The following is a 60,948-nucleotide window of genomic DNA, read 5'->3' as shown; positions in this document are numbered from 1 at the left end:
TTGAAATCATACTTTGTTAGGTGGTCATTCTGGCCATTCCTCTAACCAGCATGGTCATGGACAAACCAACTCAGGCATCATAGCAGAGTCACCCATAAAATTGAAAAAGGTTAACAGACAAAATATGAAGCCGGGTTTGTTTTAATGGGCAGCAAGGGCTCTCATGTCACACCCAACAACCGTCTGCTCTATCAAGTGGATTAGTGTGTGCTCTGTGTATGTGTGTGTTTGTATGTATGTGTGTTTACTGTGTGTGTTTGTGTGTTGCATTGGGAATGGGTTGCATTTTGATTATTTGCTGACTGACCTGTCTCCCCTCTTATTTGTAAAACTCATGAATACAGACAATGGTCAATTATATTAGACTGCCAAACATCCAGACCTTTCTTCTTTTATCAGCATTCAGATTGAAATTATACAGTAACACACACTGTAGAACGGCTAGTCATTAAGCTGCTGTTTCAAATTCATGGATTCAATTCAATTACCTCTAAGATGCTCATAACATTTAGTGGTATTTCATTAGTTTGTGTATATAGTGCAAGAGAGAAAAGACAGGTGAGTAGGTGTGGTCCCCAGTGAGGCAGATGTTGGATGACTATCTGGATAGAACCGGTCTGGACTGACATCTCATGTGTCATGTGGAGCCAGAGCAGATGGTGACCTTGACTCCTACAAGAAAAAAAGAGGTCACCGAGTCCAATAGGTTGTTACAATTCATATTAGAAGACCGCATCACTACTTACCCTGACATCTTAACAGCTAACAAAAGCAGAATGAGAAATGTGTGTTGTTTAAGCTGGCACAGTTTTATGAAATGCTATTCTTACTCGGCATCCAATGTCAAAAGACAAAAACAAACAGCAACCTTAGGTCATAGTGCTCAATTATATATATATTTACAATTCTATCACAAATTGTAAATGGACTGTAGTTATATAGTGCTTTTATCCAAAGCGCTTTATAATGGCCTCTCATTCACTCATTCACACACACATTCACATACCAATGGCAGCAGCTGCCATGCAAGGTGCTGGCCTGCTCATTGGGAGTAATTTGGTATCCAGTATCTTTGCCCAAGGACACTTTGATATACACTATGGACAAGAGGAGGCGGGATTCGAACCGTCGACCCTACGATCATTGATGACCCGCTCTACCTCCTGAGCCACAGCCACCCCATAATTATCTGTGTTAAAACACTCTGAAATATGTTCTTATCTTCAAAGAGTAGACAAAAAAGAAAATTAACTTTTCATTGAGCTGTGAAACACATTTATTAAGCATAGAGGTTGTGCATGTCTCTTTTTATACCAACTCAATAGATTAATTAGCATAGTGCAAGGAACACCTGTGGTGATTAAGGCATGATAAGGACACCTTGTGATTAATCATCGGCACCAGTCAGTAAGTGAAGGGGGGGGACTTCTGTGGACAAAAAATAGATCATTGGAACGGCGCAGTCACTAATTTATGCACAAAACTGGACAATCATTAACTTTGCTTAAGAAAGGGAACAACATACAATGTGTAAACAAATAGTCAACAGAATGTATTCTTCATTCATGGATGATGAACATCTGCTGTGTAGCTCAAAGGGCTCCATTACAGGAAATTACAGTGTATTAACTATGTATTACCTACAAGACACTATGTTAATACAGTATTTAATGAAGCATTCCTATACATGGCAGACATGATAAATCAAATAACTTATCTGTTGATAAAGTAAAGTATTTCATTTTTAACTGATTTTAACTTTTAAAAAAAAGATGTTATACAATAGACACGTAAAGGCATGTACTGTATCAGAGCTTCTGTTAAATCATTAAAACTGTAAAAACAAAAAATGCCTTTATATACCATACAGTGTAGACAAAAAGTAGAGAGCAGAAGAATCATTCATTCTCAACAATGTGCATTAAAACAAAGGCTGATCTATCCTCTCTACAGTTGCCCCAAACCCCCTGCTGTTCCTTGCACAGATTTATTTTAAATAATTTATCAATATGAAAATCATACCAAGCACATGCGGTGCCACTAACCTGAACCAACACAGACTATTTTCCTTTCCTACTTTGTGTGAATGGAATAGTAATATATTATTAGTACAGAGAAAGAAAAAATAAAGAAGATAATGGACGGTTTTGAGCTTTTCTACTGGACTGTGAATTCATAGTTACCCGTAAACCTTGTGTACAAGATAAGAACTAAGCTAAAGGGAAATATGGAAGTCCTGTTTACTCGAGATACACCTGAGAGGTTAAAAACACTTTTAATATGTAGTGTGTTTTTCAACCTTGATTATTGATCAGTTATTGACAGTTCAGACAAGGACATATAAGGATTAAGTCACCGTGGCAAGGGTCTTGGGGGAATACCCCTGGGTCTCTGCTTTGGACAAGAGAGTTTTAAACAGAGCATTCATTATTTCAGGGAAAGTACAGGGATATGCTGATATTAGGGGGATGGCTTTAATATTTCTTAGCTCAATGACTCAAGAGTTAAGTGGCACACACAGGATATGAATAAACCATGGACAGTACCAGTGGTACAGGAACAGCAAATCCCACCTTGTATACAGCAGGAGAGGAGATGAGGCAGATTAGATGTGCCGCAGCATATTGGGATCTACTTTCAGCAGTCTGCCTGTTACAGTGGATTCTTCTCACAGCCATGGTATGAATAAAGGTCCAACAGGATAAAAATGGAAAAATGGATTAACACATAAACACACACACACACACAAACCCACACACACAAATTGCTTACTTTTTGTTTCAATTGAGACTGAATTTCCTGTCCAACTGTCAGAATTGACTAACGCATCATCATAAACAGCATATAAATCTAGGGTACAGTAAACTGACTTCCTGACGCATACTATTTAATGTGGCCTTGCAGGTCAGTCCTTTTTGATTATCAAATTATCTATTAATGATACATGATAATACACCACAACCAAACCAACTGTTTAATTATCCCCTCTGGCATGTATGAGTTCAGTACGTCCTTCTGAATGGAGCTCCTAATTTTGAAACTCACAATACACTAGAGCAGCTAGATTCTGTGCTGCTGGAAGTGTGCACTGCGCCAGCTGATATATTCATATGCTGGAGATGCTGTCCACATTGATTGAAATGTCCTCACATTACCCTGTGCTAAACTCATGCCTCTTTCATTTAAAAGAGTATTTACATTACCGGCTGGGGCATTTTCTCCTGTGATGCAAATGTGTACATGTACATTTAATTTCTTAGTCAGGCTCAAATAGAAACTGAATTTATCTCTGAGAAGCCAACACATAAATGTTACAACATTGCCTTTTAAGGTCTGGTCAGACAAATATCTTACATCTTATCGACCTTGAAGCTTCAGCAGTGGTTAGCTCTTACTGGGGTTTCAGGACGATAGAGGGAGAATATTTTTCTGCATGGCTACCTGCATCGAGAGGTTATGCCTCCCTCTCCCTCCTGGGAGTTTGTAAGATGTGGGGACAGCAGTGCAAATGCATGTGAGCGTTTTAATGTGTGTGTGTGTGTGTGTGTGTGTGTGTGCATGTTTATTCATGTTATTGTGTGTACAGACAGTATGTGCATGTATAACAGTGTGAATGTGTGTGCGTATTTATATGTCTTAATGTGTATGAGCACACTCCTGTGCCCCATGCACATTCTGTTAATACACTCATACGCATGTAAGTGTATACAATGGCTGCTATGTAGAATAGAATAGAATAGAATATACTTTATTGTCCCCTCAGGGAATTTTGTCTTGGACTCGTTTGCTGCACAAATCAACTCTATACATAAAAACAGAGGAGGACAACACATCACATGTCTCACATACATATACTACACACAACACATTGTCCACAACATATTGCACATACAAAACACATTACACATATTACTCACAACACATTGCACTATGTGGATGGATCCACCTGGGAGGACCCTGCTACCAGGGAGAGTGGAGGTGTTGTGTGGTGGCTTGCTTTCCCTCCTTCGGCTAGATATGATTTACTTGTCTGAGGTGTGACCTCATCATCCAGGCTGCACGATACCCCCGCCTCCTGACGGCATAGGAGCTGCCTCAACCTCACTGGCCAATAGAGGCTGGGCAGGGCTTGTGTGAGACGCTCCTCGTTGCTGTCCGCTTGCCGCCTGCGTGTTTTTGTGTGTGTATAGGAGAGACGCAGGGAGACGGACAGAGAAAGTGAGCGAGAGAGAGAGAGAGGGGGAGAGAGAGAGAGAGAGAGAGAAAGAGAGAGAGAGAGAGAGAGAGAGAGAGAGAGAGAGAGAGAGAGAGAGAGAGGGAGGGAGTGTGTTCCATGCATGTGCAGTAACTGAGCTCTGGCAGCAGCAGAGGTAGAGGGGGAAACAGCAGCAGAGGAGAGAGAGAGAGAGAGAGAGAGAGAGAGAGAGAGAGAGAGAGAGAGAGAGTTGGAGGGAGGGAAGATAAGCTCAGGCACAGAACAAAAGCTGCAGAGACTGTTCTTGTCTTAGATCATATACCCTCCTCTGAAAAGAGCAACGGAGGAGAAGAGCACACTAGCAGGAAGACACACTGAGACTCTGTCCAAAGCTGGTTCTTTCTCCTCCATGTTTTTGGGTGCCCCGCGTTCCACCACCTTCGTCTTTGAGCAGAAAGGATGTCCGTGTCGGGGAAGAAGGACTTTGACGTGAAGCAGATCCTCAGGCTCCGCTGGCGCTGGTTCAGCCACTCTTCCCAGAGCTCTGCCGGCGGAGGAGGCGGAGGTGGGGGAGCCTACATCCAGCAGGAGGGCTTCGACCACAGGGGCATGCCGGCCCAGAGCCGGCTCAAGAGTCACTCCCGGGACAGAGGCGGGCTCCGGAAGAGCAGCAACAGTCCGGTCCACAGTATCCTGGCGCCGACCCCTGGACCCACACCGGTCTGTGTCCGAGCAGGCCACCAGTCCTGGCACCACCAGCACAACACCATCCAGCACCTGCCCGCCAGCCAGGAGGCGCCTAAAGGAGGAAGCGGCGCCCCCGACAATGACGGCGGCCAGGAGGAGGCCAAGAGGGGCCAGGAGAATGCAAAGAGCCACACTGAGGACCCCTCAGAGGCGGCCGCTAGAGAAAGGTATGGAAGTCCTCACAGGAATTTCTCTTGGCAAGAGACAGGTTGGCTTGGTGTTGTGGTTGACCCCTAATCCTGCGTAATATTGTCACTGATTTGACTCTTTATTGAATAACAGCATTTTATATATTTTTGTCTGGCCTTCATTTTTGGAACAACCATATAATGGTCCTGAATTGTATGGCATTTACATAACCAACCCTTGCTGGGACATTCTGCATGCTTTAGTGTAATTAACCAGTAAGTAAATGAGTTCTGTAGCTATCATTTTCCAATTAACTCCATCGAAGCAGCTTCCCCCTATCTCTCACCTGGGGATAGCTAATTCACTCTGTCCACAGGGCAGAGGCAGACAAACCAATAAAACATCTTCTAAATTATTCATTGGATGGACATCAAGGTTTCATGCCTGACTTTGTGCTCCTGTGCAGATAATGTGTTACTGTAAGAAGCCTCAGCTTTATTCCTACTGAGAATAAATATTGTTTATTGTCATGGTATTAACCAGCTACCGAGCTGAGGAGGTTTCTAGTGCAGTAAATGTATTCACCCACCACCGGAGTGTAAAAGTGCACCATTACATCATAGAACACTGGCACAGGTCCTATAAAAAGAAGAGAGAGAGAGAGAGAGAGAGAGAGGGAGAGAGGTGAGGGCAAGCACATGAATTATATACATCAGAGCAAATGACCCAGGACACACTGGACATACATTCTTCAATAAGCTCTTCAGAACCAATTCCAATCCCAATATCAATTTACTGTCCTCCAATGTTTGTTTTTGTTTTGTTACGGTGTGTTTTTATCCGTGTGTGATCTTGCATGGTTCTAGGAGGTGAACAGGTGTTGTTGAAGCAGGTGTCTAGAAGTCACCAGGATGAAAGATTTACTCTCCTTTCATCTGTCATCTGGCACACTTAGGAGAATCCTTGTGTGAGATCGAGGCTGCTGTTGTGTTTAGTGGAAGATGGATTCAAGTGAAAGGGCACTGATTCCTAGTTGAAAGTCTAGATAGTCCTGCTGTGTGATTCCTAAACCCGTCATCAATATTACTTACCATCTCCAGCCCTTAAATAGGAAAATCCAGGAAAGGTTATATCATATAGACATATACCGTGTCATAGACTGTGCGATTTATTCAAATTTATACCCCCAGTCTTGAAATTTACCATGCTTCCCAGTTCTTCTTCAGCAGCAGCTCATGGGCTCAGTGTGTCAGATTATAGATTGTTGGACGCGTACATGCATTATATATGGTGCTGCCTAGTGAATTTACTCCCACACTGTCTCTGTGGGCTGCCTCACTCATTCATTCGGTGCCATTGAGTTTACAACATAGTTTGTGACCAGGGGTGTAGTGGTGACTAAAGAAGTGGGTATACTGTAGCAGTTTTTACATAAGTGGTGTTGATAGAAGTGGGTCTACTGTGGGTCCATGGATAAAGAAGTGGGTCTACTCTGACTAAAGAAGTAGGTATATTGTAGCAGCTTTTACAATAGTGGTGTTTAAATAAGTGGGTATACTGTGGGTCCATGGATAAAGAAGTGGGTATAATCTGGGTCCATGGATAAAGAAGTGGGTCTACTCTGATTAAAGAAGTGGGTCTACTGTGGGTTCATGGATAAAGAAGTGGGTCTACTGTGGGTCCATGGATAAAGAAGTGGGTCTACTCCGTATACCTCCGTACACCCTCACACCACTTGTTGTGACGTGCGGCAGGCTGTACACATCAGAATAGGATCCCATAATCTGACTTTATTAATAGGATATTGAATGCCTGCACATCCATATACTTGGCCACAGCTCAACTCTCCATAACAGTGTCTAGATGCTGTATTAAATCAAAACAGAATGGAACAGTTGTAACAATGAAATGACTGGCCGAATGTCAGTATCCATGTTCCCCTGACTAGCCATCTTTCAGACCACAGCCAGATGGTTAAATCACCATCCCCTCCCATACAGACGAATTGATTACGCTGTCAGCATCTGTTTTACATAATTATTGAATCAGGGAGGTACTTTTTCTGATGATTCAGTGCTACAGCATTGATTTGATCAGTGAATCGTGGCAGGGACCGGTTACATAACGCTTTCAACGTGAAACATTATGGTGAGATGCATATATTTACAAGCTCCCTTTTCTACGATTAAGCTCACATTTAATGGAAATGCAATGATTCACTGGAAGTGAAATATAGCTACAATGTGTGGTATGTTGGAAACATGAAGATGAGCGAGTCCTCTTGAAATATTATGTATCTGAATGCACTGGAGTGTGAAGTACTGTATATGTCTGTGTCACATGGTCTTGGGAAGCTTATCAACAGCGAAAGCAGATGTGTATGTGACAAGACATTCACAATAATTTGCTCCAACTGCCCGGTGTTCCCATTATGTCTTACTTCATAAATTGTTGTCATATAATTTGTCACAATCTCACAAGGCTAAGCTTTATCTAGTACTCAGACCTTCTGCTTGAGCTGCTGTGTGGAAAATCCCTTCAGGTCTCTGGAATCAGCAGAATCCACCCAGTTTGTGGATCATGCCCTAAAGAGCCTTTGTTTCCTGGGGAAGAATTTCTAGGGAAAATTAAACCCACTAATATTTTGCTTTGCGATTTCTTTTTGTTGCAGTGGATTTTTGATACAACAGATTGCCTCCAAAGCTTACATTATCAAAGCTTCCTGTATCTAGCTATGCTTGTGTCGTGTGCTTGTTCCTCCCAAACAGCCCAGCCCAAGATGAACAACCAAACTAAACCAAATGAAATGGAATCCCTGACCTCCTCTTATGAACAGCATAATAGAGGTTAGAGTCAGCAGCTGTTAGTTTGAATGATATCTCAATTTCCTCTAGATTGCCTTGGAGAAGAGACAGAGCAGCACATTCCGCTGTCACCAGCTGTAACTCAGACACCTCCTTGGTCCTTCCCTCCCACCATATGGCTTATAGGGTCTCAGTTGGTGGCTGTAGCACAAATGCTGATAAAACACTATAAATTAGGGAGAGAAAGTGCATCCTTTGTAAATTGAGGTATGGCAACCTTGCAGGGGACAAACTCTTACCAAATCATCTCTATGCCATACAGTACTTCGAGTATTATTGTGTTGTCAACACTGACAACTCAATTGATTTCTTGTTGCCAATATATTCTGAGATAGACTGAAAGGAAGGACATTGTTGTGGTATTCTAACCCCATTTATTTTCTTCCTACTTCAGAGAATAGTCTGCAGCTTATTCCAAACTCTCTGTGAGGACTCTTTTGTAATTTATTGTGTAGTGGGTATTAGGGATTCCTCCTTGAATCCAATCATTTAATATATTAATCCCCAACACACAGTTTTCCCAAGTATTTCATATGCATTTGAAATGCAAAAAGACCACAGTCTGGCGATGTCCTTAGGCATTATTCTATTCAGTCATTTGCATTTAAAGTTGAACATCAGTTTTGGTTTAAGATGCTTGTGTCATGATTTAGAAAAGGCCGAGGTCCACAGGCAGTATCTCAGTCATATATTGGTTTAAAGCCACCAGACTTTGGGTGCACAGGACAAGTACAGTATAGATCCATATAACAGACGCTGGCATTATAATCCATCGATCCAAGATGTGGGGGAATCTCAGGCATAAAAAGGTTAATTCACAATATAATATAAAAGGCAGACAGACACAGATACACTCTTCAACTACTCGCTCATGTAATTTCCCCTCTGGAAGCTGACATTTCACTAGGCTAGCCTTTTATCTCCATCACGTGTGCCCCATTCACAGACCTCATGAGCAAACGCTATGAGCAATATGTGGTCCAATTCGTGTCACAACAATGAAGGCTCTGTTTGTGTGATATGATGTTGGCCATACTGGAATCATCTTGTTTACTCTGGGTGTGTTAGCTTAATATAGGTATGGCATGTTAATCCGGCTACTGCTGTGACTCATGTCAGACACATGAATTATATACATATCTCTGTGGTAGGCCTCACACAGGCCCTGGACTTCCATCAGCAAACCAGCTAGGTGGAAACGTTTTGCTAAGACCTGCACAATTTTCACTTAAATATAAATTCTCAGTCTCCACAAAACTCCCCTGACATTGGAGTGCTGCCTCAGCAGCAGTGTGTAATCACAGGTAATCTACTGGCAAGGATTCCAAATCTCAGTAAGGAATTAAATGTAACCCTTACCACTGCAAACACAACATTTTCTACACCCCAGGCTTTTGGGTCCCGAAAAAGAAGAAGTGCCAACCGCTAAAAAAGCATACTGTATTTCCTACTGCTACTGTATATTCTACATACTGTACAGTATCTATCCATGAAAATGTCACAATGCAAACCATTTTGACCCCAGATTTCCACAACTGACCCCAACCTTTCGTAACGGTCAAATCTATTACAAAACCAAACCCTGATTGATCCCTCATTCATTCTGGCCTGCCAAGATTTTCACCCTCCCTGATGTCATTTTCAATATTCAGAATGTGAATCAATAACCTACCCTCTATGTGATACATCATTTATCACGGCCAGGGAGGAAATTATGCTGACATGACTTTACAACATGACTTTAACTGGGTTTCTTTACAACACATGGGGATTGGTAATACAGTAGCAGAGAAACATACTGTCTAGTAGGTAATAACTCATTTCCATGAATCTCTCTAGCAATTTTCCTTTGCACCCTCTCTCTCTCACACACACACACACACACACACACACACACACACACACACACACACACACACACACACACACACACACACACACACAGCCTAAGGTCGTTTTCAGAACTCTCTTTTTTGTGGGAGGTGTCAAACATCAAAAGCCACAGACCTACACTTACAGACACATCCCACATGTTCACTATCAATATTAAAGGTATCAGGTACAAAAAATGGCATGAGAAATAGAGTATGAGCTGTCAGCAGTGCACGGGATGAGGGTTTGCGGGGGAGGGGGGGGGTAGTGTAGAATTATCTCTGGTGCAGAGGGTCTGTTTGACTGCTGGGATGAAGTGATTGCAGACCAGTGAATGCATATCTGCACAAATCCTTAATGCTTGCATATAGAACAGCACAGAAGCAGCAGGATATTGTGTACCTCTGTGTGTGGATTGTAGACTTGGCATGCTACATTGATCTTTGTCCGGGCGGATTCTCAACCAGCCCAACTGCCTTGAGGGACAAGGGGCAATGCTGTAATCCATTTTGAAAGCAGGCTCCCGCTGGAAACAGGGTTTTTCCTCTGCTTGTAGAAGGATGAAGTTGACACATTGGTTAGAATAAGACCCACTGTCCCGATAGGACTTATGACTCATAACCTCTCCTGCTAGAGGCAGCCCTGGGGAGGCAGGCTCATCTCGCACAGGGCCACAGCCCACAAGGCCTGCTTTAGAGAACAACATCATTAGTATGAGCACCAACCGGATCGTGAGCGACACTTTTAGATTTACTTTCAATGTGTGCCTGTTCTCAAACTTATGCATGCGGATTTAATTAGGTTATGGATGTGATCTGGGAAGGTGTGCAGACGAAGCTGCAGTCTCAGGAAGGTTAAATTTGATTATGCTGTATCTGGAAGGTAAGCAACTCGGTGTTATGATAGGAAGTGAGAGGAAACTAAATTTGTATATTTTATTGTATTACAGTATATTATATTTCATAATATTTTGCAGTTAGCTACATGAAATGCTAATGTCTGTAGGCCTACCTGCCAAGCGATTTTGTTTACAGTTGCACTTATATTTACACTAAAACGATGGCCATGTAGATGCAATGTGTTGTCTAGACTGCATTCTCTGTGGAGTTTGATAAGGTATTACTGGTTTCACCGTCACATTTAATGGCTGGCCATGCTCTTAATGAACAACCCTTTACCCAAAAGAGAATTTACAGCTCCCTAGAATGTGATACCAAAGCAATTAGTGTCCTGGAGATTGGTGGGCTGGAGAAGCCCTTACAGCATGCCCTGGAGCGCATACAAAGGCAATGCATCTAGCTTTTACAGCCCATTTCTTATTTGGTCTTGTTCGGTGCTCCTATCCAAGACTACTGAGTCAGACGGGAATTATCGTGACAGGGCAATAAATTACCCTTGTATTTAGCATAAAGCATCCCAATAAAGCCCATACTAAAGGGTAGGGTTGGGACCGGTGGGCCATAAAAACAGTTCCCTATGGAGGAGCAGTTTATTTTAATAATTAAATGGAGGAAACCCACACATCCCACTGAAAACTTGGTGGGATTATGTCCTCATCAATTTGTCTCTATGCCCCCTCCTTTAGATGTCCATGTTTCAAAAATGAGTCATCCGTAGCATCAGTAGTATTAAGCAAAAAAAAAGAAATAAAGATCATTGATTTGTGTTGAATAAATCATGTGAAATCCAGCAAATACTTAGGTGATTTATACCATCTTGCACTACAGAATCATAACGGTGGTGGGGCCTGGAGCATCACTGCGGATGTTGACAAGCTGTTTTTACACAGTGCCACCTCCCTCCAAAACTTTGAAAACTCTCCAAGCAGACGCAGCGTTCCACTCGTGTTAATTCCCCCAGACACTCAGCTCTGTTTACGTAGTGTAACAAAACAACCCTAAATGTCAGCAAGTGGATTATTCTCCATGAAGGACACACCAGTGCAGCCGGCATGGGCCACTCCTTCACGAGCAGGAGGGATTATTTAGAGACTCTCGAACAGCATGTAATCTGTCTGCCTTCAGGGAGCAGGACTCAGCCTTACCACAATACTGTGAAGAGGAAGCCTGCAGCCCACTTCTCAAGTCCCTGTCTGTCCAAAAGACAACACAGTGTTGGGAAGGATGCAGTTGCCCAGATTACATACCAGTTCGATTTGACTCTCTGGTTCTTTATGCACAGAGTTTTAGTTTGTAATGGTTTTAATTCCGGCCCAGACCGGGTAGAAGTATACAAATACGATAGAGAAAGCCGTGTATAGGAATGTCATGATCTGCAAAAGGATTGTTGATTACTATTGTAGGATTACTCTATTTACCATGTACTAACGGTGTAGGGCCTACCTCTCCCTTCAAACTTTACGTTGTGTAAACAATAAATCAAACAAGTAAAAAGGTTTAGTTAAAAGAATGCTATGCAGTTACTTATTTCCTTTAATCTATTTCCTCCTTTTGCTGTCCTTAGGTTGGCTCTGAGCAGCTACACCAGGATGAGCTCCAATTGCTCTGATGAATTCTTCCAGGCTACGAACCATGCAGAACAGACCTTTCGCAAGATGGAGACCTACCTTCAGCACAAACAGCTGTGTGATGTCCTCCTGATCGCTGGAGATCATAAAATCCCAGCCCACAGGTCAGTGACCACACTGCCTGCCTTAATTTAATTGCACCCACCTCCACTTTTGGTTAGAAGACCTCAAAGTTCAAGATCGTTAAGATGTCAATACAGGCATCGAGCAAATTAAAAACTTTGATCATTTCTATTGTCTGTGCGTAGGGTTGTGATGCTATGTTGGGTAAACACAATCCGGTGTGTAATGATGTTTTCCCTTTGTAAAAAAGTGTAAGGGAAAACAAACACACACAATCCACCTCTTGTGATTACAGAACCCTCCTTGTCTGTTCATTTGTTACCCAATTTGTAAACAAACCAGGCGGGGACATAAACCCCATTAGAATTCTGTTGAAGCTCTACAAATACAAATCGTTGGCTGTGAGATCATTTCATATCTCATACGATTCAACAAATTGGACGTTACCATGCAGAACACAGAAGCAAAGCCCTCAGCAAGTGAGCATCATGGTGTCCCTGGATGGTAGAAAACGAGTAGCCACGATAAATCAATGATGGAAACAAGGTTATAAGACATAGCAGGCTGCAAACATGACAGTGATGAGTTGTTTGACAGTGACCTATGATATGAAAGTTCATTCTTATGTAATAGGTCATTTTTTAAAGGCCAAGGCTCAATTAGAATAGGGTTACCACATATATACTGAGCAAGGGGACTTCTGTACACTAGAACACATTTTCAGAACCCAATGGACCTTTGTCTAATTATTTGCAATCAAAAGTTAATAGGCAAGAAATGTGAAAAGGGAAGGCCTAAGCCATTACACATAATACAGCTTGTTTATTATACTGTAGGTACTCTAAAGCAAATGAAAAAAAACAAACACATTTACAGGTTTGACAGTGGCAATGATATATCCATAGGGACAAGGTAAAAGCAACAGACTGAAGCAGCGACTACTTGTAAATTGTGTTTTATTTTGCCTCTTTCATAATTACTGTAGACTTGTTCTGAGTGCGGTCTCGGACTACTTCGCTGCCATGTTTACCAATGACGTGAGAGAAGCCAAGCAGGAGGAAGTCAAGATGGAGGGCGTGGATCCTGATGCCTTGAGATCATTGGTTCATTTCGCCTACACTGGTGAGTGCTCATAAAAACCACTCATCGGGTCCCATAAGTAGTTATAGGGCCTCCCGTGTGCTGGGATGAATAAAAGGATCGATAAAGCCATGCCACACTTAGCTGTTTTGTTTGTGTTAAGAAGGCCTGTTTCTGATTCTGCGCAGTGCCTTAATTATTCTCAAGGTTAGTGTTGTTGACAGATTGTGCTGTTCAACCTACAGTAGCCTATCCCCCTTGTTCCAACAATTTATCAACGGCAAACCTCCTTTCTCCTTAATCTCTCTCTCTCTCTCTCTCTCTCTCTCTGAACATTATTCTAGGTTCTGAATGCTTTTCGAGCTTGCTCTCAAGTCAAGTCAAGTTTATTTGATATAGCACATTTCACGCGACTCAATGTGCTTCAAGAACAAAAAGACATTATACATGATAGAACATTAAAATAAGAATGTATTACAAATATAAAATCGTGAGCATGATCAGTAGTGGTATCTTCCGTGTAATTGTATAGGTGTCCTTGAGCTGAAGGAGGAGACCATCGAGAGTTTATTGGCGGCAGCCTGCCTGCTGCAGCTTTCGCAGGTCATCGAGGTCTGCTGTAACTTCCTCATGAAGCAGCTCCACCCCTCCAACTGCCTGGGGATTCGCTCCTTCGCTGACGCCCAGGGATGCGTGGACCTGCTCAACGTAGCCCACGCCTACACCATGGTACTGGAGGATATTATACAGTGACTGAAGTATACACACACATATATATATATATATATATATATATATGTGTGTGTGTGTATATATACAGCATAACCATACAGGGTGTACTGTATGTATCAAAATTATAGGCAGCCCAGATAAACTGAAGTATTTTTTTTTTACTACACCCAAGGCTGATGTTTCTTTTTCCATTAAAGGAGTAGTAAAGGGAAAATGCATGTTTAGCCCTGTTTTAAGGTTACTTATGATCATATACAAACAATTCAAAACGTTGACAAAACTAGCACTTTTGAGAAAGTCTGATAATTGCTCTACCACCGTTTTGGTCATACAAATTTGATGTCAGAACACCAACAGACACCAATTACCCCCTCGGTGAGTTTCTTGTCTTTGAAATTGAGAGTTTAACATGTTTTTTTAATGATTTTTCACGGTGCCCACCCACATCCATTGTATGACCAAAACGGTGGTAGAGAAATTATCAGACTTTCTCAAAAGTGCTAGTTTTGTCAACGTTTTGATCTGAACCATTGTATATGATCATAAGTAACCTTAAAACAGGGCTAAACATGCATTTTCCCTTTACTACTCCTTTAAGAGGCCTTTTGTTCATGACTCTGCATATCTGCATTGCCCTGAACATATGGTCGAATTGTAGTGAATGCTGTTGTTCTCTAGGCAACTCCTGACATGTACTTTCAAGGGTTGGAGAGAGAGATTGGCAAATTTCACACTAAAACATTTCTAAGCATACAACATACCCAAGTGTTGAGATACTGCACACTGAATTATTTGTCAAAAATACTTTGGTAGAATACAGATATTTTTATGGGGAATATTGAGATCCATAGCACATATTTGCCAGATAACGTCTTCTCCCGGGTTGGAAACAACTTGGGGGGAGATAGGTTTTATCTGCTGAAGGACATCTGCTCGGTCTGTTTACACAGAGCCCTTCCAGGACTAGGAGGTTAATCTAATCACCCAGCACAAGAGCCACTGCTTCCTGTTCAATCGGTTCAGTAATGACCATGGTGAGAGCAGCAGCTTCCTGGAACTCACCACCGTCCTCTGGGCTAGGGCGAACGGTCCTGTTTTGATAAGCTTTGTGTTTCCTTATTTTGCTAGTTGTTGGGTTCATCTCACATCCTCTTCCTCTGTGAAAGTGTAATTTCCCCCAGTTGTCTCTTAAATGTGATATGGCCTCATTTATCCTCAACTGTCTGGAAAAAAACATGCCCACATTATCATGTGATGTTAGCACTGTATGCGAACTGCAGTCAAAGCATACTGTATCAAACTCAATTTCAAGTTATGTTCATTGTAGTATCAATAATTTAAGATTCAGTTTTGTTATTCTGAAATATCTCCTCTTAATGTATTCAACTGCCTCCTTTTCTTTAGATCAATGAGTATTGTTCCGTGTTTCTTTCCATTCTGGATTCTTTCCACGCTGTTGATTGCCACATATCATATTAATAACATAGTATTGCTTCAAGGCTTTCAAAATGCTTCTGGAACCCATTGTTTGCATTGCGGTCGATTTTATTTATTCAATTTGTAGTCAGCTTTCTAAAGGTGGTAATAACAAATAATGCATCTGTACAAACAGTGGGGAGTACTGTACTAGCATCTTCCTCAGTAATACCTCTGGTGATCAATGCCTAGGCCTCATTTCATTAAGCCTGTCTTCGCTAAGCTCTTAAAGCCTCCGCTCTTCATAGATTTGGCCCCAACACTTGTAATTTGTTACAGATTAATGATCAATAGTATGCTTGTTTTTCTTAATTGTTAACGCACACTGAATCGAAAAGCCAGAGATGCGTCAAAGTTATTCAGGCGCTGAGATAAGTAACGCTCAGAGGGCCTGCTTGAAGAGACCAGGGCCAGAGGGGCCTTTCTCTACTCCTCCGTGTTTTTATGTCAGACATTACAAAGCTGTATGAAGCCTAATCTTTTATAGAGGGTTCCTAATGAAAGTGTCCATGGGCAATGTCCTTGTAGAGGCATTCAAGCAGAGCCATAAGATTGCCTGGGCTTAAGGCCAGTGGATGAGAGATCAATCTTCAGCAAGATGTAGCTATCACATAGAACTCATTTTCCACCAGACATCCACATTGTTAGACAATTACAGTATGTCAATATGACTGTATATCTTTTAGTCTTGTTATCGTCTCACACCTCGACCATCCACTATGCCATGGATTTCAACAAACAGTACATCTTTTATATTTATTAACGTATCCCTGTCCCAGGAACACTTCCTGGAGGTCATCCAGAACCAGGAGTTCCTCCTACTCCCCACCGCTGAGATCGTCAAGCTGCTGTCCAGCGATGACATCAACGTTCCTGACGAGGAGACCATCTTCCAGGCGCTGATGATGTGGGTGCGGTACGATGTGCAGCATCGACAGCAGGACCTGGGGACTCTCCTGGCCTACATCCGCCTCCCTCTGCTCCCCCCACAGGTACAGTACGGAGATCTACTGTACAGTATTAACCCTGTAAGTCCTGAAAGTTCAGTACCAACATTCCGAATATTAATTGGATGTTCCTATATTACTAGAAAGCACAGTTTCTCAGCTTTCGGGAAGTGTTGGAATGTGGGATTTTTATTTTATTTATTTAGATTTGTAAAGATGTTTTAGGTATTTTTTATTTTTTGCTGGTGATGCGGTAGGCTTCAAAGGGCAGGGGTCAGTGGAAGCCTCTGTTACAGTGTGCATGTATCCAATACTATAGCATAACGTGTCAAACTGCACAGGGCATATGCAGTCCAGTAAAATTATGTGTGTTTTTGCTGAATAAGCAAGGTGCTTGAAGCAGCTGTAAGGCAGGGGTTCCCAAACCTTTCAGCCAACTTAACAGCGCCAGACCTCCGCGACCCTCACTATACCAAGAGGTGGTTGAAGCACGCAAACATGCACGCGCATACGCACTAATAGGCCTAGGCTGTTCAAACACGGCCATAACAACAACAAAAGAACACAATTGCGGCAGTCTAACAACCATAATATTAATTTGCTATAGTTTTATTTAGTTAAATTTAATGAATGTTTCATTTACCTAATGGGATGGGTGGGCAATGTGCTTGGACGTTTTCGCTAACCACCTCTGTGGTGATGTGGGGACAAAGAAGCCTGATGACATAAAAAAAAATCTGCATTGTATTATTTCAAATTTGAATACTTTTCTTTACCTTATGTAACAATTATGTTTAAAATTGGCTATTTCTTATTGTTTTAAAATTGCATTTCACTCATTCTGGAAATAAGCTATTTTGGATCATTTATATGATCTCACAACCCCCCCATCATCTCACTTTGGGAGCCCCCAAAAAACAAGTCTAAATCTATAGTATTTGAATGGATTCAAAATACTGGTCTGTTGAAGTATGGAAACTTTGAAACTAAAATGTGTCTTGGGTGATTCGAGTGACCATTTGCGTAACTGAGTTGAATTGGTCACTCCTCTTTAACAACCTCACTGGTAGGTCCAGACACTCCGCCCTTCACTGCCCCATCTCTGCAAACAAAATCGCATCACAATTTGTGAAAAGTGGGACATACGAGGGCAAAGACCGCGAATCGTCATGTCTCGTGGCAAAATAAGTTTCTGACCTCTGGAAGGCCACAACTCCTAGCAGCGGTAACATCTCTGGTGAATTCACACCGGAGGAGTTCGCTGCTACCCTCCAGCATGTAAAGCCAGGGAAAGTTCCTGGGCCTGTTCCTATCTGCCTGGAGCTTATACTCCATGTCGAACCTGCCCTGAAGTCCTGGTTAAGAGCGTTCCTCTCTTCCTGCTTTTGCCAACCCAAAATCTGGAGAAGAGCCCTAGTTGTCACGATCCCTAAGCCCCATCTCTCTATGTATCCTCTTCAAGATCCTTGAGCGCCTCATCTACACCCTCGTCGAACCAATCATTGACCCGTTGCTTCCACAGGAGCAGGCTTGGTTCCGACGTGAGAGATCAACCGTAGATCAAGTCATTTTGATGACTCAAGACATTGAGGACAGCTTTTCGTCCAAAAAGAAGGCCACTGCCATCTTTATAGACCTGACGGAAAGCCCCTCGGCCCCGAGCCTGGGGGGAGAGTTCCTACCAACTCACCCAAATGATGAAGAAACTCCTCAGTATAAACACATGCACCATTTTTTATTTTTAATGCGCGTTCACCGCTCTCCTCGCTGTATTGCATGTCCCTGCATTAGCATTGTTAAGTAATAAAAAAATATGCATATAATAATTTCATGGTGCAAACTTTTCGTGAACGCGTCTGGGTCTGAGAAAAGCACAACTGCGCATGTCAAAAGGGGTCAATTCGGCAAGATGGCGCTGATCAAAATGTTTCAGGAAGTAAATCGCAGCCTGGCCCCTTGGTTTGAACCCAGTGTGGGCAAGAGAGGGTGGAAGCTATACTAACGAGCGATGCAGTGACACCTATTATTATATGCAAATAAACACGTACATCATTTCCATTTGAGAGAGAGAGAGAAGGGCAGTTACACAAGTTATATTTAAGCTGACACAACCAAATGTTTAGGGATACCCTAAACTACAGATCCATTCTATGCAGTTTGGGCAAGTTACTTTATAAAAGTGACTTTATAACTTTACTTTTTACTTATAAAAGTAGCCTTATAGTAAAAGTATATAAGTTACTGATTACTTTGCTAGTTACTCTCTTTGAAAAGTAATCAGATTACTAATTACTTTCGAATTACTCAAATTTAGTGGGCTGAACTAGCACACAACAGCCCTCATTCGCAGTTACCAAAATGTACCTTTTTTTTTTTTTACCAACAAAATTCTTCTTAAACCCCACTTACGAAGTTCCTGTGAAAATTCTGGCATTCATCTGGGATATGTTCATAGCTAACAGAATCTATGTATAGCCTACTGAAGAGCAGTCGTTAGTAGGGAGTGTGGATATATTTGTGCGAAAGTCATTGGTGATTGGTTATTCAATTCGACAATTGTATAATATTATAGGCTTGGAATACAATAATATTTGTACCTTTTAATATTTGTTTTCATTATTTAACAAAGCCAGAGTGCTGTGTTTCCAATAATAGGCCTAGCCCTGATGCCCTGATCCAGCTGAACTGTTATGCAACCTTCTCCAGATACAGCGTTCACTGAATGAGTAGGCCAGTAGTATCCCATGCATTGTACAGCTTTTTGTGCTATTTTATATCCCCTACTGACCCTACTTAATGTGACATGACACAAATGTGTGTTTACATGGGATTCATCTTTATGAGAAGAGAGCTGGAATTAATGGATCACAACAGCTTGATCAGCCTTGTTGATCCTAACTCTCCCCAAAAAGCTTGATGGCAGCGCTAACATGATGTTTGAACTTAGGCTACAGTATGCTTCTGAACTGCCTTATGGAAGTTGTTTAAACCTTGATAACCCTGTTGTAGGCTAACCCATGGGTTGTTCAGAGAGCTGTTTGCTCAATGAGAAGACATGGCCAACAAAATAGCTTCTGAAGCTTAACACTTCTCAGCTAGCTACTCTGTTCTAGCATAATTTTCACAACAGAGCTTTCTGTACATACGACCAGTTGCTCTCCGTTATTTCATCATCTCCAGTGAAGGTATAGGTCTCCCATCTTTTTTTTTTATTTGGAGCTGCTGCTCAAACATTAGTTTTGTGAAATCGTTTTTCACCAAATGTTTCCATGTTTGAACAAATACTTCACGTTTTCCATGTTGACTCTCTCACTATGCAGAGGACAAATTCCACCCGCTACTGCTGAAGATGTGTGTGTGTGTGTGTGTGTGTGTGTGTGTGTGCGTGCGCGTGCATGTGTGTGCTGTGTCAATGCTCACTCACGGGTCCAGTAATCACAGTTTAGCTTGCATATCGACTAGTTCAGATTTTAGGAGGTGTAGCCTCATCTGATTGGTTAATAATTTATGTCCGTAAACCAGATCACAATTGCTGTAACCTAATTTATTTCGAGGCCATTAGGGTGCGACAGAGTGCTGACAAAATTAAGAGGAGAATAGAAGAGCAGGGCGGTATAATATATAATGCAGTTAAGTCAAAAACAGTCTGAAGATTAATGCAAGAGAGCAGCATTTAAATCACTCAGTGCAGAGCCAATATAGTCTACTTGCAAAAGCAGAGTATGTCAGTTCATTTAGGCGGTCGATGTGGTCAAAGACACATTCGAGTTCCCACTGATAAAAGAATGTGGCCAGATCTGGCCCAAACCATGCACCTCCGAATGAGGTTTGATCAATCGGATCTCAAGAAGCATATGGAAACATTCGGTTCATTGCACGCTTTTATCCAAACTTATTAGATTCTTCCCTCTGGAATATGTAGGGGTGGGACCTATGCCCAACCTCCCATTGCTCTCTGTAAAGCGCATTGTATTGCCTCTGTGTATGAAATGCGCTATACAAATACAGTTTGATTTGATTTAGATAGACATACTGTATAAGCTTTTATAATCCCCGCAGGCGGAAATTTGACATTTCAGCAGTGGGAAATTACTGCAAATGGTTGGAAATGCAGAATACAGAATATAGCCTACATAGTAGCGAATATAAGCATGAAAAGAACAAGGAATGTATCCATCCATCCATCCATCCATCCATACATACACACACACACTATATGGACAAAAGTATTGGGACACACCTCTTAATCATTGAATTCAGGTGTTTCATTCAGTCCCATTACCACAGATGTATAAAATCAAGCACCTAGCAATGCACTCTGCCTCTACAAACATTTGTGAAAGAATGGGTCCGAAGGGCTTACTGAATTCCATCGTGCCGGTACTGTAATAGGATCCACCAGTCAGTTCGTGAAATTTCTTCCCTTCTAGATATTCCACGATCAAATGTCTTATTGCAAAGTGGAAGCTTTTAGGAACCACCGCAACTCAGCCATGAAGTGGCAGAAGTTAAAGAGTGGGGTCGCCAAGTGCTGAGGCGCATTGCGTAAAAGTCGCCAATGCTCTGCTGACTCAATAACTGCAGAGTTCCAAACCTCCTCTGGCTTTAACATCAGCATAAAAACTGTGCTCCGGGAGTTTAATGACATGGGTTTCCATGACCGAGCAGCTGCATGCAAGCCTAACCACGCGCAATGCCAGGCCTCGGATGGAGTGGTGTTAAGTGTGTTCTGTGGAGTGTTGAATCAGTCTGATGGACGAGTCTGGGTTTGGTGAATGCCAGGAAAACGTTACCTGCCTGACTGCATTGTGCCAACTGTAAAGTTTGGTGGAGGAGGGATAATGGTCTGGGGTTGTTTTTCTGGGGTTGGCCAAGGCCCCTTAGTTCCAGTGAAGGGAGATGTTAATGCTTCAGCTTACCAAGACATTTGGACAATTCTATGCTTCCAACTTTGTGCGAACAGTTTGGGGAAGGCCCATTTCTGTTCCAGCATACATACATACATACATACATACATACAGTACATACATACATACATACATACATACATACATACATACATACATACATACATACATACATACATACATACATACATACATACCTCAACAACACTCAGTAATGCTCAAGCTCTGTTATTATCTGATGGCCGCTCTGTTTTGCACCTGGTTGGGATCAGTGTGTGAAATACCCTGTGATAACTAGGGGGTCTTAAAGGAGAATGCTTGTTTTTGACCACCTGGACCTTATTTACGGCATATTATAAGACGTTTGACTCACCGAGATAACTTTGGTGTAATTCGGAGGCCTGTAGAAGAAATGTAAAATCCAGCGCGAGCCAAGTATATCCATGTAATGGTGGCGGATGGGGCACTGAGAATGCAGCGTTGCTCCAGCACGCTGTGCGCATGCGTGCTGGAGCAAGTGGGGAAGCTATTTCGTTTCTTAAGACGTTTCTAAAGATCATATTACAGAGGCATGTGAAAAACCACAACAAGCCCTCGCTCTATGTAAGCACAACTAGCGATTCATAAAGACAGATTGATGAAAACAACTGTTTCGCGGCAGAAAATAGATTTTTTAGAAGCTGCATTCTCAGTGCCCTGTCCGCCGCCATTACATGGATATACTTTGCTCGCGCTGGATTTTAAATTTCTTCTACAGGCCTCCGAATTACACCAAAGTGATCTCGGTGAGTCAAACGTCTTATAATATGCCGTAAATAAGGTCCAGGTTGTCAAAAACGAGCATTCTCCTTTGATACGCAATATATAAGATTTTATGGATGCAAGCCAAGGCAATCAACTAGGCTTGCACACACATCATAAATAAAAATCTTGAACTTGAACACCAAGGCTAATATCATTAACAGTAAGGCCACAATCACAACTAGGCCGACACAATCACACAACAATATGCCCTGAATCCACACACACACACTCGCCCGACACACGCGCACACTCACACCTTATACACAACAAGCAGGTTTATCAAAAACATGCTGGAGATCGCCAAACTATTCTCTTACTATTATTGAGAATGGAAAAGATTCAGCTTTTTCGAAGAAGTGAATTCAAAGTTTGCAAGTAATGAACTTGGTTCTTTACTTGGTTCTTTACTTGCATTACTGGGATTTGCTTTCATATTTTTTAACTGAGACTACTGAGTGATCTGTCCTGGCTTCTTTCTTTCTGTGTGAATTTCGACATGGCTAATTTAAATAAATCAGCCACAGACATTTGTGCTGGCCCCCAAAAAAGAACATATTTGTGAATAAATGTTTTGAATCATGAATACTGGACATAGTATGCTTAAAAAAACATTTCAGTGACAAATGCAAGTGACAAATCATTAAAAAAAATAAAAAAATCAGAGCCCCCCCAATTGTTTTTTTTTGCTTTGTAGGCTTCCAAGGGGGTCTCAAGTGTCAATCAGGGGGGCTCAGCCCCCCCAGACCACCATGTATTTCGCACCCTGGGTGGGAGGAGCCTGTGGCTGAAGGTGCTCCCCATCTGCCACAGCTCGTCATAGAGGGGATGGGAGGGGTTGTCCAGAATAGACTTCTCATCCTCATCCTCCTGTAGAGGGTGGATGAAAGTGACTCTAGAGCTGTACTAGAGCTGTACTAGAGCTGTACTAGAGCTGTACTAGAGCTGTCCACCTGTGATCAGATCACCCAAGACACATCTTAATGCCAGGTATCAACAGGGATAGTGTCTAACTGAGAGTAAGATTGTAAGCAGTATAGTAAGATTGTAAGCAAGAGCGATCTTGGTTCATAGATTCCCTGTGTCAATGGGTAATTATCCACCATCATTACCATATTATTAATTACATGCTCCATATAAAAGTACCACTATTCCGCAAAAAAATAAATAAATAAAACAATCTTATAGAGCTCACTCTCAGTTCTATGCATAGGCCTACATATCCTTGTGGTGTCAAAATCCCTGCATTCCATATTCAGCGCATTAATTACAGAATCTCTTCATATCTAGCTCCTTGCTGACTTAGAAAACAACAAGATGTTTTCCGATGACCTGGAATGCCAGAAGCTGCTTATGGAGGCGATGAAGTATCACTTGCTGCCGGAGCGTCGTCCGATGTTCCAGAGCCCCAGGACGAAACCCAGGAAGTCCACCGTTGGAGCTCTTTACGCCGTAGGAGGAATGGATTCCACCAAAGGTTAGCTCATCGTCTGGAGGATATTGCTTTTCTAACCTGGGTGCTAACCAAATGCTATTTGTAAATACTTGGGCTGCACTTGATTTAGTTTTCTCCAGTGCAATGAAACCAATTGAACTGTCTCATTCCCAGAAGTCTTTGTCAAATCAAAAATGCAATATTTTCAACTGCTTACAAGTAATTGACCACACAGTATATGTGCTGTGTTTGAGACAGATCTGTTTCTCTCTCAGATCTCTACTGTATGAGGCCTTAACACTTCTAGATAGATCCATCACATCTGTGTCTCGCTAATGGCTTGGGACTATTAATAGAGGCACGCAGGTTTTGATCAATGCGGCCATTAAGAAGACCGACTTCTTCGTAATGTGTAATGTCACCCTATATGAACAAGGTCTTATGGCTACTGACTACAAGCCTATTAGTGTTCTGGTGACCTACCACATGATATCTATCCAATGTATGGAAATGTAATACTTTAACCACACATCGTGATTGGTTAGAACATTGGAAGATGAAAAAAAACATTGTTAAGTCACCAGTGGTGTGTCTCTTGATGTTAAGAGACCCAACTGGGAATTGGGAATGCATTAATCTATTTTTGACCTGTCTTTTGGTTTTAATTAAACTGAAATGTTCTAGATGATACTTGACATAAGTGTGGTGCTTAGGTTCCACAACCATCGAGAAGTACGACTTGAGGACAAACACATGGATACAGGTGGGCATCATGAATGGACGCAGACTCCAGTTTGGTGTGGCGGTGATCGACAACAAGCTCTACGTGGTGGGAGGTAGAGACGGACTCAAGACCTCCAACATTGTGGAGTGCTACAACCCCATCAACAAAGTGTGGTCCACCATGCCTCCCATGTCTACACACAGGCATGGGTTAGGTATGTCAAATCCTTCATTGGGTTCTTTGAGATTTGAGGTGGCTACTAAAATGGATGTACAGTACTGTAATAACTCTGTAAATATGATAGTATTTTTTAACTACATTGGGTCTCGTGACAATACTGTTTTATTACATAATCTTATTTCTTTGTAGACTTCTAGTTCATCTACCATAAGAGCATAGTGGTGTATTCTGGCCTTTCCACTGCCATGTCTCACATGTTTATTATTTAATATCAGAGATGGTTTGATATGCAGCTGAGAAAGGCCTTACCTGTGTAACAGGGCGATCTTGTCAAGTATCTGCCTTCTGTGGTGGAAGGCAGCGGTGAGCGGCGCTTGCCCAAGAGATTACACTATATAGATTACCCGCTCCTCTTACATCCTTCCATTTCAGATATATCTGCTATTTCGCTCATGGTGTGCAGTTTTGATTCAAAAGACATCAGCCTGCTGTGTGCTTCCAGGAAAGAAGAGAGAGAGAGAGAGAGAGAACAACGTTTTAGTGTTTTCCTCGCACAACAATTGGTTATAAAACGGGCCGTTTTTTGAGAAACCTTTCAGTCTAAATGTGCCTATAATGTTTAGGGCATTGTGAATAGCCTCAATGGTCCCTTAACATAATGTCTGTCATCCAGAAGTGAATGGCAATATATAAAATATATTTTTGTTTCTTAACGTCCTTTGTGCTGTCGAAAGCAGTTTCCTCTGTGACACTGGCATAGAGAATAATAACCGTTTTCATATTCATCCTGTTCACAGAATACATTAGGTCACTTCCCCATGATGGCTGGAGTGCAGATTAGCTATGACTCATGCAATGTAGCCTACTGCAGCAGTTCAAAACACCAGCTCACAGCAAGAACTGTCAAGAAAAAAGACATACATTTGGACAACAGCCCTTCGTTTCTGGTTATCGATTACACAGTTGCATGGGGTTGAAGAGAAGGAGAATGACTGAAATTGCTTTCTGGAAGTTTTTATAAGAATTCATTTTTAGCAAGCTTGCTAAAGCCACTACACTCCCAAACTGATACCTTGATCATACTTTATCCATTGCATATAGAGAACATAAAGACAGGATAACGATGATCTATTAATTAAGAAACAAACTATCTGATCACACAGTATTTTTTGTATCTGTTAATTTCATCATTGACCTCTCATCATCAGCCTTCTCTCCTTTCTGCCCTGAGCAGGAATCGCAGTGCTGGAGGGTCCCATGTACGCTGTGGGGGGCCATGATGGATGGAGCTATCTGAACACAGTAGAGAGGTGGGACCCACAAGCCAGACAGTGGAACTATGTGGCCAGTATGTCAACCCCACGCAGCACTGTGGGAGTCATAGCACTCAATGGGAAGTAAGTCACCGCGCCTGGCTAGCTTATGGTACGACTGGTTGAGGTATACTGTAGGGTGTAACCGCTGGAGCAGGTCACTGCACTAAACAGCTGACAAGCCCATACTATCTGTGTTTTTTTAATAGGTGTACTGTTATAAAATAAAGGGCTCAATGTGACCAACACAACAAATATTTTTATGGTGACACAAATATAAATAAGTGTTTATTTTAGTGTGTGATTACTATTGTTAGACTAGTGCTGCACTTACTCATCATCATACTGTACTTGCAATCTACAAAGAGTTGTCATTAGGGTAAGGTAGGGCTTAGGTTCTTACCGTAAGTACAGGGTAGGTATGATGAGTAATTACACAGTAATATGAGCACTACAATGATGACATTACTAAGTTTTTCCTCATGCTAACACATTCTTGTCTACAAAGGTCCTGGGTCTCAAAAGCCTAAAGTTGAAAGAAAAGATCGCGCACTCCGATGTTTCAAAGCAGTCATTTTATTCACCAACATCTCAGCAGCAAGCTGAGCTCATCAGAGCTTTCAGAACGGTGTTTGAACAGAACAACTTTTTAAAAAGAAGAATAGATAGATGATGAGATAATGCTTTGCATCTGTGCTAAATCAGCAGCAAAACAGAACCAGTCAACAGCATCTCACAGAATCAATCACATTCCTTATTCATATCTACAATATCAAAAGGCAATTTCAATCAAACTGGGATATATATATTATTCTTTTAAAATATATATCATTTTAAAGGATATGGATCTCAATAGAACAGTAGAACTGGCCTGGGTCTTGGCTGTACAGTACATACTAATGACTGTCCTTGTTTATCTGCAGCCTGTGATGGATAGAATACTACAGGAATGCATGGACCTGGCAGCCGCCCGCACAAGGCGTCTTCTCACTGAATATGTCCTGGAGTTATTTCGGCAACTAGGTCAAAACAGACAACAAGGAAGTTGACTTCTCCTCCCACACTCGCTTTCAATGCTTTCGAAGACAGGGGAATGAACAACCCTGTAGAGTAGGCTGCATCTCAGATGATATAATCACTATATATAGTGAAGGTAGCAAGATTCCACTGCCATTTAACATTTGTGGAATATTTATTTCACATCACTTTCATGATTTACAGTAGCCAAACATAGCCTCACGATGTAGCCAACTATCTAACCATCACCAAAAGCAAATAAGCATCAGTCAATAAGGCCCTCCGTGAAAGTTATGTCTTTGTACCCTGCTGTTTCACTCTCTGCGACAGCAATTAAATAAAAATTCAGTGTTCGACACCACAGTTTGGGAAAAAAAAGGGTCAGCGTGCTAAGATTTAATCAGCACCATGGAACACTCTTCCAAGACCTTATTTGGGAGAGTGAGTGTACCCAAACTGCTCCAATTTAACAAAATAAACTAAATTTTGCCTCCCAACATTAGTTACACATTGTCACTTTAAAGTGGACAAATCTAATTTAGAAAGATGCTAACCGGCACGCTCTAAACTGCTCAAAATGCTGGACATCAGAAGCTTGCTTTCCTCGCTGTACACCAGGCAGTGTCAGACAATGAAACTATAAACATAATAACCAACAAACATTTCAAGCATCACAGCTTGCTAGACTAGTTACTATATGTAACTATATGCAAACACAGAAATACATAATATATCAATAAAATCCATTATTATTATTATTACTATACCTTGAGTAGAGATATTATAGTTAGAAAGTCCCATTCCAAATGTAACACCTGGTAGCTTCCCAGTTGTAGTAGATGGACATTTAGTGGACATACAGTACACCTGCATCCATTAGCTTGTCCAATAGCCATTTACTAGCAGGCTACCCTTGTGATGTCACACAATGGTGCAAAATTGCTTAATGTGGCTAAGTTACAGTAATTACTAAATGTGTGGGAAAATAAACATCTATAATTTAATTAAAGTTGTACAGTTGAAAAAATTACAGATAGTTGAGGGAATTGATCTATCTTATTTAAAGGTCCCCTATTATAAAAAACTAACAAAACACAACTCAGTGTTTGTGCATACACATTTGGGTCTCAGGTGGGCCTTCTAACACACAAACTGTGAATTAATAGGACCCAGTGAGTTTTTTTGTGGGCAGCTAAATTCTGAAAACATATAATTAAATAAGCTGTTGAGATTTGCCTCCCTGGCTGAGGTCAGAAGTGGACTCATTAAAATTGTACCTCCCTCCATCTGAAAACAAAAATTGAAGAAAAAACAAGTTAACCATTCAGAAATGCTCTGCGGCATTTGCATATTTAAAATTCTGGAGGCAGGACAGAGTGGGGGCGGGGAGCAGCAGCTTATTGGCATTAAAGATACAGACACAGAAACAGCGAGTCCAGAACAGGACTGAAACAGAGGGGTGTAGAAGCATGCTGGAATGCTTCATCTGAGTGTTTTTTTCAGCAAAAATATTCAAAGACATGTTTTGGGGACCCCAGAGACCTATATAAAGCAGCATAGTAGGGAATCTTTAAAGTTACTCATCATAAACAATCAGGAATGAGGAAAGTCTAGCCTTTTAAGAATGTTCATATTTGACAATGCTTTCAGATTGTTTGCAGTTGGTGGCAGAGATGGGAGCTCGTGCCTGAGGTCCATGGAATGTTTTGATCCACACACCAACAAGTGGAGCATGTGCGCGCCCATGGCGAAGCGGCGGGGGGGAGTGGGTGTGGCCACGTACAACAGCTTCCTGTATGCGGTGGGCGGTCATGATGCGCCAGCCTCAAACCACTGTTCCCGACTCTCAGATTGTGTTGAGAGGTAAGCACAGAAATACATAGCCTAATATATAAAGATATAAAGTCCAAAGATAAGTTTATATATATGTCTCAAAAATATACTGTCTCAAAAACTTAGTTTGGATTTTGGATTGAGCAATATGGGAGATGAGTACGTTCTTACAGATGTCAAGAAAAAAAGAGTCTTAGAGATTCTTTTGGTGTACTAGTTTTTAATTTTCCTATCCTTTTGTGCATATTTGAGGCTTTGCTTGACTGCAAGTACAGGTCATATCCAAAAGACACACTTTTTTTCCATGGGAGGTGTGGTGTGCTGTATGATTGTATGGTGTCTGACTCCCTCTGATGGTTAATCAGTAAACTGCAGCCTTTATTGGACATGAACCCATTGTCTATTGGTATTGTATTGAGAGCAGAATGAACTACAACCATATTAATATTCTCTCATCTCATATCATGATCTGATAGATTTGGCCCACATTTTTAACAATTAACAATAAACATGTTTATAATGCTATTATTAACACTTAAACATGTCTTATTAACACTTATACAACACATATGCTTAATGAAAGAGCCTTAATATAAAGTGTTATTCATGATTCTATCATGGCCCTTATCTCTGTAATTCTAACTCCATAATGGCCACTGTCTCTGTCCCTTGCCACAACCCAACCTGTAGGTATGACCCAAAGACAGACACCTGGACAACGGTGTCCTCCCTCAGTGTCCCCAGAGATGCCGTGGGAGTCTGTCTGCTCGGGGACCGGCTCTACGCTGTGGGAGGATATGACGGTCAATCCTACCTCAACAGTGTAGAGTCGTACGACGCGCAGAACAACGAGTGGACTGAGGTAACCTGGAGTTAATCACAACTCGGCAAATAACATCGTCTTTTTGATAGGCTTTCCGGCACAACATTGTTCCACCCCACGCAGTAATAATCTGTTTTATTGGCATGAAATGAAATGTTAATTTTGAAAAAAGACCCAGACAAGCTGTCCGTTCACCTCTCTGTCTTCCAACAGGAGGTGCCTCTCAACATTGGCAGAGCAGGTGCGTGTGTGGTGGTGGTCAAATTGCCTTGAAGACTTCATCTTAGAAACGGCTGAATACAAACTGGAAAGATTGACAAAGGAGAGATCTGCAGGGAACAAACTAAGCAGAAGGCTTAGGATGTCTCCACTAATAATCTGTTTTTCTCCAGTTTTTTTAACTTGCAAAACACCTAGACACACAACCCCTTTGTTTCTATCAACAGTACTTCTTTCAGACCACTTGAGAGGACTTTCTCATTGCTGATTAGAATGCATTGTACATTCTTGACGTGCTCAACAGATCAAGGATTTGCATAGAGATGACAATTTGTAAGAGCCAGTGCCAAGCTTTTGTTGTTATGGTTGTATGAATTGCTCTGTGAAGTATAATTATAGGAAGGGATTATAAGGAATAAAACTACATTTATTATACATTTTACATGATGATCCTATTGTGGAGGGTTAGTTACAGTAGTTTAACATTTATACAGTAAAGTAACATATATTTGTCTCATCACATATTTTTGAGGTTTAGATACCCTTGTATTCATCTCTTTTATCCACTTGGGAATTGTTTAATTTGTAATACATTTTAAGTCTGTGTAACTGGTTAGTGAACTGATGAGTTCATTAGTGGATGTTCTGTAAAGATTATTATTATTGTTATTATTTTTTAATTTTAGGACAAAGTGTTTTTGAAAGACCACTGTGAAAACCGAAGGTGATGAGTGTGCGAGTGCAATACTGAGATGGTTTACTCCAACTGATTGGAGGAAATGACTCATGCACAACTTCCTGCTGAATATAGTTTGGACATTTCATAAAATGTTTCCTGATGGAATCTGTAGCTGAATAACACCAAAGTCATTAGCTTGTATTAGTCTTGTATATGTTAAATAAGTTGTTAACACAATTGTGAAGATATTACAAAATATATCATATTGATATTTCACATTACTGTAAAGTTATTTGCAAGCTTGCCAAAAGTTTCAATAATGTTTATGCTAAATTCTGAACCAGTGCAGTCTGGCTATCTCCACACTCCTCCATCTTCTGGCATGCTAGATGACCTAACGTTCATTTGCAACTGTACAGATGTTTAGCATTTTACAGTCTAACACCAATAGTCATTTGCACTGGAGTTGTATTCACACAATGGGCCAGAGTTTGCTGGAGAAATATTGGCCAGATCAAGCATATGAAAAATGTTTGCTATTGAAAAATGCATTAATTGTAAGAAATCATTTCTAAACAGTCCACTATGTTGCACATGTATATGCACTGTATTTGGTTAAGGAGAACCATTGTGTTTTTTAAACCAACAAATGCCTAACCTTGTAACCAATAGGAGTCGAATGCCTAACCTTAACCGTTACCTATTGCAGGAAACAGAGAAAACAGACATATTGTAAGACATTTTTATCTACCTGATAGGTAACCCAGTGCTTCCCTATATAGAAAGCCCCTATTGAGTAATATATACCATAGCAAATATAAACTGAATATAAAGACAAGCACCTAATATTTATATTTTTGGGATCAATATGAAACACTTATTACATATCCTATAAGTGGACTTTGCTCAGATGTGACCCAATTTTTCTCCAGCAAATTCAAACTCTACATTAAAGAAAGGATTCCTTCTTGAGTTACAGTACTGCCACTTGTACAAACCAATGAAGGATTTGTCTAACAACTAGTCTAACAACACTGGCTACTTTGAATTTCAACATAGGATTGTTTTGTACATACTGACAGTCAATATGCTAAATAATATTAATGTTCCAAGCTAATTCTGGGTAGGGTGATTTGTAATTGTAATAATGACATACTTTGAGGTCAAAGGTTGATTTCTATCATGCTTTTATACTGCATGCTGACTTAGAAAATAAAATGTCTTCATTTTCTTCTGATCCTGTGTCTACTTAGTTTGCTATCCTGTCACTACACAACAAAACAACAACAAAAAACAAAGCAACAAAGGAATATACACACAGGTGCATCCCAAAAATTTGAATATTGTGAAAAAGTTCATTGTTTTCCATAAGTTAATTCACAAAGTGAAATATTACAATTTCGGGCATCTAGTGAGGATGCCTCCTGGGCGCCTCCCTAGGGAGGTGTTCCAGGCGTGTCCGGCTGGGAGGAGGCCGCGGGGTAGACCCAGGACTAGGTGGCGGGACTACATCTCCGCACTGGCCTGTGAGCGGCTAAAGATTCCCCAGGCAGAGCTGGTTGATGCTGCTAGGGAAAGGGATGTCTGGGGCCCCCTGCTGGAGCTGCTGCCTCCGCGACCCAACCCTGGATAAGCGGATGAAGATGATGATGATGATGATGATGAAATATTACAAGCCTTTTTTGTTTCAATCTTTATGATTGTACAGTATGTTCAGTATGTTCATTTATACTGTACACTCAATACTTGGTTGGGACTACTTTTGCACAAATTACTGCATCAACGTGGAGCGTGGCATGGAGGCAATCAGCCTTGAAATATTTCACTTCATGTGCAATGAATCTATAATATATGAAAGTTTCACTTTTTGAATTAAATTATGGAAAATAATGAATTTTCCACAATATTCACATTTTCGGAGATGTACCTGTATATATACATACAGAGTTCAATGTCTCTAATAGAGATGCTTTATATACTGTATGTGAATGAATAAGAAAAATGATGATTAACCTTGCTGAACTGTAAACCTATAGTATACCAAAACAGTGAAGTGTATTTGAGTGATACAGTACCTGTAACTTTCAGATTTGTGTGTTTTGGCAATCGCCATATTGTGGCAGTTTCATTGGAGCTGCCTTCTTTTGGTTTGTTATTGGGTATCCAAACATACTTTATAGCTGTTTATTTCTAGTTGTATCTTCGTGGTTGTAGCTGGTCTGTTCGTAAAGCCCTCCCAAAAATAATATCTCCATTTGGGGTAGTTAAAGGAGAAGGCTCTTTTTCGACAACCTGGAACTTATTTACGGTATATTATAAGACGTTTGACTCACCGAGATAACTTTGGTGTAATTCGGAGGCCTGTAGAAGAAATTTAAAATCCAGCGCGAGCCAATTATATCCATGTAATGGCGGCGGACGGGGCACCGAGAATGCAGCTTCTAAAAAATGTATTTTCTGCTGTGAAACGGTTGTTTTCATCAATCTATATCTATGAATCGCTAGTTGTGCTTCCATAGAGTGAGGGCTTGTGGTTTTCAAATGCCACATCATAATATGATCTTTAGAAACGTCTTTAGAAACGAAATAAAACTTCCCCACTTGCTCCAGCACGCATGCGCACAGCGCGCAGACTGGCTATTCTCCGTCTGTAGGCTACACTCGCGGCTCACATTCTCTACGCTACGATCAACTTGTTGGTGCCTGGAATATTGTGTGCAATATGGCTGAATATTTATCAGATTTTGAGGATATAGAAGATGACTTAGACTTATGATGGAAGCCGATCGTATTGTAGAGAATGTGAGCCGCGAGTGTAGCCTACAGACGGAGAATAGCCAGTCTGCGCGCTGTGTGCATGCGTGCTGGAGCAAGTGGGGAAGCTTTATTTCGTTTCTAAAGATCATATTACAGAGGCATGTGAAAACCACAACAAGCCCTCGCTCTATGGATCCATTACATGGATATACTTGGCTTGCGCTGGATTGTAAATTTATTCTACTGGCCTCCGAATGACACCAAAGTTATCTCGGTGAGTCAAATGTCTTATAATATGCTCTGAATAAGGTCCAGGTTGTCCAAAAAGAGCATTCGCCTTTAAGTCCTTAAAAGAGTGAACTACTCCTTTAAAGTGGGTGGAATACTCTAATAGGCCTATATCACACAGCCACCATTGGTGGCTGGCATTCACTCTTTACTACACATGAATCCCCATAAAATAACAACCTCAACCTCAACCTCAACAACAACAACAACAACAACATCAACAACTGCAACAAAAACAACAACAAAACATTTACCTTGTATGACAGAGCCGCATTGACCAGCTGCTGTTCTGGTGCAGCTAAAACAATCTGGAGCTTGTTATGGCTCAATCAGTAATCAATAATCAATTACCAGTTGCACTAGTTATTTCAATACATCAATTAATAAAATGAGGGATACCAACCAGAATGCCAGTCTAAGTCTTTTTAATGTGAGCTCACAGAGAACAGTCATTGCCGTGCATGGTTCAGAAATGCTCCAAAGGTGATAACAGTTTTAGCAGGTTTTTATACAAAGACCAACAGTAGTCTTAGACCCACTGTGAGGAGTGACCCCTCACCCTGAAAGGTGGACGTCAGTAACTCAACGTATCAGTCTGAATGCTACGTGCCAGTGGAAGGTCGCTGACGGAAGTGCTTGCTATCGACCTTGGCCTTCTCGGTTTCTAACATCAGGCCAATCTTCCCAGGAAAAGATACAAGTGAGAAGGGACAGTTTGTCTCTTCAGACAAGCTGGCTCCCCCCTTATGTAAAGAAAATATATTCTCCTTTTATTAACTGTCAATATATTATAGTATGTAATAGCATGTCTTTGCACTGTCCTGTCCTGTCCTGTCCTGTCCTGCACCCTGTCCTATGTCGTCTGCAACAATATATGCCTGAACCCGAGTCAAATTCCTAGTACAGTATGTGTGAACCATACATGCTAATACTGTACTGTTTTGGTGTTATTAGACCTCTCTGCTGCGTTTGATACAATTGACCATTGCTTTCTAATTGATCGGTTAGAAAACTGGGTGGGCGTGACTGGGACTTCTCTGGACTGGTTCAAATCTTACCTGAGTGACAGAACCTTTTCTGTATCTATTGGCAATGTCTTCTCCAGCTATGCGAATATCACCAGCGGTGTTCCTAAAGGCACGATTCTTGGCCCTTTACTGTTCTCCATCTACATGTTACCTCTGGGTCAAGTTATCAGAAAATCCAACATTTCCTTCCATTTTTATGCGGACGACACACAAATCTATTTATCCATAAATCCTTCAGACCTCTCCTCAGTCTCCTCACTCATGGCCTGCCTTGCAGACATAAGGTCCTGGATGTCCAGTAACTTCCTCATGCTAAACAAGGATAAAACTGAATTAATGGTGTTTGGACCCAAAGCACACAGGGACTCTGCAACACAGATTTTAACTTCCCACGGGTTGCAATGCGCTCATGAGGCCAGAAATCTGGGAGTAATCTTTGACTCTTTGACTTTTTAAATCATTGAGCGTCCTTGAACCATAATATTTGTCTGACCTTCTCTCCCCTTACACCCCTGCTCGTACTCTTAGATCCGCAGACCAGCTGTTGCTCACAGTACCCAGGGCAAAGTAAATACTAAATAAGTACTAAGGGCTCCTCAAATGTGGAATAACCTTCTAATGGGAATTAGACAAGCTATGTCAGTGTCCTCTTTTAAAACGCTTTTGAAAACCCATTTTTATAAATTGGCTTTTACTTGAGTTGTCTTGTCACTGTCTTTTACCCTCACTTCTATTTTCTTTATTGCACTGTATTTTTTACTTTGTATGTTTTTTTGTCTGTGAAACACTTTGTAAACCTGTTTTTGAAAAGTGCTATAAAATAAAGCTTATTATTATTATATACATGGCTAATAGGCAGATCTTGAATCTTCTGGTCTGGCCTGTCTGCTGTTGTTGTCACGTGAATGTGCAACAGAGGGCACTGTTGGATTGCAGGAGTCATGAGTGATTCACATGCACTGCAAACAGGAAAATCACAGAACCCAGTCTACCATTACTGTTAATAATAGCCACAGTACACGTCAACCTGCATTATATGAACGGCAAGGACAAACACTTGAGCTAATAACCCAGCATAATTACTGAGACATGATGATGAAATATTAGGAAATGTTCCATGTTTCCCCCTTTTAAATGTGCATCTTGTTAAGATTTAGGGAATGTAGTAGAAAGCCAGAAGCAAAGTTGTATTTTGTCTTGAAGGATAGTACTGTACAAGTTTTGTAGTGACTTTGCCAAACACATTAAACAACCAGTAGTTTGTCTTTACTAAGCAAATTTAACACAGCGTTCCAGCTTCAAGCCCCTTAGCTTTGCCCAAAGTTAATGAAAGACCTATTTTTGGTGAAAAACATCCCATGTGAAGTTGGCTTGTTGTTTTGCCGTAAACAGTACAAATAGGCTACTTCAGTAGCTATTTCTGTTTGTAAATTGTTGTTGATGATTGAAAGCTTTCTAAAAGATTGGTCATGTGTGCTACTGTATTTCTGTGTCAAAATAAGGTGGAAGAAGAAGAAGAAGAGGAAGTGAAAAGGGGAAATAATGTTTTGCAACCATCTTGGCCTCTCAACAGATTGAGCAGACGAGTCGCTGTATGTCTTTGGTAGACCTGATATACAGGCCTGTAAACTGATGGAGATAGAAAAAGAAGGTGGGTACTGTATATACACTCAAAATGTCCCTAAGAATCCACAGAAGGGCCTCCCATCTTTGTCTCCAGTTATCCCGGTCCTCCATACACCTGGCGATCTCATCAATGGTCTCCACTTCCACATCCCTCTAGATTATGTCTACGAATGTTTTAGTAGGATGTCCTCATGGAGATGGCTCCCATAACACCAGCTTGCTGGCCGGACGTTCACGGTGTGTGTAGCAGTGCCCAGCCAGCCTCATTCTCCTTGCTGCTATCTTCCCACTCACCCTTGACCTTTCCCCGTACAGATCTTCAATACTTACGTCTGTGTTGTGACTTATGTCCGGTGCTGCACGTAGCAATCTGGTGTAGCATCCGTCCAGCGACCTCTGCAGGGAGTGGCTCAGGGTTCAGCACTCATAGCCATACAGGAGAACGGCCTCCATGGTGGCGTCGAAGAAGTGGAGCTTGGGGATAAAACAGGGCTAGACGCTGCCATAGGCATGTGTGTTCCTCCTCAGTCAGAATACATCATAACATGAGTGATATTGTCTGTTTGAATGGTGTACAGAGTACGTGTATCAATCATAACAGTGCTGTGATTAGGGGTTCTACAGATGTGTGGAGACACAGCTGCTTCTCTCCTCTGATCAAATACAGTGGATAAGAGCTGGGGAATGTTTTCAACACTCCCCTTCCATATCCCCCCCCTCTCTCTCTCTCTCTCCTTCTATGACTGAATACATTGTCATCTCATTATCTTTGAGGAGGAAAAAAACCTCCAGAATGAACCAGCGTCCTGTCCCTCACCATCAGACAAGCTTGCAGATTGGTTGAGCACATTCTCATCTCATTATACTGAGTGAGAGCTATCATATACTGTACACCCATCTGTTTAAGGCCCTGCACACTTGCTGCTGCAGTATTCTTCAACCCATGGATCGACTTTATAGACACACTGTAATACAACACATGAGTTTAAGTCTGCCATTGTGTCAACAGATGAATAACATTACAAAAGCACATATCCTGTCAGTGAGCGGATGGATGCATTTTGACCATGCATCCATTTTGGAATTCAGGCCCATAAGATTGCACTACAGGTATTATTGACTGGATCTTGAATGAAGACTGCATCCGCCGATTTTTTTTTTTGTATCATGCTGGAGTACCCTGAAAACGTAGCATTGATGTACATGACGGGTGTCAGATGAAACAGAATCCAGCCATAATTTTGACCAGCTTTGAATTTATGCATGGCAAGCCCGTCAGGCATCATGAGATGATATGGACACTTTCTGTTTGTCAAGATTTACATTTCCCTCCCCTTTTCCCTTGAAGCCAGTCAGCCGCTGTCAAGCCACTTGCATGCAAATACGCCTGAGATTGCCTAAATTCAACATTTGTGGACTTCTCACAGGAATTAATGCAATTAGACTGCTTTGTGGGTGTAAAACGTCCCTTTGCATAAACCATGACGCAGTGCAATCTATCATTTTAATGGGCCTCAACTTTCCTAGGGGACATTCTGTAATTTGGTGGCTACAAGGGGCTTTTCTTTTTTTATGTTTCGAATTCAAACAGTCAACCATCAACTCATCAGTGGTACACTATTTTTCATCCTTTCTATGAAGGAAGAAAAATTACTGGATACAAGATTATTTGAGCTGCAAAAATATTGCTCAACATATCTACAAAATAGTCCACAAAAATGATATGTTAAAGCACCAGTATAATCTGTTTTATATATTTTCTTGAATGGTCATAATTTGCTGCATTGATTGACAGATATTAAATGAACAACAATTATTTTCTAACTTGCTTTTAAAGTGAATTTATTTTAACTAAATTCTCCTTATAGTACATAAATTCTATTCTTGCCTCCCCCCTTTTTTAAACAGTATATCGTATTTTATATTGCACTGTACTTTGTTTGCACTGTATTTTGTATTTGCACTGTTTTTTGTGTCTTGAACCCTGTCCTGCAGTATGTCATGTGTGCAACAGTGTATGCCTTAACCGTAGTCAAATTTCTAGAATGTGTGAACCATATACATGGCCAATAAAACATCTTGAATGTCGAATCTTGAATACTGTATGTTTATATATCTATTGAATCTATGATACAAAGCATGTCACTCTCAGTTAAATAATGCAGTCATTCAAGAACAAAACAGCCAAACTTTATTTCTGAGGGCAGCCCAAGATCATTGTTACTTTTGTACTGCTAATGTGTCTGATGGCTGTTACCTCAGGTAAATCGTTCTTCCCCAGCATCATCAATGCAGTCTGCAAAATTCTGTTACGAAACCTCTAGGGGAACTAAATCACTTCCTTTGTCAGAGCGGTTGGCTGTCTTTGCCGGAACCATTGCTTACTGCTTTTGTTAGTGAAGATGAACTACCCATGGTAATTAGAGCTAGGGGCCATTACTTCTGTTGAATAGAGGGTTAGACCGCAGCTTTAACAGCCTGGGAGAAAACTCAACGCTATCTATGTAAGTCTGTCATCACCTTGATAAGGCTGTGACCTGGAGCGGATGGTAGAAACACTTAAACCCCTGAAGGATCTGCAAACAGGTTTCAAATTAACAGTTTGATTGTGCTTAATAAAATGATATACCTTGCAAGGTTTCCCTCTAGAAGGATATAAGCAATCCATAAGATTAAAGGGATACGTTCAACTCAAAATACATATCAACACTATTTTAACATAAGCTGAGATGGATAGCTCCCCTGGTTATTTTTAGGTCATATTCTTGGCTTTGACCTTCATTTGACCTTTTTGATTGGCCTGATGCTTTCATTCCCTGTGTGAAATAAGGATAAGCTGAATTAAATCAACTGTATGTATTTACCAGTGGTATTCACGTCAGACAGACGGTGTCTGTTGAGTAGAAGTTTTCTGTAGAGGTGCAGTACAAGTGAAAGCTACTGTATGAACATTAATTTTCCAGACTATACCCGTACAACAACAATGTGATCTCAGGTAACAGAGGTGTCGCTTTAGGCTATAGTTCAAAACTACCTACGGAGGGGGTTCTAAGCAGTGGCACCCTGGATTGATTTAAATCAATTTCTGGAACATTACGTTTCTTGCATCACCTCAGGCGGGCAGCTTCACACAGACAAAACCCACATGGCAGCCATTTTGCCAAGAGGAATGCCAAGGGCTGAGAACAGTCGAACCTTTCTTATCCTCCTACAGTCCTAGTATCTGTAAGCATACCCTCAGCTAACAACTTCAAAGATTAATTTGATTTTACTACACATTTTGCAGTTAGGCTCTCTGCCTTGTTAACTGCACGCTGTGTTTCATAGCCTTTAGCCTGGTAGAACAGTTTCCCTTCAAAATCTTCCTTAGGGCCATCTCTTATAAACCTCTGCCACATACTGTAGCAGTTTTAAATCATGTAAGAAGCATATTATTCTTTTTCATTTCGTATTCCTGTAACAAGACACCTACATGCCTAAGCTAACTCTATACTAGAAAAACGGATAACATCTGTGTACAGTAGGATCAGATCACCTTTTTAAAATTAAATATATCCAATAGTTACAGTATAACATACTTTTGAATGAGTATTTTGAAAAGATGCAAAAGTTATAGTATCAGATAAGTGACTATGATTGTCTGTGAGCTGTAAATGTGATTACATATTAGGGAATATATTCCATTAATAGTATTATATAATTTTGCATAGAAAATGATGCATACAATGGAACCACTTCTAACCACAAGAGGGCGCTCTCCGCCTATTGTCATGAACAAGCACCAATGGAACTTTTTTGTCCGTCTGTGTTCACAGGATTCAAGTATTCAACTAATGTTAAAGGACGGGTTCGGAATTTAGCATTATAGACCATGTTATAAGGTTATTTACAATCCTATACAATAGTCGATATCAACATTTTGTCAAACGGTGCACTCTTGAGATATAGCCCCTCACCGCTGACACACTCAATGGATCCATAGGTGCGTAGACAAAATCCCTCAAAAACAGCATAAACTCGTTTTCAAAGACAGGAAACTCACAGAGTGGTCATTGATTGAGTGATGTTGATGTTCTGGCCAAAAAAATCACCACAAAGTATACTTCCAATCGGGCTATCTCGAGAGTGCGCCGTTTCACGAAACTTTGATATCGGCTGTTGTATATGATTGTAAATATCCTTATAACATGGCTTATAATGCTAAATTCAGAGCTCTTACATCTTCAATGATGATGCCAATGCAAACCACATTCTAGAGACACCAATTAGCCAATCAGCAGACAGTTGTCTTCAGCCAACAAAGCAATAAAGACGTGCTGACTAAATTTGCATTTGATTCATGTAAGGCAAGGCAAGGCAATTTTATTTGTGTAGCACTTCCGCCGGGCCTGCAAAGTGCTTAACATGAGACATTAAAAGCATCAAGACAAAGTGCAAGAAACACATAAAAGGTCATATAAAACGAAATGTAAAAAAGGACATTTAAAATAAAATGCAGGAAAAATAAAATACAGGAATAAAAGTTGAATGAATGAATAATTTGATTTAATTAAAAGCAGCGGCAAAAAGAAAATTCTTCAGTCTTGATTTAAAAGAACTGAGAGTTGCAGCAGACCTGCAGTTTTCTGGAAGTTTGTCCCAGACATGTGGAGCATAAATACTGAACACTGCTTCTCCGTGTTTTGTTTTAACTCTGGGGACAGAAAGCAAACCTGTGCCAGACGACCTGAGAGGTCTGGATGGTTCATAATGTAGCAGCAGATCAGAATGTAGAAGAATAAAGAAACGGTGGTCACAACTACAGGTACGTATGTATCGTCCTGCAGATATGATACACAGTAGCCGTGATCAAAGTAGGCCGCGATAAGTAGGGCGCCTGCTTTTTCAGCGTGCTCAGTGTGCAAGCTCTCTTCTCCTGCCTGCCCTTTGCATAGATTTTTTAGGAATGCATGTTGAAGAGTGGTTCCCCGTCACCCTGCCATGCGTATGGCCAGACAGAGCCAGCAGGAAGGGATGCAACGGGTTTGAAGGATGTTGGCTGTTTAAGCCTCCTGCTGCGTGGCGTGTTAAGCTATGGTAATCTGCCGCAGTGCAGACAATAAATTCCCCCGCATAACTAAGCGTCACCATGACATCGTACCTGGACGGAATATCATATGGGGGATGGTGCAGAAACACAACCTTCAAAGCAACAGGGCCGGGTACCTCCTCCCTCCGCTCCCTCTCTGTATTCTGTTTGGGAAGCCCTGTGCTCCTAACTGAATAAACACGCGTCACAAATGTTAGACACGAAGGGGACGAGATCAGAGCAGCGTGAGACGTGTCGAAGCTAAGGATGTGCTCTGTAGTTCAAAAACTCTACATAAATTATTTCCCCCATCTTATGCTGATTTCGGGCGGCGCGCACGATTCTTTTGCTTCGCTGCAACAATGCAGCTTGTCTGCTATGACAAATCTGAGTTTGACTGTCTACCGGCTCCCCACCAGCTTAATATTCTGCCGTGGCGAATGATGTAAGAGGAAGACAGAAGCGAGTTATGCGCACCGGCTTTGGACAAGAAGAGAAGGGAGGAGAAAATGAGTGAGACAGAGACTCAAAGTGCCTGATTACTGCATAGCATCCAGCAGCGCACAACCTGTACCGCCCAAATCTCCAGGGAGATTCTCATAACTTGGGGTGTGATGGCAGAAAGATGGCCGTGGTGCAGCCAGACTAGGCTGGGATGACTCCTGAAGTTATTTCACAAACTCAAAGTGATTTCAGGAGGTTGGCAGAAAAAAATATTTGGAACACCCCGTAGCAAGGATCCATAATCTGCCCCAAAGACATGTTATTATTGACAACACTGTAGGAAGGGATGAACCTACCCACACTGTATGGGTTTTGATATACCTAAAACATTATCATTCTGTTTTTATGAAAGATACTTGTACTTCAGTTTTTTTCTTCGTTCAAGGGGAAAGGTGCTGTAAGGGTCATACTGTACTTTATACAGCATGACACCGTTTCATTGGATAAAACATCCTTTGCATAGATTGGTTCTCACCTGAAAGTGTCAAGTGCAATTTCGTTTCTGACAGCTGTCAAATGTAATGAGAAATGCTTATACAAATTGTGAAATAGATATTCTATATTCTTTGGATGTAGTGCTTCACTTTCCATGATTGAGACTGACCATAAGACCTCCAACATTGTTTTCTTTCAAACTAAGTTCTGGAGTGTATACTGTATATGTTCCCAGGCCATCTCTAAATCATAGCCCGGTTTCAAAAGGTATTCTGGATACGTCATATCCATAACTCACTCATACAGAATACCTCACACTCTTAACACCGTATGATCCAGCTGACCTGCTGTACTATAAGTAGTACAGTAAGTATATTTCTATGACCAATATCCACCAGTGATGTCTCTCAAAACAATATCAGCAAATGTTTTAGAAAGAGGCGCAAAATAGCACTCTTCTTAATAATAAAAAATGGAGTCTGAATGTTTAATTATAATGTAAGACCAATCAAATTTGGGAATAAAATGATTCATGAATTTCTTGGATTCAAGCAACAATGAGGCCATATAATTCCATTATAATATTGTATTACTGCCTGGCACAACAACCGATTACATTATAGCAATTATATCGTTTTTCCTTTTGGCCTATTCCAGGTGGAACATTTACTGTAGCATTTTACAGGACTTGTGAGATTGAGTTTGCAGTCAAACTGCTCAGTCAAAATACAATATGGGCTCACTAGGAATGGAGCAGTTAAGAGCTTATCATAAATTGGAGAGTGGTTGCCAGAATAGCGGTGAATGATTGTTTTACTGGCTGTATCTGCTCTTTTTTCTTTCTGAACTGGGTGCAGGGAGTAGAAAATTGCAGAAATATAAGTTAAGCCAGTGCCAGTGAAGACATTTTACTGTAATTGAACATTATTTCGCCCCCAGTGACTTTGTTCTAAAGCTAAAAAAAATAAAGTTTTGAATTCCATTTAAAACATATTGATTAAGAAAGTCTGCCTAAGGCTAACTTTCAACTGGGTTTACAGATTCATGAAGGAGGCATCGAACATAAATGAACAACTTAATCATTCAGACAGTCAGAAGTAGCCTACGCTTACACAATCCACGGAGTAATGTTGCAATAAGGAGGAGGTGCTTAAATAAAGTGACTGTCTTTCAGTAATCTCTCATTTTACAAGACACTTCATCTAAAATTGTCCACGGTTATCAGAACTCTATTGGCAGCAAAGTACAAACACGGACGCAGTAGGCTACAGTTTCAGAATGTTTTAACAAACCTATCTGATTACCTGAAAAAAATTGTGGTGACAAAGAGCAGAAAGTCTTCATCCCTCAGTCTTCATGCTGAGGCAAATTTGATTTTCTTATCAAATTTATGGTCCTTATTCACTTTCTCTTTACTCTGCATGGTATTCTGTTACCCTTGGCCTTTCGGACAAAAGGCAGTATAGGGACCTGGAGGCGTTTCATTTCATGCTCTGTCTCCTCAAACCCAGATGTTCACCTCTAAAACATCTCCACTGATACAGGTAGGGACTTAATGGCCCGCAAATTGCCCCCGAGCTCAGCTAATGAAACGCAACCTCTATATAATTTTAATTGAGAACTGTGGACTGATGTGCTCTATACTGTATGCATGGCAAGCTTTAAGAAACATGAATTTGTGTCCATGGTGTGTGAGTGCATTTTTGTGTGCCAGGGAAAATGGGTTCTCTTGCAAGCCTCACTTCATGTAATTGTAGAGGGGAGGCAGTGTGGGGTGAAGGAGGCCGCCACGGTTACACATTGGTTAAATGAAGCATGTATTGTACACATCGCTAAATGCTCTTTGGAGCTGTGTATGTACAATTCAATCCTACGAGGTGCAGTTGAGGTAGCAGGGTAGACTACAATTCATAATCATGATAGCTTAGAAATGCTTCCAAACCTGGATTGAACAGGGCCTTCACTGCTTATACTGTATAACTTAGAAGTACTAAAATATAAAAAAAATAGTAATAAAATAAAACATTAAAAAAAGAAAATGTAATAAAATAAAATGTAAAAATGTGGAAAGACTATCTTACACCAATTTCATTCTATTCATCTCATTCGACACCCACCTCGCCACTCCCAGATGCTACTCTAACGATGCACTCAATTCTTCCAGGGGGGCTGGTCTGGTCTGGCATGGTGCTGGCTGGAATAGCCTGAAGTTGACTCTGAGGTAAAACGCAGAGACTTTTGACAGCAGCAGGCTTCCACAGCTGCTCCGGGCCCACCTCTGCTCAGCTGTCCCTGGCAGAGCAGCCTTTGAACAGCCTATTACCTCCACATACACCGGGGGAAGTCAATCAACTCCAGAGGTGTACTCCTCTCACAGCAGATGGTGCCGGAGATGAATCGGGCCATTATATTAGCTGTTGATAATTCTTCAGATGAACCTAATTAAAAAGAGGCCCATGCCGTCCCTCTCTTCCTCCCAACACGTTGCGCGTGGGCCCGATCCCGAAGTCACTTGGTGTAAGTTACAGACAACCATTCTGGCAAAAGACCAGAAGAAAAAGAGAGAAAAAAAGAACAGGATGATGGAGTGTCCTGACATTGACGCTGTTTTTCTTTGTGATTCACCAAGCACATGGGATTTAATGAAGGTTTTGTATAAATGTTTTATCAGATTATTCATCATCAAGTGCTTTCACCTGCCCACGGTTCTCTTCCAGCAGTGCCACGACTAATTTTAATCAGCACCTGTGATTAAGGCCTGAATAAACGATCAGCCGTATGCTTCAGATCAATCTCCGGGACGCCTTTGATCTCTCTAGATTGTTCTGTTTCCTTTACAAGTGCTTCGCGTTCCCTTCAATTCTGGTGAATATTTGCGTATGGCAGTCTAGTCTCTTTTCATTCAACCTTCGGCTCAATAGGTTTGCTGCCTCTAAAGGTGGTGCTGAAAATGGGGGTATTCTATGAACACTCTTTTATCCGTCCGTCAATCAGTTTTCAGGTGTAAATGAGAGCTGAGATATGCGATGCTGTTTGAGGGCACCTTCAGTCAGGTTCAATAGATAACAAGTGCACAGTGAACCTGTGGTCCCCCATCCATGATGCATGTCGTCAGCATGTACAGTTGTTGAATGTGTAAGTGTGGTGATTTAGATTGAGGATATTTTTGGTTTGGTCAAAAATGTAAGGATTCATAATTTATTCCCTCTTTTGTGCCAGGGAAACAAAGATCTTAATTACAAAAAAAACCACTATCTTTGAATGAGCTCAAGTTCAATCACACCAGTTTATCAAACAACCTTTAATATAGCCTTCTTTCACTTGACAACGATTCTTTTTGTGAAAGATAACTGTTTCACTGTTTGTCTGAGATGATTTTAACTCATCTTTTATTAAAGTAATTTCTAAGTCCAGTTTTTGAGTCCTGGGATCTGCCGCGGCCTGCCTCCGGAGTGTTCCTTTAGGCCGAGGTTTTTTTTCTTATCAACCATTTTAGCAATCAACCAGGTGGCCAAGATTCCGTTTATACTTAGATATGTTCAGTTTTCAGACCAGGGACATGTTTCTCAGAGCCATCGTTGCACTACGTGCTGTAATGGAATTAAATCTGATCTAAAGTAAAAAAGGATTTGCCAAGGTTCGCTCAAACAGGTTAAGTCTGGTTTATTGAGAAAACATACGAGCGCAAGGACTTCAGGATAACGCACGTGAGTGGCATCCAGCAGAAGTGGAGTAGGCTTGTCTTGCGCCGCCTTATATTCAAGCAATACACAGGTATGACGCTTCCAGGGATGTGATTGGCTAACCCATCTGTACACGTCATATTAAATGGCGGACATCATCAACAGTGGTCGAGAATACAGACACGTGACATGAGAAAAGGCGGTAAATCTTGCAGGGACAATGGGACAAAGGATGGTTATTCTGGAGCAGACAACGTCTAGGTGTCTCGACCTCTTGGAGAGGTCATTCTGTCATTAGATTAGCACAGCTATGTGAAAGGTTGAGGGAGGTGGTGAGGTGGTGAAACTACAATTTCTATGACAGTGCATCCTAAGATACGTCGTAAGCTCTCCCTCTAGGCGGCGCATCATTTCCCAGAGCCGTCTTAGGCTAAGGAGGCTCTGGGAAACAGCGCGTCCAAAGGTACATCGTAAATCGAGCTTATGATGTACCTTCTGAAGTACCTTACCCAGGATACTTTCTTAAGGGAGGTCTGAACCCATCGTAAGCTGTCCAGTAGCGAGGCGCTAGTTTTAGCCCGATTAGAGCAAAATTATACTTCTAAAACGGAGAGTTGCAATAAAGCGCACATCTATCTACCCTACCTGCACAAATTACATCATTAGTGTATAATAAACTCGAAAATGAATAATGTGTCCCAGCCAACTCATGCTTTGTGTATACATCCTGCCTGCATTACAACGCATCCTGGTATTGAACCAACGGAACCAACGGCAACGCCGTCCGTGTAGCCATTTGGTTCATGTTAATCACTTCATCAGGACCAACTTCAGTCATCTGGAGGTCCTCTTGGACAGTACCATCCTCTCCAAATACATGTGTTCTGAAAAGTTGGCCTCCTCAGGATGACCTGCCACCCATTATATTGTGCTTACTGTACATGTAGAAAATGTCGACAGATCCATGGTTTAAGCACACTAAGGGACAGTAGGGCATCCTGATAGTCATTTCCTAACTGAATGTCTATCAGAATGCCCTATATTGTGTTTAATTCATCCTGTCGTGTAGGAAATGTTGAAATACCTATCAACATTTCCTACCTGACAGGATGCGCTTCCCATGAATTAAGCACAATAAAATGGGTCGTAGGACATTCTGATAGACATTTCCTACCTGACGGGATGCGCTACCCATGAATTGAACCTAACATAATGGGTGATAGGTCATCCTGCGGAGGTATATGCCAACTTTTCAGAACACCGGCATGTAAGCCTAGGCTTACATGTCCCAATTAATGCTCTTTATTTTATATTTCCTAGACTATAATGTATAAATTGGAACTATCATGAGGTCTTGCCTTGGCTCTTAAATAGATTAGTAGATAAGCTTTAGTAGGCATAGCTTCCTTTTTGTTAATATTAGATTGGGGTAAAATGATTATGCCAATGCTTGAAAGCATCATCAACAAGGGGCAGCTCCACAAACGATGTATCTTACGATGTACCCATGGATGTATTAATAGAACTGGATAGGGTCACTCCATTCACTGACTGCTCGAAAAAGTGAAGCCCTATAGGACCACGCCATCTTTGAAAAAAACGCGTCATTGATACCTTTGACATGTGCAGTCAAAAGTATCACTGATGCATTTTTGTAGTCCACAAACAGATTGCGTTCATGTGAAATGCAAACGTGCGTTCATGGCTCTCCCCACTCTGAGTTAGCAATGAAAAGCAGCTTGCTTATTAATCTACTTTCGTCAAATATATCCGTTGGAAAACATAGATTTTTATCTAGGCATCTTTTTTTTTTAACTTTCTTTTTATTTGGAGAAAGATAGAAATGACAGATATACAAAAACAGTACTTTTCAATTTTTCAGAACACAGACCCACCCCCTCCCCCCACCCCACCCCACCCCATAAAATCCCACATAGTGCATCCCAGCATGGGGGCTGGAAATAAGCAAATAAATAAACAATAATGACAATGATAATAGATAATGCTAGCAATCGACAGGTATACAAGTAGATAGGCACATAAGTAGACAAAGAGAAAAAGTGAGGATAAATGAGATGGCTGTGTTGGGCTGTCGGTCATCATATGTCACTCAACATCTAACATGCATTATCAGGGAGGGTATCTAGCTGGTTGAAAAAGGAAATTACTGGGTTCGAGGTGGAATAAAAGTGGTCTTTGGACCCCCTCAGTGTATATTTAATTTTTTAAAGACTTAAGCGAAGCATAAGGTCAGCCATCCATAGAGAGGGATTCGGTGGTTTGGGGGATTTCCAACAGAACAGAATCCTCCTACGGGCGAGTAGAGTGGAGAGCACTATAATGTCTTTATGCTTATTAATAATCTGTTGGTCAGTTGGTGCTGTGCCAAAGATAGCTGAATAGGCATTAGGTTGCAGATTTAAGTCGAGTGCCTGTGAGATGGTCCTAAAAACTGCTGACCAGTACTCATTTAACAGGGGACATGACCAAAACATGTGTGTTAGCGTTGCTGGCCCATTGTGACATCTGCTACAGTTCTCATTTACATTAGGATAGATTCTGGCTAGCCTAGATTTGGAGAGGTGAGTACGATGCAGGACCTTAAATTGGATCACACCTAGTCTAGCACATGACGTGCTCCCATTAACTCTGGTCAAAGCCTCAGTCCAATAGTCGTCTGATATTGCGTCACCTAGCTCTTCCTCCCATTTCTCTTTAATTACGTAGAGGGAGGTGTCTCCGAGAGATGCTATCATGGAATAGATTCAAGAGTCAAGTCTTTTCGGTAGGGCAAAGCCATTATCTATCCTAGCAAGAACAAAAAGGTGATTGTTACAGATGGGGGCGAGGCTAGAGAAACCTTTTAAACCAAAGTGACGTCGAAATTGTGACCAAATTCGTAAAGTATTAGCAACAACAGGGTTAGAGGAGTAGTGTGAGGTAGACAGAGGGAGATTAGAAGTAACCAAGGCCGATAGGGATGTTTGAAGGCACCATTCATTTTCCATTTCGCACCAAGAGACCTCCGGCGAATGTACCCAATATATGATGCAAATTTGGCAAGCCCAGACCACCCTGGGACCTATGATGCTGCAGAAGTTTTTTCTGTATCCTAGGGATTTTACCCGGCCAAATGAATGATGTTATAGATTTGTCAATGGACTGAAAAAAGGACTTTGGGAGAAATATAGGGAGACATTGAAAAAGGTAGAGGAATCAGGGTAAGACGTTCATCTTAATACAATTGATTTTCCCTGCCAGTGATAAATTAATGGAGCACCATTTCTGTAAATCGTCTTTAAATTTATTAACGAGGGGTGTGAAGTTTTTTTGGTACAGTTTAGAGAAGGACCGTGTAATATTTATTCCCAAATACTTGAAGCCAGATCTAGACAATTGGATCTAGACTCGCTTTTAGAAAGGTTGATCTTATATCCTGAAAAGCTACCAAATCTATGCAACATCTGAACTACATGAGAAATGCACTGCACCGGGTCCGAGACATACAACAACAGGTCGTCAGCATATAGCGCCACCTTGTGGTCCCTCCCCCACCTAGAAATGCCATTCATTGCTGGAGAAGATTTCAACATCAATCAATCAATCAAAGCTTTATTTGTATAGCGCATTTCATACCCAGAGGCAACACAATGCGCTTTACAGAGAACAAGGGAGGTGGGCATACGACCCACTCTCTACATATTCCAGAGGGAAGCAAAAAAACAGTAATCACCCGGGGGCCAGATAAGTGAGCTGTAAAAATTCTTCCCTGACCCCTCTCAACAAGGCGATCGAGCAAGCTCCAGGAGTATGTTTGTCTACCGGCTAAGAACATTTATAAAGCAATACATTACATTAAATTACATTTCAGAGTAAGAGAGGCTAAAAAAGCATCATAGGAGAGAGGGCATCCTATGGACATGCTACAACATCCACAGCAGACACGGGGGTGTCTATTGGACTCTGGGAGGTCTGCTGGTGACAGTGGGGCATCCACTGGACCTGGTTAGAAGATAGGAGGGAGAGAGAGAGGCACCAGGGAGAGGGAAGGCAGAAAAGGGTTAGTAGCACATAGAGCCATACAAACCACACAGATATTGAAACAGGCAACCTGGAGCAAGCTCCTGGAATATATTTGTCTAATGGCTAAGAACATTTAAAGAGCAATAAATTACATTAAATTAAATTTTCAGAGCAAGAAAGGCCAAGAGCATCAGGTCCAGGCCTAAGCCGGATGTGGACTGATGTGTGTCTGTGTGTGCGTGTGTGTGTGTACTAAATACTACGACATCCACAGCTGACACGGAGGTATCTATCGGACTCAGGATGGTCTGCGGGCGACAGTAGGGCATCCACTGGACCTGGTTAGAAGGTAGGAGGGAGAGAGAGAGGCAGTAGGGGAGGCAGAAAACGGTTAGTAGCATACTGAGCCATTGAAGCCACACAGCTGTCAGAACAGAACAAGCCTGTTTCATGGTAACCAGCTTCTGTACACTACTTGATATACATACAGTGCATAGTAGGATAAATACCAATGTATACAGAGAATTCACAGGTAGGTTTGAGGCTGCCTTTCTGTGTCTCAAGGTCCTAGCTAGTGATTGTAGGCTAGGTCGAAAAGGTACGTCTTGAGGTCTCGCTTGAAGACCTCCGTTGTTTCGGCCCTTCTTAGGCACTCCGGTAGGGTGTTCCAGAGGTTGGGAGGATAGAAACTAAAAGCTGCCTCTCCGTCTTTCTTGGTCCTGGCTTTTGGAACTGTTAAAAGTTCAGTACCTGAGGATCTGAGTGGTCTGTTGGGCATGTACTTAACAAGCATGTCTGAAATATATTCTGGTGAGTGACTGTGGAGAGATTTATAGACTAGTAATAGTATTTTAAAGTCTATTCTAGAGCTGACTGGTAACCAGTGTAGTGATTTTAAGGCTGGTGTGATGTGTGCCCGAGAAAAAGAGCAGTGTAGCCTAGGCTACCGTACGTCTCAAGGTAGCCTAAAGTCCAGTCTGTGCCAACTCTCTCGATAATCAATAAAGTCGGTCTATCACTCCTTAGCTACCCAACGCTTGTAAAACTCCTGGGCATCCTCAGGCGTGTCGAATGTGAACGTTTGTGACTTGAAAGTCACCACCAGCCGGGCAAGGTGCATCAGACGGAACCGCCCTCCCTTCTGGTAGAGTGCCCGTTTCATGTCGTTGTAAGCCGCGTGTTTCCTCGCTAGCGCGGAGCTCAGGTCGGGGTAAAACCTCAGCGGTGTCCCACGAAACTTCACCTCGTGGTTACCGCCGTAAGTCTGCCTCTTTTTGCTGGAAGCAAAGAAAGCGCACAGTGAATGGTCTTGCAGGTTTCCCGTCTTTCGGTTTTGGGGCGAGTGACCAGTGGGCCCTCTCCAGCTCGGGTGGTTCGGTAAACACATCAGGACCCATGCATTCCACCAGGAGCTCAGAGATTAACTTAACCGGGTCCTTGCCATTCTCGCTGCCCTCCAGGATGTTCACTATCCTCAGGTTCGATCTACGTGACATGTTTTCAATATCATCTACGTGATCCAACAGGGCTTGATTCTGGGCTTGGAGGGTTTTGATTGCAGCTTCGGCCGTGATCAAACGTTCAAAGTTCTCCCCAGCGATGGTCTCCGTAGTTGTGAGGCGGGCTTGGAATGAGCCTACCGTGTCCCGGAGCGCATCCACAGCAGTCTGAAGTGGCTTTAAAGACTCTTGAATCAGATGGGAGAAATCATCCTTCAGACCAGCTCTTTGCTTTGCTAGCTCGGCCACCAGTTGCGACATGGAGATGGTGTCAGTGACAGGTAGGCTAACGTAAGCAACTTCGCTATCGTTAGAGGCAGCCGCCATGGCGGAGAGTTTGCTTGCTATGCTAGCGTTAGCACGTGTTGCCGCTGGGGTCTGTGTGCTGGACTTCTTATGTTTGGAGCTAATTTTGATACATATAAATAACCCGGACAAGTTTAAGACAAACTATAATAGCCTTTTTAAGAGGAAAGTTCAATGTATAAGTAAGGAATTGACAATGTGATCGGGAGACCCTAATGCTGACGTCCTCACTCTCACATCGCCAACCGGAAGTCCCGGCATCTTAGTTTTAACAGTATAATTGTGACCGAACATGGTTTGTTTGCTAGTAGGTGGTATTCATTCTGTTCACAACAACGCGATGGGCAGCCAGGCGAAATAGCTCCAGGGGACCTGGTCCCAGGCGAGTTGAACAGATGTCCACTCAGAGACGGGATCTCTCGTTGCGGCATGAAGTTCGCGGCTAACCCGCCTGGAGCTATTTTGCCTGGCTGCCCATCGCCTTGTTGTGAAGAGAATGAATACCACCTACTAGCAAACAAACCATGTTCAGTCACAGTTATACTGTAAAAACTAAGATGCCTGGATAAAAATATATATTTCCAACGTATATATTTGACGAAAGTAGATTAATATGCAAGCCGCTTTTCATTGCTAACAGCTGTAGCCTTTGGGTGGAGCTGTGGGAAACGGTGTCTCGATAGTCCGCCGGAAGTTGTGGCAGTATATGAAGGGGTGTGCTGCCGCTGAGAGAGGCAGAACACGGCGTGGAGGAGGCCGAAAGATGCATGCCGTTTGGCAGGGGTGATCTCTCCGGCTGGAGTGATCCCTGACCTGGCGGAGGCAATCAGCAACTTTAAAGAGAGGACCTTGTGGACGCAATCACGGAACGAAAGCCAGGGCTGGTCGCGCCCGACTGGAGAGGGGAATCTGTATGGGAGTAGTTAACGGTGCCGAGTCGAGATGGAGGCTACCCCAGGTAAGAGACCCGTTATCCTTTCAGTTCCCACCCAGACTGGTTTACGGCTGGCTAGGGGTAGGTTAGGTGTCTAGTTACTGTGATACATCCCTGGGTTGGCTGGGGTCCCGGAGCGAAGGTCATTCCCTGTGGAAGACAACGAAGCCATCACCTGTTTGTAGGGTTAGTCGCTAGTCGGGCTCGGCCACCCAGGGTTTGTATTACACTTAAGAAGGTACATCGTAACTGGGAAACGTGGCCCAGAAGGTACTGTAAAGTTCAATATTTAGGTTATTACTGAGGGAAAAGGAATGAACACTGTATGACAATGGAAAGTCCAAGGCTTTGTCTGCCACCTGCTTCGGTTGTCACTCAAAGGTGGCTTACGGCCAGTATTTGTCGTTCAAGAGAGAAACAGGGATCGACAGACAATAATATAACCTCTGACCATTTTTTGTGCATTCTCAGGCAGTGAACGGGAAACTCCATAGCACCCAGTGGATTGGCTAAGCTGCGTACATCGCAGCCATTCAGAGAGACTTCAAAATCAAATCAAAATGTATTTATAGAGCACCTTTAAAATCAATCAATCAATCAATCAAAGCTTTATTTGTATAGCGCATTTCATACCCAGAGGCAACACAATGCGCTTTACAGAGAACAAGGGAGGTGGGCATACGACCCACTCTCTACATATTCGCAAAAAAACAGTAATCACCCGGGGGCCAGATAAGTGAGCTGTAAAAATTCTTCCCTGACCCCTCTCAACAAGGCGATCGAGCAAGCTCCAGGAGTATGTTTGTCTACCGGCTAAGAACATTTATGAAGCAATACATTGCATTGAATTACATTTCAGAGTGAGAGAGGCTAAAAGCATCATAGGAGAGAGAATATTCTACGGACATGCTACATCATCCACAGTAGACACAGGGGTATCTATCGGACTTCGTGAGGTCTGCTGGTGACAGTGGGGCATCCACTGGACCTGGTTAGAAGATAGGAGGGAGAGAGAGAGGCACTAGGGAGAGGGAAGGCAGAGGGAAGGCAGAGCAGGGTTAGTAGCACATAGAGCCATTCAGACCACACAGATATTGAAACAGGCAACCTGGGGCAGGCTCCTGGAATATTTGTCTCATGGCTAAGAACATTTAAAGAACAATAAATACTATTAAATTAAGTTTAAATTAAGTTTTCGGAGCAAGAAAGGCTAAGAGCATCAGGTCCAGGCCTAAGCCGGATGTGGACTGATGTGTGTCTTGTGTGTACGTGTGTGTTTGTGTACTAAATACTACGATATCCACAGCTCCGCAGATGACACTGGACCTGGTTAGAGGATAGGAGGGAGAGAGAGAGACACTAGGGGAGACAGAAAAACGGTTAGTAGCACACTGAGTCATTGAAGCAACACAACAGTCAGAACAAGCCTGTTTCAGGATAACCAGCTTCTGTACACTACTTGATATACATACATTGCATAGCAGGACAAGTATCAATGTATACAGAGGATTCACAGGTAGGTTTGAGGCTGCCTTTCTGTATCTCAAGGTCCTAGCTAGTGATTGTAGGCTGTTGACCAAAGTACTGTACAAAGGTGGGTCCTAGGTCAAAACATCTCTCAACAAAACAAGGAAATTTCAGCAAACAATACAGACATTGAACATAAACAAGGTTTCAGCACAGACTGGTTAAAACACCAGGGAGAAAAGGGAGCTTTTTAGGGAGGATTTAAAAAACTCACTTAAGTCATATTCATCACTGTGGATTTAGAAAGTAGAATAGACTTTATTTTTAATGAGACACCAAGCATAGTTTTAAAAAATGTACTTTCCCTACGTTAGATGCAACTATTATAAGCGCTTTGGATAAAATCGTCAGCTAAATGACTGTAATGTTCAAAGCAAAATGTACTTAGCAATGGGATACATGAATTGTGGCGAGCGCCCCCAGGTGGTAGGTTCTGGTGCACGTGTGACGGACGCACGCACACACACATGCACTAATGTAAGGGTGTCGAACTAAAGCCCTCTACCTTCCTGTCTCACATGTGGGGGACAAGGGTTGCATGACTCTCCAGCTTTCAAGACAAGTCTGAAAATGTATCCTCTCCCATAGGGGACCAGTTGAGACAGATAAATCAACATACTGTAAGTAGTATTAAGACATGCAAATTTATACAGTACATCACTAAAAGATCCTAAAAGATGAGAGAGACAACTTTGTGAAAGCTCATTTGTATGTGCTTACTGCTTTTGGAGTACCGTTTCCTTCAGCATTACGATGACACTATTCTAACTCCTTAGCATTGACTCAACGTTTCCACTTTTCCCTGAGAAAGGTAACACACATCCGGATGGGTTTGACTTTAATCCGTAAATCTACGTTGGCAAAAGTACAATCGTAATCATATTCACCTAATCTACCTTGACAGATTCAGGACATGGTTTCCATTAAGTAAACTCTGAAACAGTGCTTATTGCTGTGTTATCCACTGTTGTGTTAAATCCTTTGAAGCTAATAGAGTTATCCACATTTTGCTGCCTTGGATAGCTGTCTGCTTGGGCTTAAGCCAACATTGAGATCACATTTCCAAAGCTCCATGGTATACTTTGCTGAGTTTTTGTATGAATTAAACAATAGTGTGGAGAATGTCACCAAGCTGGCCATGTCATCCTCTAATATTTTCACAAAGATTGCTATATCAGCATTACTATATCATTATCATTAGCCAGTTTTTTGCTCCATCTATAAATCATTAGCTACACTTATACGAAATGATGGCACCTGTCAGTCAAGGACATGAATTCCAGTTATTAAAGTAAATGTGTCCTCCTAGAGCTGACACCACCACACCTGGTGCGTTTCCGTTGCCTGCCAATGGGATTTTCAAAGCCGTGTTCTGTGTTCCAAACAGCTTTCTCAATGCGATTGAAAAGTTACTTGCTTATGCTGTCAGCACAAAAGAAATATGTTGGATGTAACAGAAAAATGCAAATCAGGCAATTACACAGTCCAGATCAGTTGTCAGTCCAAAAGACACACAGACACACCAGTTGCTGTCTAAACACAATGCAAATGGATCATGCAATGCATCAATACCAAAGATAGACAACAATATACTGTAGATGGTCAGCAGCTACAGACTGATGTTAAAGACAAGTTGAAGATAACATTAATGGACATTTTCTCATGTCATTATCATCTCTAAATAAATTACATCTAATGCAATTTGTTTAAATCATCAGAAAAGGTCAGATTTAGAACCTGATGTTTAATGTACAAGATTAGATAGAACCTGATGTTTAATCTACAATACCTAGTGGTGTGTGTGTGTGTGTGTGTGTGTGTGTGTGTGTGTTGGGGGAGGGGTTCCTGAATATTTGTCCTCTCCGGTTTTGTTTGGGTTACGATAATCACCTTACCACAGCTAATGAGATTCTTGATAATGTTCATGGCTGTAATTCCACTTTTTATTGTGGGTGGGGGGGGGGGGGCAACCTGTGATTTATCGGATTGAATAACACTCATGCTGTAAAGCACACCATCGCTGTTGTCAGGAGCACTTATAAATGCATTTACACCATTTATTAAACTAAAATGGCAATACATTTTGTCTTGGCATTGGTGGCACAGAATCAAGAACATTCCAGTCTCAGTGAGTGCCAAACGTAGTTTAGAACATGAATGAATGGGTTGAGTTTCAATTCAGTTTAATCTCAGGGTTTTCAAACTCAGTTTTCACTAAACCCGCTTTCTGAAATAGAAATTCTGAAACTCAGAAACTGGAATTGCACTGTGTAGCAGGTAAACACAACAGTGAACTATCCTCAAGGGTCAGTTCGGAATTTTCGACATAGATTATTGCCAACTTTATGTTGAAACAATTTTCAGCTGATTCAATGCTGTCCTTCTTGTGGTCTTACACTTATACACTCCACAGTGCACTCATAGCAAATAAAATACAACAACAGCCTATCTGAGTTAATTTGAGTGCCATCATTTTAAAAGTCAAACTATTTTTGAATCCTTTACTTTGTGCGGACCTTTGTTCTCTGTAGCTGTGAGACGAGGAGTGATACTTCATGTTACCTACAATGTAGTACTGGCACTGGTTGAGTACTAGCCACTACTGCTACTAGACTGCACTACATAAAGTATCACTCCGCTGCCATCATAAAGATCATTTACAAAGGATTGCTCATTAAAATGTCTTACATTTCTCTCAAAAATTTGTGATGAGTTCTTTTTTTTCAAGTGTGTGTTCCTAATAGATACAATACGGCAGTGGTCCCTAATCCCCAGACCAAAAACACCACTGACAATGATTTTGTCACTCCTACTAGAAAGAAAGAAGAAGAAAAAAGAAATTAAGAGGCAATCTTAAGGGATTCTTCACATTAGACCCAATGGGTTCCGTAACCAATTGAGATGGATAGGCAAGCAGAAGCCTCCCTTAAATAATCTGTTGTATTAGCCAACCAATCCAAGTTAAAGTCTCCCAGAACTAGCAGAGCTAGAGTACCGAGCAAGTAATTCTGCCAAATAATCAATGGACCTGGTATCAACTGACAGGTCTATAAATCAATGAACAAATTATAACAGTATTTTACCCACTATCTATATTTAGGGCAATTAACTCAAAACACCTGGGCACAGTAACAGCATGTACATTAGAAATGGAAAAACAGGTTTTGACATTAATCCAATCCTAAAAAGATTAAAATCATTAATGGCCATCCTATAATCCCTAATGCTCTTCTCCAGCCATGGTTCTGTGAGAGACAAAATATCTGGATCTGCTTGAGAGACTACTGTAAGTTCAAGTGATCAAGTTTCTAATGCTGAAGGAGATGAATCAAACCTAAGCATTTTCTGATTTTAAAAAGTATATTATGGATTATTTAAACAAAATGGAGTAGGCTCAGGGAGACAATCTGTCTGAGTGGGCACATAATTACAGGGAATGACATCAGAGCTCAAGAGATTCAACAGATTTGAGCTATCTTTATGGTTATATATGTATAAGGGTAAAATGCTTGGGTTCTGCCAGCAACATCAGAATAATACTGTAATTAAAAAGAGCAGGGCAATGCAATAGGACAGTGCTATAGAATACAGTAAAAAGGAAAGTATGGTGTGTGTAAATTGTAGGTGCATGAAAAGTGCAAATGTGCATTGTTGGCATGTTAATGTGTGTTTGTGTGTGTATGCATGTTAGTGTGTGCTTGTGTGTGATAGCATGCTAGTGTGTGTTTGTGTGTTTGCATGTTAGTGTGTGCTTGTGTGTGTATGCATGTTAGTGTGCGTTTGCATGCTAGTGTGTGTTTGCATGCTAGTGTGCGTTTGCATGTTAGTGTGTGCTTGTGTGTGCTTGCATGCTAGTGTGTGTATGCATGTTAGTGTGCGTTTGCATGCTAGTGTGTGTTTGCATGCTGGTGTGCATTTGCATGTTAGTGTGTGCTTGTGTGTGCTTGCATGCTAGTGTGTGTATGCATGTTAGTGTGCGTTTGCATGCTAGTGTGTGTTTGCATGCTAGTGTGCGTTTGCATGTTAGTGTGTGCTTGTGTGTGCTTGCATGCTAGTGTGTGTATGCATGTTAGTGTGCGTTTGCATGCTAGTGTGTGCTTGCATGCTAGTGTGCGTTTGCATGTTAGTGTGTGTTTGTGTGCGCACAGTCTCTGAGTATGAGTGTGTCGGTGTCACAGACAGGCAGGCAACTGGCCATTAGTGTCGATCGTTCAAGAGCCTGGCTGTCTGGTGGAAAAAGCTGTCCTGGAGCCTGCAGGTCCGGGCCTTGAGGCTGCGATACCGTTTGCCAAGACGGCAGCAGCTGAAACAGGCCATGATTCGGGTGTCTGGAGTGTGTGATGATAAGGATTGGTACTCACAGGCACATATTCAAATATACAAGGGCAATGTGAGATAAGACAACAATTCTGACATTGATATCAGATGCAGGTAGGTCTACTTGTCAGGCCTTAACTACAGTAGTGGTTATTTAGTGACGAATGCAGTACCATACCTGCTGGACATACTCAAGGTCATACTAGCATTACAGGGACGGATATGTGTCATAGTATAATGCCTCATGTTATGCACCCTCTGGTAGCCCCGCCTACCACGATGCACTCCCTCTCCGACTCCATGCACGACTGGACGTGAGCATGCGACACCGGCCTGATCCATTCATATTGTAGGGTGGGGGTTGAACTGTGTCACGTCTCTACTGCACATCTGGGAAACCTTTACGGATGACTCATGATGGTAAGATGAAAAAATAGATGGAGTTAGTATAACTGAGCTTCGGGAGGAGAAAGACAAGACACCACAACTGTCTCCAATCTAACGAGAAGCACCTGGCTGTGCCTTGCCATCCAGGTACCATGCAGGGGTCTGCTGAGCTCCTCCAAGCCCGGCAGATAACCCGAGGGACGCGTCTGCCACACCCAGAGTCTCCTGCCTGGATACAGCTCATTCATTCATTCTGTCATTCATTTATTAGGTAACTAATTCTGTCATTCTGTTCATCATCATTGTAAATCATTCATTCCATTCATCATCCCAGTAAACTGCCATCAAAGTTTCCACTTGTTGGTGTTGTCTTTTGAACTCGTGAACTGGGTCTTCTTGGCACATGTCGTCAACTTGGTGTGAACTATGAGCACAGCGGAACGCCGCCTGTTTGCTGAGATGCAGGAAGTCCACCACAGAGATATCCTGAAAGCACAGTTGGCTTCTGAACAACCAGGTTTCCTCCTGACTGAGAGCACTTTTCTCTGAAGGGGAAATTCAGGATCAGAATGGACATTCTACCTATAACATTAAATGAATGGAAAATACCCAGCCACATACCTACAGTACTAACAAAAAAAATGCCATGAACACAATTTCAGGAATTATAAATGCTGTAACTATGAGGATAGCCACATACTCCTCAGTCGAACTCAAAGCTTTAGATTCAACAATATCAAGCATCACATGGCATAACACTCTAGCCTGGCTTCGGCAGACCCAATTAGCAAATTTGCAAAGGGTCTGGAAATTGTATGTTCATTTTAGATTTCCAAGGGGCGTTATTAATGGTTGCAGACCAAAATGCCTCTGGAAATTGGATAGACCTACAACCAATGAAATGTGGGTTAGTCGTCCTATGAAAGGGACAGTCATCCTATCAAACCTGCCCCGTATTAAATAAATGGTTTTGATTGGTCCGGACGAGAACAGACTGGGTGGAAATCTGTCTGAAGGGGAGCGTTACCAGACCGATCTGCGGAGAGAAACATAATGTGAGCTCATGTGATCAGGATGGAGGTGCCAGGATAATAGCACATGGGCATGGAGGCAGCCACGATGATCATGCAGGATGAGTTTGCCGTACACAAGCCAGGGTAGAGTCCGCAGCACTGCCATAAAAGCTGAAGCAATAATGCAAACCAAGACCTCCTTATGGACCTCCTTATCCTCATCATTAATGAGTGGTTTGGATGGCATTGGCTGTGGTTAGCATCGTAACTACCTTGACAAGGGAGAGAGGACAAGAACCAGAGTTAGTTATGGCAATGACCATTGGGGTCCCATAGCTAGAACGTCTTTTCTAGGGGGCGGCTGTAGCTCAGTTGGTAGAGCGGGTCGTTCAGTGATCGAAGGGTCAGTGGTTCGAATCCCAGCTCCGACTGTCCACATGTCGAAGTGTCCTTGAGCAAGACACCTAACCCCAAATTGCTCCCAATGAGCCGGTTAGCACCTTGCATGGCAGCTACCGCCATTGGTGTGTGAATGGGTGAATGAGAGGCCATTGTAAAGCGCTTTGAGTGCCGCTAAGGTGGAAAAGCGCTATATAAGTGTAGTCCATTTACCATTTACCATTTTCTAGGTCTACTGTAAGCATGAAAGTGAACATGTGGTTGTCATAAAGAGAAATGTGGGACATGAAGGATCAAAAGAGGCAGAACAAAGCATATTGACCACACCTCGGAAGTCCAAAGAGTGTGTGTGTGCGTGTGTGTGTGTGTGCGTGCGTGGGTGTGTGTGTAGCTTAAATAGTCACCATATGAGGTACATTAGCAGCATATGTGATTGGTGGGGCCACACAGCTGGGATTAGTTGTGCAAGTCAGCTGTCTACAGCCAATGAAATGCACACATTGCTTTGAGTTTCCTGCCTGAACAAAGCATCGCTCTATTTTATTTTTCTGTTAATCTTGTTGAAAATGGAAGCTTACATAAATATGTTTA

General features: G+C 41.8%; 1 protein-coding gene across 3 annotated transcripts; it reads left to right on the top strand.

Annotated features, from left to right (window-relative positions):
• Window positions 1-4,654: 4,654 nt before the first annotated feature.
• Window positions 4,655-29,987, top strand: klhl4 (kelch-like family member 4; the record flags this gene model as incomplete). 3 transcript variants are annotated; one of them, XM_084448261.1, is made up of 11 exons in its annotated part: window positions 4,655-5,109; window positions 12,295-12,438; window positions 13,383-13,519; window positions 14,010-14,206; window positions 16,465-16,677; window positions 23,631-23,817; window positions 24,489-24,713; window positions 25,914-26,076; window positions 28,660-28,872; window positions 29,533-29,704; window positions 29,879-29,987. In XM_084448261.1, 11 exons carry the CDS (start codon window positions 4,655-4,657, stop codon window positions 29,936-29,938), a joined length of 2,166 nt encoding a protein of 721 aa, XP_084304387.1. In that variant the 3' UTR covers window positions 29,939-29,987. The 3 variants fall into 3 exon arrangements, with proteins under 3 accessions (XP_084304387.1, XP_084304386.1, XP_084304385.1); XM_084448260.1 differs by having other exon boundaries at window positions 12,286-12,438; XM_084448259.1 differs by having other exon boundaries at window positions 12,271-12,438.
• Window positions 29,988-60,948: the final 30,961 nt, after the last annotated feature.

This window comes from Borostomias antarcticus, assembly GCF_949987555.1.
Source record: "Borostomias antarcticus genome assembly, chromosome: 14".
Classification (NCBI taxonomy): domain Eukaryota; kingdom Metazoa; phylum Chordata; class Actinopteri; order Stomiiformes; family Stomiidae; genus Borostomias; species Borostomias antarcticus.
The sequence above is the reverse complement of the archived record's forward strand: the minus strand, read 5'-3'. Positions and strand labels throughout refer to the sequence as shown.